Below are 72,089 nucleotides of genomic sequence, written 5' to 3'. Positions count from 1 at the left end.
ACATTCACCCCGAAGGCACACCACATGAAGGGTCAGGGAACCCAGGGCCAAGGGTGTCCCAAAAGAAGGCCCGAGGGAGCTGGACCTAGGTGAATCACTGGTGGGGACGGCTGAAGAAAGGACAGAGGGAGAGCTCAGGGCCACGCTCTGGACTTGTTTGGGGGTTGGCCGGATCCAGGACCTGGTGGACGCAGCACGGCTCGGGTGGTCACTAGCAGCTGGAGTGACCAGTACAACATCAGCAGTAAGTAAACACCCTTAACTGCACAACCCGAGTCTGTCTTCATTGCCGGCTGCATCGCACCACCACAACCCCCATCCTCTGCGCCTGTCCCCTCTGAGGCTATACCCCTCCCGTTGGGGGTTATCTCACCAAGCTGCGCACCCACCATCAGCCTCAGCGGACCCTGCAGCAGCGGCGGCCACAGTGACCGCATCACAACGGGTGGCGTAGTCGACACAAAAGAACTTTAGTAACATCTGTAAAGCTGCCACATAACACTGAGCTTGACGCCCTGGGCACGGGACCGGGTCACAGCCGCTCGGAGACTACAACCCCCCATCTGATCCGGTGCCGGGTATTCCCCTCAAAAAGGAATATGTCCCAGGGGGCGCGTCACAGACATCAGCTGTTATACAGTATACACATTGTGATATATCTGTATATACATGCAGCAATGTATATACTGTATAAGTCATATATTATCCTGTGTGTTAGGACCTGTGCACACATTGCAAATTATGACAGATTTTTCTTAACATATTCGTCACAAAACTTGAAGGGCAAAATATCTGCAGCATGTAAATTTTTTAAGTATTTTTGCTGCAGATTTCACCCATACTAATGAGTGGGGAAAAATCTGCAATAAAAACGCAAGTAAAAAAAACACATCAAAAACGTGTCTACTATATGCAGCATTTTTTCTGCCAAGAGATGCAGAAAGGGTACAGAAGTTTCTGCACCAAATACTTAAAGCACCACTCCAGCATTTTTTTATTGCATTGCTGGAGTGGTGCTTTAAATGTAAGTCCCCTGCCCCCTATCTGATACCCACCTGTAGCCTTCATCAGTTTTCGACACCGCGCCCGTTTGTTTCCTGTGAAAAGTGACCTGCTTGCAGCTCCTGTATTTCAAGGAGTGCGCTGGAGGTCAAAACTTAATACAAGTCTATGTGAGCCTCGTTCTGGCTCTCATAGACCTGTATTGAGAGCTTGTGACGTAACTTCTGACTTCCGGACACTCAGAAGCTGCACTCACATGATGGTGCCGCTGGACCGGAGTGGTGTTGAAAACCGGGGAAGATGCTGGAGGATGAGTATATGACCAGGGGCAGGGGGCTTACACTTAAAGCGCCACTCCAGTGCTGAGAACAAACAAATGCTGGAGTGGTGCTTAAACGTGTGCACATACCCTTACACTTTGTGTACAGACATGAGATGTTATACAGTACACACACTGTCAGATATATGAATATACATACAACAATGTGTATCCTGTATAACATCTGATGTTTGTATAACAGTACTATATGCAAGTAATATATTATTCTGTATGTGCTAGCCCTCTTTCACACGTCCTGATATTTCCAGTACTGGAAAAACCAGTACCGGAGATGTCCGTGTCTCCCTGTGTGGCATACGTGTGGCAACCATGTGCCGCCCATATGCCACAGCAGGATCACACGTACCGGCGCCTGGGAATCAGCGGTATAGTTAGCGCTGTTCCCAAGCGCTGGGTGATGGAGGCAGCTCTCATCATTGTCCCCTGCTGGCGCTGAGATCAGCGCGAGCAAGGGACAATGTTGAGAGTTGTATTCTGCCCCCGCTGTCTACAACAAGTGTAAAAATAAGAATAAAATTAAAAACACATTATAAGAATCACAGTAAACGATCTATATACACTGCTCAAAAAAAATAAAGCGAACACTCAAATAACACATCCTAGATCGGAATGATTGAAATATTCTCATTGAATACTTTTTTTCTGTACAAAGTTGAATGTGCTGACAACAAAATCACACAAAAATCATCAATGGAAATCAAATGTATTAACCAATGGAGGCCTGGATTTGGAGTCACCCCCAAAATTAAAGTGGAAAAAAACACTACAGGCTGATCCAATTTTGATGTAATGTCCTTTAAACAAGTCAAAATGAGGGTCAGTATTGTGTGTGACCTCTACTTACCTGTATGACCACCCTACAACGCCTGGGCATGCTCCTGATGAGGCTGCGGATGGTCTCCTGTGGGATCTCCTCCCAGACCTGGACTAAAGCATCCGCCTACTCCTGGACAGTGTGTGGTGCAACGTGATGTTGTTGGATGGAGCGAGACATGATGTCCCAGATGTGCTCAATCGTATTCAGGTCTCAGGAACGGGTGGGCCAGTCCATAGCTTCTATGACTTCATCGTGCAGGAACTGCTGACACACTCCAGCCACATGAGGTCTGGCATTGTCTTGCATTTGGAGGAACCCAGGGCCAACTGCACCAGCATATGGTCTCACAAGGGGTCTGAGGATCTCATCTCGGTACCTAATGGCAGTCAGGCTACCTCTGGCGAGCACATGGAGGGCTGTACGGCCCTCCAAAGAAATGCCACAGAACACCTGGATTGGCAAAGTCACCACTGGAGTCCTGTGCTCTTCACAGATGAAAGCAGGTTCACACTGAGCACATGTGACAGACGTGACAGAGTCTGGAGACGCCGTGGAGAGCGATCTGCTGCCTGCAACATCCTTCAGCATGACTGGTTTGGTAGTGGGTCAGTAATGGTGTGAGGTGGCATTTCTTTGGAGGGCCGCACAGCCTTCCATGTGCTCGCCAGAGGTAGCCTGACTGCCATTAGGTACCGAGATGAGATCCTCAGACCCCTTGTGAGACCATATGTTGGTGCAGTTGGCCCTGGGTTCCTCCAAATGCAAGACAATGCCAGACCTCATGTGGCTGGAGTATGTCAGCAGTTCCTGCACGATGAAGTCATTGAAGCTATGGACTGGCCCGCCCTTTCCCGAGACCTGAATACGATTGAGCACATCTGGGACATCATGTCTCGCTTCATTCACCAACGTCACATTGCACCACAGACTGTCCAGGAGTTGGCGGATGCTTTAGTCCAGGTCTGGGAGGTGATCCAGCAGAAGACCATCCGCAAGCTCATCAGGAGCATGCCCAGGCGTTGTAGGGGGGTCATACAGGCACGTGGAGGCCACACACAATACTGAGCCTCATTTTGACTTGTTTTAAGGACATTACATCAAAGTTGGATCAGTCTGTAGTGTGTTTTTCCACTTTAATTTTGGGGGTGACTCCAAATCCAGGCCTCCATTGGTTAATAAATTTGATTTCCATTGATGATATGTGTGTGATTTTGTTGTCAGCACATTCAACTTTGTACAGAACAAATTATTCAATGAGAATGTTTCATTCATTCAGATCTAGGATGTGTTATTTGAGTGTTCCCTTTATATTTTTGAGCAGTGTAGTTACGGTACCAACCAAACTAACAATTCACAGAGCTCGTACCTCTTCAAGACAAATTCTAAAATATAACTTTTAATATCTGTTTTAAAATATTGACAGCCATAAAATAACAAACCACAACATCAGTGCACAATAAGAGGAGGGGAGAGTGCCTCACCCTATTTAGGCCCTATCTCACCCTACCTTGCCGCGGAGGTTGGCACCCTATTTTCCTGTGCAATGGCGCCCCCGCTCAACGATGACTCTCCCTGGGATCCCTATAACACCCTATATTGACGGCCAGTGGGGTACAGGGATTCTTAGTGGAGAACACACAGTTTCTTGTGACAAATAGAAACAATGCAAAAAATACTCAAAAAGTTTTTATATATCTGTAGCCCTGATCAGTACAATTTGACCACAGATACAGAAGGGTGCATGAATATAATCAAAGCGCATAACATGGATCAATTTTTAAAATCTTTTTTGCTTGCTCGAAATCATGCCACATAGAAGGATAAATCTTAAAGTGCACTACTTAATTTCCATGACATGGACAGAGGATCCATCTACTATATAATCGGCTTATCCCGTCTGTCTGTCTGTCCAGGAAATCCCGCGTCGCTAATTGGTCCGGCCACGGCCAATCAGCGACGCGGGATTTCAGAACAAGATGGCGGCTGTTAGCGGCTCATCTGCCGCATGGAGGTCAGCGGCGATGCAGCCGGGAGATGACCGGCGGTAGCCGGTCATCTCCCGGCTGCTCGCAGCAGAAGTACCCCGACCGGTGGCCAAAGCGGCGCCGCTCCCCGGTCCTCCCTTCACACTTGCCGTCGGGAGATCAGCGGCCCTAGCCGATGATCTCCCTACGGTAGCCGCATGGAGGTCAGCGGCGATGTAGCCGGAAGTACCGGATGTAGCCGGAGGTCAGCTGCTCGCTGCGGAAGTACCCACACAGGCAGCGCCGCTCCCCGGTCCTCACTAGCACAAAATTCATTAGGGGCCCTGGGAGGATGCATTGGGGGGTTAATTTAAAGTAGTGCACAACCCATTTAAACACTGCTTCGCTGATTAGTCGCGCCCGGTCGGCCGCATACATGTTCTAAAATACCCGATGCATTAGAATCGGGCCACCATCTAGTTTCAAGATAATACTCAATGCCCGATCAGTTTATATATAGCTCATGATCTCAGTTAATAAATTGTCCTGGACCAGGGATCCATTTAATACAAATAAATATTGCTTAGTAGATGTAACCACAATTAAATGCCCAAATAGCTCAAGGCAATTCATATGTAGCTCATGGCCACTGTTTAACTGTCATGAATCAAAATATATTACCAAATCTATACATATATGACTTAATGCCTGCACAACTAAGATTACATGTCATGAATGAAAATATATCGTGCATATATGACTCAATGCCTGTACAACTCAACGCGTTTCCCCTTTCTATGTGGCATGATTTCGAGCAAACAAGATTTTAAAAATTGATCCATGTTATGCGCTTTGATTATATTCATGCACCCTTCTGTATCTGTGGTCGAATTGTACTGATCAGGGCTACAGATATATAAAAACTTTTTGAGTATTTTTTGCATTGTTTCTATTTGTCACAAGAAACTGTGTGTTCTCCACTAAGAATCCCTGTACCCCACTGGCCGTCAATATAGGGTGTTATAGGGATCCCAGGGAGAGTCATCGTTGAGCGGGGGCGCCATTGCGCAGGAAAATAGGGTGCCAACCTCCGCGGCAAGGTAGGGTGAAATAGGGCCTAAATAGGGTGAGGACTATCCCCTCCTCTTATTGTGCACTGATGTTGTGGTTTGTTATTTTATGGCTATCAATATTTTAAAACAGATATTAAAAGTTATATTTTATAAATTGTATGGAAGAGGTACGAGCTCTAAAAACACATTATACTCAGTACTCACCTGTCCGAAGTTGGAATAATCCAGTGTCCCACGCTGTAATCCATCTGACCGACATTTCTTCATCAGTGTGATCGGTAGCTTGAGGCGACCGCATGCGCTGAGGAGCAGAGGAGAATGACTCTCTGCAGCGAGCGGACCCCTGAACTGCTCTGAGCTTAGTGAGTGACAGGACACTGGTCAGTGAACTCAGCGCAGTTCAGGGGCCCGCTCGCTGCAACGAGTCATTCTCCTCTGTTCCTCAGCATGTGTGATCGCCTTAAGCCATCGATCACGCTGATGAACAAATGTCGGTTAGATGGATTACATCGTGGAACACTGGATTATTTCAACTTCGGACAGGTGAGTATAATGTGTTTTTTATTTTATTCTTATTTTTACACTTGTTGGAGACAGCAGGAGCAGAATACTACTCTTAACATTGTCCCCTGCTGGCTGATCTCAGCGCAAGCAGGGGACAATGATGAGAGATGCCTCCAGCATCCGGCACTTCGTAACAGCGCTAACTGTACGCTGATTCCCAGGCGCCGGTACGTGTCATACTTATGACACACAGATGTGTGCGCGTGTGTTGGACATCTTCCGACCCGTATGGTGTGCAAAAAATGGACATTTCAGCATGTTTTGCCTACGGACACATGGTCCGTGGAAACACACTGACATGTGCACAGGCACATTCATTTAATGGGTCTACATGTGTAAGTGTCTCCAGTTCGTGTGAAAACTGTCACCACATGTACCGGACACACTGACGTGTGAATGAGGCCTTATACTTTGCGTACAGACATATGGTGTCTGTTCACATTGTATATCACACACCAGTCACATATTCCTCTGTATACTGTATGCAACATACTAAGTGCACAGACATTAGATATTATATATAGATAATATGTGATAGTGTAATATCTGATGTCTGTTGTCATACTATAATATATACCAGACATATATCCTGTATACTATATGTGCAATACTGATATATACTGGTATATACAGCATAATAAGTTAGTCATATATAATATACTTTTACCCGTTTCATGTTGTTGAGTTCAATTGTGACTTGCTTGAGTGTGTAGATTTGCAAAAAAACACAAACAAAAAAAAGCGACATTTCTGGGTAACTCTGTAGTACCCCTATACTTGTGTGACCACCATTACTCCTGGCATACGTTTTTCTCAGGGGTGTAGAACAGCACAGCGTACCTTGCTTTACTGCACCTCTAAAAACGTGTGCGCTGCCTAAAGCTAGTCATACATAAGGCTAGGTAACACTGACTAGTACAGTGTATGGCTCTGCAGAGCGCTGCCTCTCAATTCCTTCTGTGGTTTTTCTAATGTGCACTCGTTTAGCTAATGCTTAGATTTTAACAAGAACAACCACCTTAAGGTATGTGCACACGTTGCCTTTGTGCTGCGGTTTCCCCACTTTTTTGCTGCAAAAAACGCAGCAAAGTGATTGAGATATCTGAAATCTCATGCACACGTTGCTTATTTCTTAATTGCAGATTTGAAGTAGTTTCATATCTGCTGCATGTCCATTCTTTCAGTGTTTTCCCCCATTCCAATGAGTGGAGAAAAACGCATAAAAAACTTCAGCAAAAACGTGTGGATTTTATGCAGCGGTTTTCCTGCCAATGGACACATTTTTGGTGCAGAAACATCTGCAGCAAATACTTAACGTGTGCATATAACCTTAAGTTCTGTGCAAACATTCAGGATTTGCAGCAGAAAATTCTGTTGCAAATCCTGATGTCTTGGCAGGGAAAACTCTTCATAAAATACACCTGTTTTTGCCTCGTTTTTTACTTGCATTTTTGTTGCGTATTTTTCCCCACTCATTAGCATGGGTGAAAAAAGCTGCAAGAATTGACATGCTTCAGATTTGAATCTGATGCAAATCCGCTAGGAAAAAAATAAGCGATGTCTGCATTCACTTTGCTGGGACAGCAAAACGTTGCATATTTTCAGTGCCAAATTTGTGCTGAAAAAAATGCATCAAACATGCAACATTTGCACATGACCTTAAACAAAATTTGCACCACATTTTTAAATGTATCTAGGTCTACTACAAAGAAAGGACATAACCAGAGGTGAGCGGATCGATATGTGGGACTCTGGTCCAGCATTCAGTTAATTGATACCTGGCTGCTGAATCTCTTATCTGACATCACTTGTGGGGGCGACACTGGTCTAATTTTTTACTTACAATGTTTAATGACAGTGCACTCTGTTACCGTCTCATTACTTCTGACCAGAGCTGGTGAGAGAGCGCATTGTCACTGTGCACTGAGAAGATGGCTGACTCTAACCGCATGCTAAGTGCATAGTGGGTGTATATAGATTGGACTAGGACTACGTTTCCTAGCATACACTGCATCCTTGAACTTCCTGTTTCCCTAGATGTGGTTTTATGTGGCTGCCGGGGAATACAGTTTTGTACTTGACAGGGAGATGTGGGAGACAGAAGTGTAATATTGTTATTACATAGGGGTGTGGTGAAGTTTAGCATTGTGTACGGGGCGGAGAGCGGAGCTACAAGTCCCAGCATGCAGGCAGCTCTGTCATCATGCAAGTACAGTAGGAAGGGGTTAGTATATAGAGAGGGGCTATAATGTGCTGTTATTTACCGGGTAGGATCGGGCACTACAAGTCCCAGCAGCTCTGTCATCAGGCAAATGGAAGTAGGAAAGGGTATGGCACTACAAGTACTATTACTTTTTTGTACTTTTTGTCATCATTAGTATTAACATAGTCTTAGTGAGGAATAAGGATTACAAGTCTCAGCATTTGGGGGCTTGCAAAGGATAGGAGGTCATGTTGGGGGCTTTCAAAGGGAAGGGGGTCATGTTGAGAGACTTGCACAGGGTAGGATGTAATGTTGGGGGCTTGCACAGGAAAAGGGTCATTTGGGGGCTTGCACAGGGATTTCTCTGCCATATCTGTGTGTCACGTATCATGGTATGTGTTAAAGGAGCCCACTGAGACTCTTTGGCCCGGGACCTGGGAAAACCTGGAGCCAGCCCTGGGAATAAGAAATGGTAAATGGGTGTGGCCAGGGGCATGGCCAAATTTGCCGATCTGTCCTTCTTTCTCTTCTTCCAAAGTTGGGAGGTATGCCTGTACACACCTGTTTTCTGTTTGGAAGTGACGGTCAGTCTTTTGATATTCATATTTCTATATTGTGCACTGACATTAGATCATATATGCCCTGGACTGATCCTGCACCGACTACCAGACATCACTTTGTAGAGATGGCGGTATATATATATAATCTGTGTTGTCCTGTAGCTGGTGCAGGATCAGTCTGGGGCAGGGGTCTTTACAGTCAGGTCTGCAGTGTCTCTATCTCGGGTCCGATGTGATTTGAACATTCATACAGATCGAGAGCCGATGATCTCACACTGACAGCACGACCCCAACCTGCTTGAAGGGTCCATCTGCTACAATAAATCTTTCTGATCCTCAGCAGAGCGACCATAGATAACATTCAGGATCTGGCCCTGGACTTGTCAGGAGGTGAGCAGCGTCCTGCCACTTCCACACTCTACAAAAAGTATAAATCTCCTGTCCTGACCACTATCCGGAGCTCAGGCTTATAATAATCAAAGATGTCTGCTCTCCGGTACTGCTCAGCGGCTGAAGCTTCTCTCCGGCAGGCAGAAGAATGTGAGCAGTGCCTGCTGTGCTGCGCTGCAGACGCCCGGCCGGCACATGTACACATTTACATATACAGGGCCGCCCTGCGTTCTCTAAAGCAGCAGATGGCTGGGCGGCCCTCAACAGCTGCTCGGTGGCCGGCCCGGTGAGCATGTGCCCCTCTGCCCCCTGGCCCAGCCTGCCCCTGCTCAATATAATACCATTTTTTCCATTAGTTGGTTAAGTTAGAAGAAGTTTCACTCAAAGACAGTGGATTTGGTACTTTATTACAGTATATTCATACATAGAAAACATGGTGACGGAAAAAAAGTGACCCCAAGTACATAACATTGTCCCACCATTAATTAAAAAAACTTTATTAAGATACAGATAATACTTGTATACAAAAATAACACATTTTCAAATTGTATATAAAGTGCACAAAAGTCAATAGCCCTGACATATAGTGTACACAGGGTCCCCCACATGGTATACACAAAATACAATGTCATCCAGGAAATAACAAAAATAACAAATACATTTAATCTATTCTGAAATCCCATGTCTATACAAGATAATAATATGCAAAATTATAGTGTCAAAGAAATGGCATAGAGTCCAAAAAAAACATATAAACACATTTTACTTTATACAAAAAATTTCCTTCAGAGCAATGTATAAGTCATATCAAGGAGGTGATGACGGCAGGAAGAGGTTCTGCAGCAGCAGGTTGAATATTACAAAGAATATCGAGCCTCTTTTGTAACAGCCCCGATCACAGAGTGGATATAAATGTCCATAGACTAATACATGGCATTGATGCCTACAAACGACAGAGTGCACAGCTAATACTGTAAATTATACAAATATTACCAGTCACCCAATTAGAATCATGAGGTCCGGGGGAAGTGAATTTTTACAGGTCATTGACCTCTATGATGACATCTAATATTTTCAATCATTTATAGAGCGGGGTACATTGGGCCTCATTAATAAATCTGCCTACTAGAAAACTAGTTACCCATACTAACCAATTAGAGATCAGCTAAGATTGTTTTAACTGACCTGGAAAAGTAAAAGCTTTTAATAAATGATTCCCAATGTACCGCGCCCCACAATGAATTATATTAATAACAGTAGGGGCCACAATATCTCATGTGTATAAGTGTCACATTAATCTTATATTCTGTGGTTACCTTGGGACATGCTACATTGAGATGTAAGAAGATGATATCAGTGGGGTCCATGAGGCAGAGCAGTGTGTGGTACGTGTGACATTTCCTAATATCGAGCAATCAATACTGTACCTTGGTCTGGAATGCAAAGTCTGCGTGGACAAGGAAGGGGCTCCCAGATGCCAGCTGTAAAACCCGTCGCTCCACCATCACACGCTCATCACCTTCAGCAAGCAGGGCTCTTTTGCCGATGATCTTAACAGCAAAATGTTTGCGGGTAGATGAATCTTCCGCCAGCAGGACCGTCCCAAAACTTCCCTGGCCAAGCACATGATGGAATAATAATCTCCTCTTGATGGTATCAGTATCAGAGACTGTGCTTTTGGAGCCGGTTGGCCGAACACCGCTGCTTCCTTCAGCTTCTTCAGCCTTCTGCTTTAGATCCATGGGTTTCTGTCCTGATGTAATCCTTCTTCTTTTCTTCTCCTTTTTGTCCCCCGATGAGATGAAGATGGCTCCTCTCTTCTTGGCTCCCATCATCTGACTTTCTACCTTCTCCTTTTCTTCCGCTTGCTCTTTCTTCTGGACTGGTTGTTTGACTGAAGACTTCCTCTCATCATCAGATGTGTCATGGGAAGGTCTTAGTCTCTTCGCTCCTTCTCTCCTCACCACGTTCTCCTCTACTTCTTCTTTCTTCTGGACTGGTTGTTTTGTCCTGTTGACTGAAGACTTCCTCTCATCATCAGATGTGTCATGGGAAGGTCTTAGTCTCTTCGCTCCTTCTCTCCTCACCACGTTCTCCTCTACTTCTTCTTTCTTCTGGACTGGTGGTTTTGTCCTGTTGACTGAAGACTTCCTCTCATCATCAGATGTGTCATGGGAAGGTCTTCCAGTCTTCACTCCTTCTGTCCTCACCACAATCTCCTCCTCTTTTGCATCCATATTATTGCTCTGCTTTGGGTCAGACGACATCTCCTCCACTGTCGCTGGGCAATTCCAACTGTCACTTCCAACTGTCACTCAGTGCAATCCATATGGAATCATCATGCATGCACCACCGCTGGTCATGTGATCACACACTAATGATACTGATGACACACTGATCACGCACTATGACACACTGATGACATTAATGGCACACTGATCACACACTGATCACACACTATGGCACACTGATCACACACTGATCACACACTGATCGCACACTATGGCACACTGATGACAGTAATGGCACACTGAAAACACACTGATAACATTAATGGCACACTGATTACACACTAATGATACTAATGACACACTGATCACACACTATGGCACACTGATGACATTAATGGCACACTGATCACACTCTAATGATACTGATGACACACTGATCACACACTATGACACACTGATGACATTAATGGCACACTGATCACACACTGATGACACACTGATCATACACTATGGCACACTGATGACAGTAATGGCAAACTGATAACACACTGATGACACACTGATCATACACTATGGCACACTGATGACAGTAATGGCACACTGATAACACACTGATGACACACTGATGACAGTAATGGCACACTGATCGCACACTGATGGCACACTGATGACAGTAATGGCACACTGATCGCACAGTGATGACACACTGATGACATTAATGGCACACTGATTACACACTAATGATACTGATGACACACTGATGGCACACTGATGACACACTGATCACACACTGATGACATTAATGGCACACTGATCACACACTGATGACACACTGATCACACACTGGTCGCACACTGATCACACACTGATGACATTAATGGCACACTGATCACACACTGATCACACACTGATGACACACTGATCGCACACTGATCATACACTATAACACACTAATGACACTGGTGACACACTGATCGCACACTGATTGCAAACTGATCACACACTGATGACATTAATGGCACACTGATGGCACACTGATCACACACCAATGACATTAATGGCACACTGATTGCACACTGATCACACACGGATGACACACTGATCACACACTGATCACACACTGATCACACACCAATGACATTAATGGTACAGTGATGGCACACTGATCACACACGGATGGCACACTGATCACACACTGATGACACACCAATGACATTAATGGCACAGTGATGGCCCACTGATCACACACTGATGGCACACTGATGACACACTGATCGCACACTGATGACACACCAATGACATTAATGGCACAGTGATGGCACACTGATGACACACTGATGGCACACTGATGGCACACTGATGGCACACTGATGGCACACCAATGACATTAATGGCACAGTGATGGCACACTGATCACACATGGATGACACACTGATCACACACTGATGACATTAATGGTACAGTGATGGCACACGGATCACACACGGATGGCACACTGATCACACACTGATGACACACCAATGACATTAAGGGCACAGTGATGGCACACTGATCGCACACTGATGGCACACTGATCGCACACTGATTGCACACTGATGTCATTAATGGCCTAAGTGCAAGAACCCCAACAAGGACCTGTGATTACTTTGATTTGGATGTCAGAATTGATAGAATCCCTTTAATTTAACTTCTAAATTCCAATAATGTTTTGCACGATAATCTCCACCAGCTTTGATCTTACTTTGCCTGTCACTTTACTTGCCAACACATTATACTGTGCCACTTACGGCTGGACTTATATTTTGTGACTTGTAAAGTGTATAATACCTTGGTGATGATTCGGGGGGCCGGCTCCATGCTGTTTTATAAGGACTGTGTGCAATCATTTAACACTCTGGCATTGTTGCTATTGACCTGTTGACCCATGTGTGATCGTGACTCATTAGGAAGCATCTGACTTTAATGAACAACTATAACTAGGCACGACCTGTTACGGCCAATGTGGTTTCCTACCTGATGGATTCCCTCTTCCATACCAAGGGATCCCATGATCCCGTCCCTGAAATAAAGACGCTACAACCTGTTATTCGTTGAATAAATTTGGCCACAGCGGCCGTTTATTAACAAACAACAAATAACAAACAAAATAACAATGAAATATATATATATATATATATATATATATATATATATATATATAGGGAGGGTTCTTGGAGCTAATAGATCTGGCTTTAAATTAACTTAAAAAATCAACCGCCATGTTACCCTCAGCCGTTCAGCACCAGCTCAAGGGCACCAAAAACTTCCACATTCCGTGAAAGACCAACCAACTAAATGCTCCCGAGGTAAAACCCCGTCCAGAGCCCAGAACCGACTGCCAGATCACCCCCCACTCAATTTAAACGACCTGGAATTTTCCCAATTCCTTCCACCGACAATTCGGTACCAACTCCAAGAACCCCACCCCCCGCCAACCACAAACAGCCCTGAAACCTTAGGCTCGTGAGTGCCCCAAAGCTACCAACGCCCTTCAATCCCCTCCTATATTGCAAGGGCTCAAAGATCGATACCGATATCATTGAGATGAACACCGTCCTTCAACCAAAAATTACCAACCCCCGATTCCAACTCAAAGTGCCTAACACTTATCCCACCATTCCTTGACACAAAGCTAGACACGGCCCTATTTAATTTCACTCTTGCTCTATTTATACCTTTTTCTGATCTGACCACCCGCCATTTCTTCCTGGGCTCTATATCTGACCAAACCGTCAGAACCCCCGAGAACGAAGTCCACAATCACAAAAAATCAAAATGGATATCCCGAATTAACTCTCTCACGGGCCTTGCCCCCAAATCGTTCCCTCCCAAATGCACAACCAGAATATCTGGTGTTCTGTCCAATCTTGCCGCTTTATGAAACTCCGACAAAAACCGGCTCCATACCATCCCTCTAAAACCTAGCCACCTTATAACCACTTGTACCCTCGGAAAGCCCAATTGCCTACCGTCACGCCTTAAGTCAGCATGCAGCGCCCCCCAATGCACGTACGAATGTCCGAAAATCCAAGCTAACACGGGAAAGCCACCTAAAAGAATAATAAACAAGCATATTCAACAACTCACAAATGAACAAAGTCCTGCGTTATTTAACAGCGAACATACATCAAATAACGGTCCGAACTCCACCTTCCAATCCGCTTTATCACCTCCGCCCCCAAACCGCGCCTATAAGCCTCATACTCTGCGCCAATCCTAAAGGAATGTGAACCATAAACACCCGGGCTAAGCCCAACTCCTGCACCCCCTTTTTTAGGACCACTATAAACTGGAAACGGGAAAGATATGACCCGTTGCAATGACGTAACAGTAGGCCGGATCTACACGACCACACTTGCCAATAAACCTCCAAGCACCTTCTTGGACACATCAGAGCCCCGTCCACTCTACCTCAAACGACGTGCTTACCTCTACCCAACTGATCAGTTTTTGTGCGTCTAATCCAAAAATCGATACCCCAGGCCCAGCAACTTGTGTCTTCGGCTAATAAACCTCCCGCCCTATTCCTGCTGGGGGCGACCAACTCGCCTACTCTCATCGCCCCGAAAAAAGCTAAGGAAAAGGCTAACGTAAACAGAGCCGCCTCAAAAGTAGAACAACAAATCCTTTCCAAAACCAGACCTAACCTTTCCAACATACTAAACGTGACTGGCCTACGCTTATCCAAACTCTTGCTACCTTTTCGAAAACCTCTAAGTGCCTGCTTGACCAAAAAGGATTTAGTAACATCAGTCAAACCCTGTAACTTGAAACCGAATGCGAGCCCAGCAACAAATTTACTAATTCTAGATGCCGACCACCCTAAGTCCGCAGCCTTACCAACCAAAAACAAGACTGCCAACGTCCTATCCTCGTCACTCTCTATCGCCCCCCAATGCGACACCCAAATTACCACAGACAAACGAATCTGGGGGACCTATGAACAAAAAATCATCCAGGTAATGAATAACGGACTGCACACCTGCAACATCCCTGACCACCTATTCCAGAAAAGTACTGAAAGTTTCAAACAATGAACATGAAATAGAACAACCCATAGGCAAACACCTATCTAGGTAATAACCTTTGTTCCAAAAACAACCCAATAGCGGAATGCTAGCCGGGTGAACCGGAAGTAGCCTAAAAGCTGATTCAATGTCAGTTTTCGCTAACAGTGACCCAGGCCCGTACCTACGAACCCATGACACAGCCGCATTAAATGATGTGTATTCAACCGAACATAATTCCGGCGCTATACCGTCATTGACCGAACAACCTTTTGGGTACGACAAATGCCGGATCAGGCAAAATTTATTTGGCTCCTTCTTAGGCACTACCCCCAAAGGAGAAATGATCACGGCTTCAACCGGTAGACTATCAAAAGGCCCCGCCATACGACCTAACTCCACTTCCTTTACCAACTTAACACCGACAACCTCTGGATGCAACAAAGCAGACCTCAAATTCTTAACAGAAAAAGGAACCATATGGTCAGGAGGCGGGATCCTGAAACCCTCCAAAAAACCATCATTAATAATCCTGGCCTTCGATTGATCGGGATAACTACTGAGAAAGGGGGCCATCCCTAGCAGATTCACTGGAGTCACCCCCTTCACCGATACCCACGACATCCTTCCTTTTCCTTTTTTGAAGCATTTTGCAGCCCCATGGGAGCTCCAGTTGCAATGGGAACAAATGTGCTTGAACTTACAGCCGTTCCCTTATTTGCACTGGCCATCATTAAATTGCCAGCACGTTCCCGACTTCTCTTTTCCTCCCTGTGCTCCCTGACTACCTCCCCCCTGTCCCGACGATTGACTCCCGCTTCCCCCGCTCCGGTGAAAGGACTGCCCGTATCTAGCAGGGGCCATCACTTTTAACCAAAGGCCAATATCTTTCTAGTCCCACTTAATCTCAGGCCTCACCACCTTCCTCTGCCTGAATTGCTCGTCGTACCTCAGCCATGTTTGTCCCCCGTAAGTACGATGCACTTCCCCAATCGCGTCTAAGTAACAGAATAGACCCGAGCAATTTTCAGGAAACTTTTCCCCAATGACACCGGCCAATATAGCGAATGCTTGAAGCCAATTTGCAAAAGTCTGAGGGATCAAGCGCCACCTGCGCTTCTCCTCCTCTTCCTTTTTGCTATTATCCTTCCTCCCCTTGTCTAAATTAAACTTCTCCAAGGGAAGGAGGGAGAAAATTTCGACATATTCATCACGCCAAATTTTCTCCTTCACCTCTTTTTTTAAATGTGCCCCCAGTGGCCCCTCGAAGCACACATACACCTCACCCTTTGCCCTATCATCCAGCTTCACCGTATCGCCCTTGTCCTTTTCCGTCTGAACTGATACTGAAACGCCCGTAGATGCTACCTCTGTGCCCGCCGCAGACCCTACCGTAACGCAGCTGGGTTGCAGCAACACCTCCTGGCCTGGTAACCAAGCTCCTACGGGGGATGGCCCTGCCCCACCCGCTGCACTGCTCTCCATTCTAAGCAAAATCTGTGACATGCTATGCAAGATATCCCTAATCCCCGATACCTCTGCATCCCCGGGACCACCTAAACTCCCCCCCCCTGGCCCTACAAACTGACCACTACCTCCCCTTAGCAAAACAGCCCTTGCGGGCGACAAACAAGATATAGAATCATACTCACGCAGTTGCGCAGGTGCTGTGTCCCCGCCAGCCGGAATTCCTGAGTCCTGATGATCACCTCTTCTGTCACGGTCACTGCTGGAATTGGATCCTTCTGTGTCCATTCGCCACTCAAGGCCCGCGCCCCTGGCCTCCGCGTCACCAGGGGGTACCTGAATGGTCACGGATGCTGCAGACTGGCTTCTCCCCGACGATCGCCTCCCGCCAGACCGTCTTGCACTCCTGGATGCAGCCCTTGGGCTCCTCCGGAAACCAGACCCAGACGCACAGGCCTGGACGCTGCCAGGCAGCGCGGTGTCGCTACCCGCCGCTCCTTCCCTTCCGCGTCGTCCATGTGAGCCAGGCAGCAGTGGTTCCCTGGACTGCTGCCTGCCCGCAGATGCTTGCCTCCCTGTTGTCATGGCGACGTCTCTGAGCTGGCCCAACAGGGATTCGACGGACGCCATTTCTGGGTAAATCACTCTGCTGCTCCTCAGGGAATGGCGGTTTTCCCACACTTTTCCCTACATATGCGCCTCTCCCACTACCCACCCCCCAACTTCCCATTATCCAATCCCCAAGGCTGCCTCATTCAAAAGGGGGGGGTGAAACCTCCAGACCAATCCCGGGGCTGGCTGGAGATGATGAACGTCTCAGCCCGGTCAAGGACCATGACCAAGAAGGCCCGGAGCTTAAGAGTGTAGCTCCATAGCAAATGGATCCCAGGGAGGATGCACACAGAGCGATAGACGCCACCTGTCCTCGCCCACCTGATATATTCAGAGGGAGTCCGGCTGCAAGAGGGGTACCGGCCCCCGACACCCGACCTTGCTACTCCACGTCCTGGTCGGTAAGCCCGGTAGGCCCTGAGGATCCCACCGGGTATCGGAAGGAGCGGAGCTGCCACCCGTACCATTTTTCTGAGAGGAGCTCAGAGGGAGACCCAGCCTATCCACACACACACAGACGGGAAAGGACCCGGTCTGAAGTCTAGGAAAACTCTGGTGCAGGATCCTGATTTAACACTGGACTTGCTCGGAGGTTGTCGGACCCTCGTCCCTGGTGGCCGCAGAACTCCGCGAGGAGCAGGGAGTCGCCTTCCTTCTGCCATCTCTTATGTGAGTAAAGCCTTGGAAGTTCACCCCTATGGCCTCCGGACTTTCTTTAATCGGCGCTACACCGCACGACACAGACTTTCTAGACTACTACCCCGCCTCCGTCCTGTCTCTCTGCCCTGAGGCCTTGCTCCGCCTGTGGGGAGTAGTAACAACGCCAGCTGCCCTAACACCAGGCCTCAGCGGACTGCGGCAGCGCTGGTGGCCTTCACCAGGTGCCACAGGTGGCGTAGTTGTAATCAGCCACTCAACCCGGATAAGCCCATACCATCCCTTTTAAATTGTGACGGCCCTGAGCACGGAGCGGGTCCGGGCCACGGCTGCACCCCATCTCTCCATCTTAGGACCCGACTCCGAGTCCCCCATCTCCCAGGGTAAAGAAAAGGGCTTCCGCGAAGAGGCGTCACAGGGAGAACATACAAAATCCTACAATCATGCAATAATGAACCCTTTAAAAATGTTTTAAAATATAGCATCAACCACAAGTATTAACTTCTATCTATTTTAAGGGTTATTCCCATCTTCAAAGTCAGGTATAATTGGAAAGCGCTTGTAAAAACAAGCAACTTTCTAATTTACTATTTATTTAATGCGGCTCAAACTGACAATATAAACTTAGCACATAGACGGGTAGATATATTTAGTGGTACAAATCACTGCCTCTTTTCTTGAGAAACTGAAGTTTAAAGGGAATCTGTCACCTGCTTTTGCTCTGTAATTTGAGAGCAGTATGATGTAGGGGCTGAGAGCCTGATTCCAACGATGTGTCACTTATTGGACTGTGTTTTGCTGTTTCAGTACAATCAGAGTTTTATCAGCAGGAGATTATCACTATAGGACAAGCAGCCCGCATGCCTCCTAGGCCATCCACACACCCGAACATTGAATGGCAGCTTTTTGTCAATATACATTGGCAGCTTTCTGTGTACAATCAGTGGTATGGGCTGGATTACATAGGGCTCAACATTTCAAGGTCTGCTAGACCTTCAGCAGAGAAAATTGTGACTCTATCATAAGTGCTGGACCCAGTAACTAAGTTATACATTGCTGGAAACAGGGTCTCTGTCCCTACATCATGCGGCTGTCACATTACATAGCAAAAACCTGCTGATAGATTCTCTGTAATCATATATGCTTATTATAGTTCACTGTGCACCCTTAGAGTGATCTAGAGGCTCAGTGCACCGTTCCGTACACTGGTTTTGCATGCCCCGCCTCCCTCATTAGTGATCGACAGCGCTGCCTTGCCTGGAGCTAGAACTGTCTGCAGAAAAAGCTCAGGCTGACAGTCACCAGTGAGGGTGCAAAATCAGTGGGAGATCGGTTTGCAGAGCCTCTTGGTCACACTAAGGATGCATCAAGCTCCCTAATTTGCTTATTTGATTAAGCTTCAATTACTGCAGAATAGAGGCAGGATTTGGAACTATAGGTGTAATTTTTCAAGTGACTATATCCCCTACAGGGTTTTGTTTTATAATGTCAGATTGGGCTGACAGATTCCCTTTAATATCTGCCCCCTGATAATTAAAAGTGCATTTTTTTTATTGTTTACTGTTCATAGCCTAGACAGTAGCAGTGGCTAAAGATGCACTTGACGCGCCCCCTGGGCCAGTGTTGTTAGGGGGATACCCGGAGCCGGATCAGATGGGGGTTGTAGTCTCCGAGTGGCTGTGACCCGGTCCGTGCCCAGGGTGTCAAGCTCAGTGTGTGGCAGTCTTTACAGATGTTATTAGTTCTTAGTGTCGACTACGCCACCCGTTGATTTGCGGTCAAAAGGCCGCCGCTGCAGCAGGGTCCGCTGAGGCTGGTGGTATGTGTGCAGCTTCGGGTAGTATAACCCCCAACGGAAGGGGTATAGCCTCAGGGGGTCAGGTGTAGAGGATGGTGGTAGTGGTGGTGCAGTGTGGATGGTAAGAAGACTCAGAGTCGGGCTGTGCAGTTCAGGGTTTTTACTTACTGCTGTTCTGTTGGTCACTCTGGCCTTGAGTGACCGCCCGAGCCGTGCTGCGTCCACCAGGTCCTGGACTCGGCCAAACCCCAAGCAATTCTGGAGCGTGGTCCTGAGCTCCCTTTCTGACTTTCCTTTCTACTGGCCTTTCTCACCAGGGGTCCACTTATGTCCGGCTCCCTCGGGCCTCTTGGTGGGTGCACCTCTTCGGGGTTCCCTGACCCTATACCTGGTGTGCCTTCTTAGTGGACTTAGTGAGGGGCTGCTCCACATGTAATGACGCAGCCTCCGGTTCTTAGCTGAGGGTTGTTTCTCTCCTCCACTAATTTGGGATCCGGTTCCCTTGCGTGCCAACCCTTCACCCTTCTGGTTGTATACTAGGTTCTTGGGGTTCCTTCTTCTCCCCCTCTGGGTCCTTCTCTTCTCCTCTCTCTCTCTTCTCTCTGCAGGCGCTCCTGGACCTCTCTCAGGACTGACTGACCCTCTACAGAAGACTGACTGACTGACCCTGATCTAAGATGGTGCCCACCTTATATACTCCCTCTATGTGTGAGCTCAGGTGACCAGCACCCAATGAGCTCCTAGCATTACCCAGACTGCTCCCCCTATCTGCCCCTACACTACTGGGATGTTCCACCACCCTCCCACTCCAGCCAGGGACAGACACTGTCGTACCTGCACATATACCTAGTGGGATTACCATCGGTCTGTCCCTCGGAAATGGGATGTATGTAGTGTATGCAGCTAACTGAGCTCAGTTCCACACTCCATCCTTACCCGGGAGTGGAATATCACACCTCTGGCGTGAGGTGCAATACCCCTGTAGCAGCCGAATCCTCAGGGTGCTACATTCCCCCCTGGTAAACCACAGCACGTCCTCGGGCTGTAAGAGAATAAACATCCATAAACATACAAATTTTTCATAACAACATCAACATATAAAACATTATATATATATCATAAACTTTCTTGTGCCTCCGACCACGGTGCTACTTGTGACCGGGTAAAGTGCGACAGTCTCTTGTAACACAGCTTTCCTATAAAACCAGTAGGGGGCGCCTTAAAAAGCGCAACTATATACAAGGGGAATATGGCCGCTCTCAGTCCTCGGCCAGGTATTAGGAAAGGAATGACCGCTCTCAGTCCTCGGTCAGTGGGAATAGGGACACACGGGTTTCAGTTCAATTTGCTGGTCCCAACGGGGACTATATTTTAACTAGCAGCAGTAACAGTTCTTATACCCTGACGGGTAACTATGTACAGTCTCTTTACCGTACTTTAACGACGGCGTCCTCCTGCTCCTTCTTTGTCTTCAAACCCGTTCGGGTCCTCTTGCTCCTCCTCACACCGCTGCTCCTCCTCCGTCAGGCGATGTACATGGAGGGCGTAGGGTCCTTTGGCACACTTGTGCCGGGTGAACGTGACCTCGTCCCCTACGTACAGGTCACGACCTCTGTGTCCCTCCGGCAGATGGCTTTCTACGTCTCTGCGGGTTACAAAGACGTCGCCGGGGGTGTGATGATCCCTGATGAAACCCCAACCGTGCTGCAGTTGGAATTTAATTACAGTCCCGGTGGCACGGGGACCGTGGGCTGCACGGGGGCTCCTCCTGGTCCGGCTCTTCTGCCCTCCGCTCTGTTCCTGCAGCCGCTGCTCTCGGACCCGCCTCTCTCTCCTCTCCCGGTCGAAGACCTCTAACTGCTGCCGGCAGCACTCCGCACGCTCAGCTGCGGCCGCCCGTGTTTCTTGGGTGAACCCCATGAGGTCTCCTCCGGTGGGGTCCCACTCGAACTGCGCTTCTTCCAGCGGGAGCGGGGTCCTCTTAACGGGCTTCGGAACCGGAATCAGGGGCTCATCTAGGGGTCTTTCTTTCCGGAGTCGGGGATGGTGGTACTCCGGTGGCCACACAAAGGGCTGCCCATACGGGCACGTGTGCTGGGCAAACAAGTCTTCACCCAGGTGTGGCACTCTAGATGTTGAGGGCGCGGTGGTGGAAGCGGCGCCCGGATTGACCAGGCCTTGCGACCAGGCCTGGGGCACCCTAAAGGTAAAGGGCACCGTGAAGACGGCGGCGCCCGGGTGTTCCTGGCCTTGCGACCAGGCCGGTGGCTCGGCAGAGGTAGAGGGCGCTGTTGGTACTGCGGCGCCGGGGGCACTCGGCCTTGCGACCAGGCCGGTGGCTCCGCGGAGGTAGGGGGCGCTGTTGGAATTGCGGCGCCCGGAGGTACTAGACCTTGCGACCAGGCCGATGGTATTTCCTGCTTCGCCGCGCCCTGGATTGAGGCGCGTGACGTCACAGGGGTCGCGGCCGCGGCTTCTGCTTGAGGCCTAGTCTGGCACGGTGACGATGCAGCGACGGGCACGGCAGGGGGAATTTCGGGCTCTGCGACGGGGAGCTGGGACAGGTACACGGTTTCTCGGCTCGGGGTAGAGACGTCCCCTTTACCTGCCTCCGTCCGTTCAGCTCCCTTCTCGGCGCCGTCTCCTGCCTTCATTCTTCCTGCGCCATCCTCAGAGGCGGTCTGTCTCCTCGTCTCGGGCGGCGTGCTCCGCTGACGGGTTCCGGTCTGCTGGGCCATCTCACGGCTCCACTCCGTCAGCGTGTCTTGCTGCACCTGGGCCATCCTCCGTGCGAGGCCCTCCAGCGCGGTCTGTGCACACTCCCGGTCTCGGGGGAGCTGTGCTAGGATCTCCACTAAGCCTAGTGGGGTTGTTGCTTGCAGCAGGCTCCTGACCACTGGGTCGGTGCTGCCTGTCTCTCCCTCCATCTCCGGGTACGCTTTCTCTGGACTCTCCTCCAGACTTCTTGTCTCCGGGTGCGCTCTCTCCAGACTCCTCCAAGCTGCACCCATCTTCGTTCTTTTGTTCTGTCTCCGCCCACATTGAGGGTGGTCCCGGGGCAACTTAGTGATTGTCAGTCCCAGGGGCAGTTCTCTCACGCTGATGGACACTTCCAGCATCACAGTCTCTGTTGGTGGGCGCGGTTTCCGCTTTTGGCGCCATTCTTCGACCTGGCCCACGATGGGAGGTGGCCTTTTGCCACCCTCTGGCACGCCCATAATGGCGTCCGCTCTTCCAAGGCGGGAAATCTTTGGAAATGGCGGGAATCGTCTCCCAGTGGCGGGAAACTCCATGGATGGCGGGAAAAAGCTGCAAATGGCGGACAACCGGCGGGAAACGACCTGTGATGGGGTCCGTTGGCGGGGACCCTCCGGAACCGGCGGGAGACTTCTTTTTGAGGTAACGGTGAACTTTTCTTCAGGCACGCAGTACCCGGTTGTTGCGGGCACGTGATCCTGCCGACTACGCCAAAGTTGACGCGCCCCCTGGGCCAGTGTTGTTAGGGGGATACCCGGAGCCGGATCAGATGGGGGTTGTAGTCTCCGAGTGGCTGTGACCCGGTCCGTGCCCAGGGTGTCAAGCTCAGTGTGTGGCAGTCTTTACAGATGTTATTAGTTCTTAGTGTCGACTACGCCACCCGTTGATTTGCGGTCAAAAGGCCGCCGCTGCAGCAGGGTCCGCTGAGGCTGGTGGTATGTGTGCAGCTTCGGGTAGTATAACCCCCAACGGGAGGGGTATAGCCTCAGGGGGTCAGGTGTAGAGGATGGTGGTAGTGGTGGTGCAGTGTGGATGGTAAGAAGACTCAGAGTCTGGCTGTGCAGTTCAGGGTTTTTACTTACTGCTGTTCTGTTGGTCACTCTGGCCTTGAGTGACCGCCCGAGCCGTGCTGCGTCCACCAGGTCCTGGACTCGGCCAACCCCCAAGCAATTCTGGAGCGTGGTCCTGAGCTCCCTTTCTGACTTTCCTTTCTACTGGCCTTTCTCACCAGGGGTCCACTTATGTCCGGCTCCCTCGGGCCTCTTGGTGGGTGCACCTCTTCGGGGTTCCCTGACCCTATACCTGGTGTGCCTTCTTAGTGGACTTAGTGAGGGGCTGCTCCACATGTAATGACGCAGCCTCCGGTTCTTAGCTGAGGGTTGTTTCTCTCCTCCACTAATTTGGGATCCGGTTCCCTTGCGTGCCAACCCTTCACCCTTCTGGTTGTATACTAGGTTCTTGGGGTTCCTTCTTCTCCCCCTCTGGGTCCTTCTCTTCTCCTCTCTCTCTCTTCTCTCTGCAGGCGCTCCTGGACCTCTCTCAGGACTGACTGACCCTCTACAGAAGACTGACTGACTGACCCTGATCTAAGATGGTGCCCACCTTATATACTCCCTCTATGTGTGAGCTCAGGTGACCAGCACCCAATGAGCTCCTAGCATTACCCAGACTGCTCCCCCTATCTGCCCCTACACTACTGGGATGTTCCACCCCCCTCCCACTCCAGCCAGGGACAGACACTGTCGTACCTGCACATATACCTAGTGGGATTACCATCGGTCTGTCCCTCGGAAATGGGATGTATGTAGTGTATGCAGCTAACTGAGCTCAGTTCCACACTCCATCCTTACCCGGGAGTGGAATATCACACCTCTGGCGTGAGGTGCAATACCCCTGTAGCAGCCGAATCCTCAGGGTGCTACACACTTACAAGCTCTTACATAGTGAGCTTGCAAACACTGCACTGAAACTGGACAGGATCTTTGGAACTTGCTATTAGTTCCGATTCTGGCCAGCTTCAGTACCACTGCACTTCTTTAATGCTGCCTCATATAACATCAGGGAGCGCTACATTCACATCTGGCCTGAACTGTCAATCAAGCAGGAGCGCACTGCTTCTTAGCAAGTAGGTAGCTGTGAGCCTGGAGAGCGGTGCGCTCCTGAAAATAAATCACGGGACAAGCCCTTTAATTCAATTTATGTTGTGCACCATTTTATTTGACCAATAAATAACAGATTAGCAGAATTGCGGGTGCTGCTAACACACCCTCCAGGAATGCATTAGGGCAAGCATAACTAGCGGATTGCCAGATATAGTGGTGCTCATCTTGAGATAAAACAGTACAAAATTATGAGTAAAAACAGCATGAAAAACTGAATGAGAGCGGCACTCACAAATGATACGTGAAAATACAGCACTGTATTGTGGTCGTCATATGAGGAGACATAAAGACAGTGTCGGACTGGGGTGCCAAAGGCCCACCAGTAACATTGACTTTGGGGGACCCACTTTTCAACTGCATGCAAATATTACACTACCCTTGTTCACAAATTTACCTATACCTCTATATAATAATAAACTGGGTATTTTGGTGAATGAATGATGGTATGCTGCTTTTTTTTCTGTTCCAAGTGAATTATGCTAAGTACTGCCCATATAGTGGAGTTAGGGCCCACCAGAGGATTTCCCTGCTGCCCTATGGGCCAGTCCGAGCCTGAATAAAGAGGAATGTAAGTGACAGCTGTTTCGCATAAACTACACTTCTTCAGGCTCAGCCGGAAAAAGCGTAGTTTACGTGAAACAGCTGTCGCTTATTTATGTCTTTATGTCTCCTCATGTGACAACCACAATAAAGTGCTGTATTTTCATGTACTAGTGGTGAGTGCCGCTCTCATTCAGTTTCAATCTGTTTTTGCTCACCATTTTATTTGCAAATTCTTATGAATGACAGTAAATCACGTCTTATAAAAGTGCTTTGTGTTTTTTAGCCCACTGAAATTGGCCATCAGAAACTGTTGGCTAAATGTAAAATTCTGCCTTTTTTTACCATGCAATGCCCACGATACAGCCACATCAGCTTCCGGTGGGCGGGACATCACCGGAAGTGCTAGCAACGTGACTTCCGGAACCGGCATCACGTGACGGGGCTACTCAGGAAGTCTTCGACGGAGATATGCACACGCCCCCCCAGTTCAAGAAAAGGCGCCAATTCAAAGCGCCGTGACCACAGAGGACGCGGAGCGGAGGGGAGCAGCAGAAGGACCATTTTCATGGCAGGTACACCTGGCGATGCTCCAGTCGGGGTGCCTGCTAGAAACAACGGGACAGGGATGCAGCAGCGGAATTTCACGGGCAGGCAGCGGCAATTTGAAGATCTGCTGCCTGGCTCGATGCAACACATTCAAGGCGGTGGAGCGGCGGGCATTAGCATTGGGATGCCTGGCAGTCAAACTTGGAACACGACAGGCCGGACACGAGAGTCGGGGTCTGGAAATCAAGGAAGGTCAAGGACGGCAGGAAGGACCAGAGCCAGGATTGACGGAGGACGAGCAGCGGAGACGGCGGCGAGTGCTCAGGTCCCCCCTGGTGACGAGGAGGCCAGGGGCACGGGCCTTGCGCTGCAGCAGGAGTCGGACGGATCGGAGAGTGGGGAGGATGGAGGTGAATCCAGGCGTCGGCAGGACACAGGAATTTCGGCTGGCAGGGACACAGCACCTGCGCAGCTGGGTGAGTTTGCTTCTATGTCTTGTTTGTCGCCCGCTGGGTCATTACTGTATGAGGGAGTTGATAGGCAGTCGGCGGGGCCCAGCGGGCAAAATATTAGGGGAGGTTGCGGGTCAGATATAATGGGTCTTAGAGACATTTTGTTTAATATGTCGCAATTTTTGGCTAGAATAGATAGTGGGGGGAGTTACATGAGAGGATTAGATACACAGCTCAGGAGATGGTATCACAAAAGATAGGATTAGATACACTGCTCAGCAGACAGTATCACACAGGAGAGGATTAGATACACTGCTCAGCAGACAGTATCACACAGGAGAGGATTAGATACACTGCTCAGCAGACAGTATCACACAGGAGAGGATTAGATACACAGCTCAGCAGACAGTATCACACAGGAGAGGATTAGATACACAGCTCAGCAGACAGTATCACACAGGAGAGGATTAGATACACAGCTCAGCAGACAGTATCGCACAGGGCGGGATTAGATACACGGCTCAGCAGACAGTATCACATAGGATAGGATTAGATACACAGTTGAGCAGAGAGTATCGCACAGGAGAGGATTAGATACACAGCTCAGCAGCCGGTATCACACAGGAGACGATTAGATACACTGTTCAGCAGACGGTATCACACAGGAGAGGATTAGATACACGGCTCAGCAGACAGTATCGCACAGGGTGGGATTTTATACACAGTTCAGCAGACAGTATCACACAGGAGTGGATTAGATACACTGCTCAGCAGACAGTATCACACAGGAGAGGATTAGATACACAGCACAGCAGACAGTATCACACAGGAGTGGATTAGATACACAGCTCAACAGACAGTATCACACAGGAGTGGATTAGATACACAGCTCAACAGACAGTATCACACAGGAGAGGATTAGATACACAGCTCAGCACACAGTATCACACAGGAGAGGATTAGATACACGGCTCAGCAGACAGTATCACACAGGAGAGGATTAGATACACAGCTCAGCAGACAGTATCACACAGGAGAGGACTAGATACACAGCTCAGCAGACGGTACCACACAGGAGAAGATTAGATACACTGCTCAGCAGACAGTATCACACAGCGTAGGATTAGATACACAGCTCAGCAGACAGTATCACACAGGAGAGTATTAGATACACAGCTCAGCAGACAGTATCACACCGGAGTGGATTAGATACACTGCTCAGCAGACGGTATCACACAGGATAGGATTAGATACATAGCTCAGCAGACAGTATCGCACATGAGAGGATTAGATACACAGCTCAGCAGACAGTATCACACAGGAGAGGATTAGATACACAGCTCAGCACACAGTATCACACAGGAAAGGATTAGATACACGGTTCAGCAGACAGTATCACACAGGAGAGGCTTAGATACACAGCTCAGCAGCTGGTATCACACAGAGAGGATTAGATACACTGCTCAGCAGACGGTATCACACAGGAGAGGATTAGAAACACGGCTCAGCAGACAGTATAACACAGGGTAGGATTAGAGATACAGCTCAGCACACAGTATCACACAGCATAGGATTAGATACACAGCTCAGCAGACAGTATCACACAGGATAGGATTAGATACATAGCTCAGCAGACAGTATCGCACATGAGAGGATTAGATACACAGCTCAGCAGACAGTATCACACAGGAGAGGATTAGATACACAGCTCAGTACACAGTATCACACAGGAAAGGATTAGATACACGGTTCAGCAGACAGTATCACACAGGAGCGGCTTAGATGCACAGCTCAGCAGCCGGTATCACACAGAGAGGATTAGATACACTGCTCAGCAGACAGTATAACACAGGGTAGGATTAGATACACAGCTCAGCAGTCAGTATTACACAGGATAGGATTAGATACACAGCACAGCAGTCAGTATCACATAGGAGAGGATTAGATACACGGCTCAGCAGATGGTATCACACAGGATAGGATTAGATACACTGCTCAGCAGACAGTATCACACAGGACAGGATTAGATACACGGCTCAGCAGACAGTATCACACAGGGTAAGATTAGATACACGGCTCAGCAGGCAATATCACAGAGGAGAGGATTAGATACACAGCTCAGCAGACAGTATCACACAGGAGAGGATTAGATACACGGCTCACCAGACAGTATCACACAGGAGAGGATTAGATACACTGATCAGCAGATAGTATCACACAGAATAGGATTAGATGCACAGCTCAGCAGACAGTATCACACAGCATAGAATTAGATACACAGCTCAGCAGACAGTATCACACAGGAGAGGAGTAGATACATAGCTCAGCAGACGGTATCGCACAGGAGAGGATTAGATACACGGCTCAGCAGACAGTATCACACAGGACAGGATTAGATACAAGGCTCAGCAGACAGAATCACGCAGGAGTGGATTAGATACACAGCTCAGCAGATGGTATCACAGAGGATAGGATTAGATACACAGCTCAGTAGGCAGTATCACACAGGAGAGGATTAGATACACGGCTCAGCAGACATTATCACACAGGAGAGGATTAGATACACAGCTCAACAGATGGTATCACACAGGATAGGATTAGATACACAGCTCAGCAGACAGTATCACACAGGGCAGGATTAGATACACAGCTCAGCAGATAGTATCACACAGGAGAGGATTAGATATACGGCTCAGCAGACAGTATCACACAGGAGGGGATTAGATACACTGCTCAGCAGATAGTATCACACAGTAGAGTATTAGATACACAGCTGAGCAGATAGTATCACAAAGGATAGGATTAGATACACAGCTCAGCAGATGGTATCACACAGGATAGGATTAGATACACGGCTCAGCAGACGGTATCACACAGGAGAGGATTAGATACACGGCTCAGCAGACAGTATCACACAGGAGAGGATTAGATACACGGTTCAGCAGACAGTATCACACAGGGTAGGATTAGATACACAGCTCAGCAGACAGTATCACACAGGAGAGGATTAGATACAGCTCAGCAGACAGTATCACACAGGGGAGGATTAGATACACAGCTCAGCAGACGGTATCACACAGGAGAGGATTAGATACACAGCTCAGCAGACAGTATCACACAGGATAGGATTAGATACACTGCTCAGCAGATGGTATCACACATGATAGGATTAGATACACTGCTCAGCAGATGGTATCACACAGGATAGGATTTGTTACACAGCTCAGTAGGCAGTATCACACAGGATAAGATTAGATACACGGCTCAGCAGACGGTATCACACAGGAGAGGATGAGATACACAGCTCAGCAGACATTATCACACAGGAGAGGATTAGATACACGGCTCAGAAGACATTATCACACAGGAGAGGATTAGATACACGGCTCAGCAGATGGTATCACACAGGATAGGATTAGATACACTGCTCAGCAGATAGTATCACACAGGAGAGGATTAGATACACGGCTCAGCAGACAGTATCACACAGGAGAGGATTAGATACACAGCTCAGCAGACAGTATCACACAGCATAGAATTAGATACACAGCTCAGCAGACAGTATCACAAAGGATAGCATTAGATACATGGCTCAGAAGCTGGTATCATACAGGATAGGTTTAGATACACGGCTCAGCAGATGGTATCACACAGGATATGATTAGTTACAAGGCTCAGCAGATGGTATCACACAGGATAGGATTAGATACACGGCTCAGCAGATAGTATCACACAGGAGAGGATTAGATACACAGCTCAGCAGACTGTATCACACAGGAGTGGATTAGATACACGGCTCAGCAGACGGTATCGCACAGGAGAGGATTAGATACACGGCTCAGCAGACAGTATCACATAGGACAGGATTAGATACACGGTTCAGGAGACAGTATCACACAGGGTAGGATTCGATACAAGGCTCAGCAGACAGTATCACACAGGAGTGGATTAGATACACAGCTCAGCAGATGGTATCACAGAGGATAGGATTAGATACACAGCTCAGTAGGCAGTATCACACAGGAGAGGATTAGATACACGGCTCAGCAGACATTATCACACAGGAGAGGATTAGATACACAGCTCAGCAGATGGTATCACACAGGATAGGATTAGATACACTGCTCAGCAGATAGTATCACACAGGAGAGGATTAGATACACGGCTCAGCAGACAGTATCACACAGGAGGGGATTAGATACACTGCTCAGCAGATAGTATCACACAGTAGAGGATTAGATACACAGCTCAGCAGATAGTATCACAAAGGAAAGGATTAGATACACAGCTCAGCAGATGGTATCACACAGGATAGGATTAGATACACGGCTCAGCAGACGGTATCACACAGGAGAGGATTAGATACACGGCTCAGCAGACAGTATCACACAGGACAGGATTAGATACACGGTTCAGCAGACAGTATCACACAGGGTAGGATTAGATACACGGCTCAGCAGACAGTATCACACAGGAGAGGATTAGATACACAGCTCAGCTGACAGTATCACACATGAGAGGATTATATACACGGCTCAGCAGACAGTATCACACAGGAGAGGATTAGATACACAGCTCAGCAGACGGTATCACACAGGAGAGGATTAGAGATACAGCTCAGCAGACAGTATCACACAGGAGAGGATTAGATACACATCTCAGCAGATGGTATCACACAGGATAGGATTAGATACACTGCTCAGCAGATAGTATCACACAGGAGAGGATTAGATACACGGCTCAGCAGACAGTATCACACAGGAGAGGATTAGATACACGGCTCAGCAGACAGTATCACACAGGAGAGGATTAAATACACAGCTCAGCAGACAGTATCACAAAGGATAGGATTAGATACACAGCTCAGCAGCTGGTACCACACAGCATAGGTTTAGATACACTGCTCAGCAGATGTTATAACACAGGATATGATTAGATACACGACTCAGCAGACAGTATCACAGAGGATAGGATTAGATACACGGCTCAGCAGACAGTATCACACAGGAGAGGATTAGTTACACGGCTCAGCAGACAGTATCACACAGGATAGGATTAGATACACAGCTCAGCAGACAGTATCACACAGGAGAGAATTAGATACATGGCTCAGCAGACAGTATCACACAGCATAGAATTAGATACACAGCATAGGATTAGATACACAGCTCAGCAGTCAGTATCACACAGGGCGGGATTAGATACACAGCTCAGCAGACAGTATCACACAGGAGTGGATTAGATACACTGCTCAGCAGACAGTATCACACAGGAGTGGATTAGATACACAGCTCAGCAGACAGTATCACACAGGAGAGGATTAGATACACAGTTCATCAGACAGTATCACACAGGAGAGGATTAGATACACGGCTCAGCAGACAGTATCACACAGGAGAGGATTAGAGATACAGCTCAGCAGACAGTATCACACAGGAGAGGATTAGATACACAGTTCATCAGACAGTATCACACAGGAGAGGATTAGATACACAGCTCAGCAGACAGTATCACACAGGAGAGGATTAGATACACAGCTCAGCAGACAGTATCACACAGGAGAGGATTAGATACACGGATCAGCAGACAGTATCACACAGGAGAGGATTAGATACACAGCTCAGCACACAGTATCACACAGGAAAGGATTAGATACACGGCTCAGCAGACAGTATCACACAGGAGCGGATTAGATACACAGTTTAGCAGACAGTATCACACAGGAGAGGATTAGATACACAGCTCAGCAGACAGTATCACACAGCATAGGATTAGATACACGGCTCAGCAGACGGTATCACAAAGGAGAGGATTAGATACACGGCTCAGCAGACAGTATCACACAGGGTAGGATTAGAGATACAGCTCAGCAGACAGTATCACACAGCATAGGATTAGATACACAGCTCAGCAGACAGTATCACACAGCATGGGATTAGATACACAGCTCAGCAGACAGTATCACACAGCATAGGATTAGATACACGGCTAAGCAGACAGTATGACACAGGAAAGGATTAGATACACGGCTCAGCAGACAGTATCACACAGGGTAGGATTAGAGATACAGCTCAGCAGACAGTATCACACTTAATAGAATTAGATACACAGCTCAGCAGTTAGTATTACACAGGATAGGATTAGATACACAGCACAGCAGTCAGAATCACACAGGAGAGGATTAGATACACAGCTCAGCAGCCGGTATCACACAGGAGAGGATTAGATACACGGCTCAGCAGACAGTATCACACAGGGTAGGATTAGAGATACAGCTCAGCAGACAGTATCACACAGCATAGGATTAGATACACAGCTCAGCAGTTAGTATTACACAGGAGAGGATTAGATACACAGCTCAGCAGACAGTATCACACAGCATAGAATTAGATACACAGCTCAGCAGTTAGTATTACACAGGATAGGATTAGATACACAGCTCAGCAGTCAGTATCACACAGGAAAGGATTAGATACACGGCTAAGCAGATGGTATCACACAGGATAGGATTAGATGCACAGCTCAGCAGACAGTATGACACAGGACAGGATTAGATACACGGCTCAGCAGACAGTATCACACAGGGTAGGATTAGATACACGGCTCAGCAGACAGTATCACAGAGGAGAGGATTAGATACACAGCTCAGCAGACAGTATCACACAGGAGAGGATTAGATACACGGCTCAGCAGACAGTATCACACAGGAGAGGATTAGATACACTGATCAGCAGATAGTATCACACAGGATAGGATTAGATGCACAGCTCAGCAGACAGTATCACACAGGAGAGGATTAGATACACGGCTCAGCAGACAGTATCGCACAGCATAGGAGTAGATACACAGCTCAGCAGACAGTATGACACAGGAAAGGATTAGATACACGGCTCAGCAGACAGTATCACACAGGGTAGGATTAGAGATACAGCTCAGCAGACAATATCACACAGGAGAGGATTAGATACACAGCTCATCAGACAGTATCACACAGCATAGGATTAGATACACAGCTCAGCAGTTAGTATTATACAGGAAAGGATTAGATACACAGCTCAGCAGTCAGTATCACACAGGAAAGGATTAGATACACTGCTAAGCAGATGGTATCACACAGGATAGGATTAGATGCACTGCTCAGCAGACAGTATCACACAGGACAGGATTAGATACACGGCTCAGCAGACAGTATCACACAGGGTAGGATTAGATACACGGCTCAGCAGACAGTATCACACAGGAGAGGATTAGATACACAGCTCAGCAGTTAGTATTACACAGGATAGGATTAGATACATAGCTCAGCAGTCAGTATCACACAGGAAAGGATTAGATACACAGCTCAGCAGACAGTATCACACAGGAGAGGATTAGATACACGGCTCAGCAGACAGTATCACACAAGGTAGGATTAGAGATACAGCTCAGCAGACAGTATCACACAGCATAGGATTAGATACACAGCTCAGCAGACAGTATGACACAGCATAGAATTAGATACACGGCTAAGCAGATGGTATCACACAGGATATGATTAGATACACTGCTCAGCAGACAGTATCACACAGGGCAGGATTAGATACACGGCTCAGCAGACAGTATCACACAGGATAGGATTAGATACACAGCTCAGCAGACAGTATCACACAGCATAGGATTAGATACACAGCTCAGCAGACAGTATCACACAGGAGAGGATTAGATACACGGCTCAGCAGATGGTATCACACAGGATATGATTAGATACACTGCTCAGCATACAGTATCACACAGGACAGGATTAGATACACGGCTCAGCAGACAGTATCACACAGGATAGGATTAGATACACAGCTCAGCAGACAGTATCACACAGCATAGGATTAGATACACAGCTCAGCAGACAGTATCACACAGGAGAGGATTAGATACACAGCTCAGCAGACAGTATCACACAGCATAGGATTAGATACACAGCTCAGCAGACAGTATCACACAGGAGAGGATTAGATACACAGCTCAGCAGACAGTATCACACAGCATAGGATTAGATACACAGTTCATCAGACAGTATCACACAGGAGAGGATTAGATACTCAGCTCAGCACACAGTATCACACAGGAGAGGATTAGATACACAGCTCAGCAGACAGTATCACACAGGAGAGGATTAGATACACAGCTCAGCAGACAGTATCACACAGGAAAGGATTAGATACACAGCTCAGCAGACAGTATCACACAGGAGAGGATTAGATACATGACTCAGCAGACAGTATCACACAGGGTAGGATTAGAGATACAGCTCAGCAGAGAGTATCGCACAGCATAGAATTAGATACACAGCATAGGATTAGATGCACAGCAGTCAGTATCACACAGGGCGGGATTAGATACACAGCTCAGCAGACAGTATCATACAGGAGTGGATTAGATACACTGCTCAGCAGATAGTATCACACAGGAGAGGATTAGATACATAGCTCAGCGGACGGTATCACACAGGAGAGTATTAGATACATAGCTCAGCAGACGGTATCACAAAGGATAGGATTAGATACACAGCTCAGCAGCTGGTACCACACAGCATAGGTTTAGATACACTGCTCAGCAGATGTTATAACACAGGATATGATTAGATACACGACTCAGCAGACAGTATCACAGAGGATAGGATTAGATACACGGCTCAGCAGACAGTATCACACAGGAGAGGATTAGTTACACGGCTCAGCAGACAGTATCACACAGGATAGGATTAGATACACAGCTCAGCAGACAGTATCACACAGGAGAGAATTAGATACATGGCTCAGCAGACAGTATCACACAGCATAGAATTAGATACACAGCATAGGATTAGATACACAGCTCAGCAGTCAGTATCACACAGGGCGGGATTAGATACACAGCTCAGCAGACAGTATCACACAGGAGTGGATTAGATACACTGCTCAGCAGACAGTATCACACAGGAGTGGATTAGATACACAGCTCAGCAGACAGTATCACACAGGAGAGGATTAGATACACAGTTCATCAGACAGTATCACACAGGAGAGGATTAGATACACGGCTCAGCAGACAGTATCACACAGGAGAGGATTAGAGATACAGCTCAGCAGACAGTATCACACAGGAGAGGATTAGATACACAGTTCATCAGACAGTATCACACAGGAGAGGATTAGATACACAGCTCAGCAGACAGTATCACACAGGAGAGGATTAGATACACAGCTCAGCAGACAGTATCACACAGGAGAGGATTAGATACACGGCTCAGCAGACAGTATCACACAGGAGAGGATTAGATACACAGCTCAGCACACAGTATCACACAGGAAAGGATTAGATACACGGCTCAGCAGACAGTATCACACAGGAGCGGATTAGATACACAGTTTAGCAGACAGTATCACACAGGAGAGGATTAGATACACAGCTCAGCAGACAGTATCACACAGCATAGGATTAGATACACGGCTCAGCAGACGGTATCACAAAGGAGAGGATTAGATACACGGCTCAGCAGACAGTATCACACAGGAGAGGATTAGATACACAGCTCAGCAGTTAGTATTACACAGGATAGGATTAGATACATAGCTCAGCAGTCAGTATCACACAGGAAAGGATTAGATACACAGCTCAGCAGACAGTATCACACAGGAGAGGATTAGATACACGGCTCAGCAGACAGTATCACACAAGGTAGGATTAGAGATACAGCTCAGCAGACAGTATCACACAGCATAGGATTAGATACACAGCTCAGCAGACAGTATGACACAGCATAGAATTAGATACACGGCTAAGCAGATGGTATCACACAGGATATGATTAGATACACTGCTCAGCAGACAGTATCACACAGGACAGGATTAGATACACGGCTCAGCAGACAGTATCACACAGGATAGGATTAGATACACAGCTCAGCAGACAGTATCACACAGCATAGGATTAGATACACAGCTCAGCAGACAGTATCACACAGGAGAGGATTAGATACACGGCTCAGCAGATGGTATCACACAGGATATGATTAGATACACTGCTCAGCATACAGTATCACACAGGACAGGATTAGATACACGGCTCAGCAGACAGTATCACACAGGATAGGATTAGATACACAGCTCAGCAGACAGTATCACACAGCATAGGATTAGATACACAGCTCAGCAGACAGTATCACACAGGAGAGGATTAGATACACAGCTCAGCAGACAGTATCACACAGCATAGGATTAGATACACAGCTCAGCAGACAGTATCACACAGGAGGGGATTAGATACACAGCTCAGCAGACAGTATCACAAAGCATAGGATTAGACACACAGCTCAGCAGACAGTATCACACAGGAGAGGATTAGATACACAGCTCAGCAGACAGTATCACACAGCATAGGATTAGATACACAGTTCATCAGACAGTATCACACAGGAGAGGATTAGATACTCAGCTCAGCACACAGTATCACACAGGAGAGGATTAGATACACAGCTCAGCAGACAGTATCACACAGGAAAGGATTAGATACACAGCTCAGCAGACAGTATCACACAGGAGAGGATTAGATACATGACTCAGCAGACAGTATCACACAGGGTAGGATTAGAGATACAGCTCAGCAGAGAGTATCGCACAGCATAGAATTAGATACACAGCATAGGATTAGATGCACAGCAGTCAGTATCACACAGGGCGGGATTAGATACACAGCTCAGCAGACAGTATCATACAGGAGTGGATTAGATACACTGCTCAGCAGATAGTATCACACAGGAGAGGATTAGATACATAGCTCAGCGGACGGTATCACACAGGAGAGTATTAGATACATAGCTCAGCAGACGGTATCACACAGGACAGGATTAGATACACTGCTCAGCAGACAGTATCACACAGCAGAGGATTAGATACACAGCTCAGCAGACAGTATCACACAGGAGTGGATTAGATACACTGCTCAGCAGACAGTATCGCACAGGGTGGGATTTTATACACAGTTCAGCAGACAGTATCACACAGGAGTGGATTAGATACACTGCTCAGCAGACAGTATCACACAGGAGAGGATTAGATACACAGCTCAGCAGACAGTATCACACAGGAGTGGATTAGATACACAGCTCAACAGACAGTATCACAGGAGTGGATTAGATACACAGCTCAACAGACAGTATCACACAGGAGAGGATTAGATACACAGCTCAGCACACAGTATCACACAGGAGAGGATTAGATACACGGCTCAGCAGACAGTATCACACAGGAGAGGATTAGATACAGAGCTCAGCAGACAGTATCACACAGGAGAGGACTAGATACACAGCTCAGCAGACGGTACCGCACAGGAGAGGATTAGATACACAGCTCAGCAGACGGTACCACACAGGAGAAGATTAGATACACTGCTCAGCAGACATTATCACACAGGAGAGGATTAGATACACAGCTCAGCAGACAGTATCACACAGCGTAGGATTAGATACACAGCTCAGCAGACAGTATCACACAGGAGAGTATTAGATACACAGCTCAGCAGACAGTATCACACAGGAGAGGATTAGATACACAGCTCAGCACACATTATCACACAGGAAAGGATTAGATACACGGTTCAGCAGACAGTATCACACAGGAGAGGCTTAGATACACAGCTCAGCAGCCGGTATCACACAGGATAGGATTAGATACATGGCTCAGCAGACAGTATCGCACATGAGAGGATTAGATACACAGCTCAGCAGACAGTATCACACAGGAGAGGATTAGATACACAGCTCAGCAGATGGTATCACACAGGAGAGGATTAGATACACGGCTCAGCAGATGGTATCACACAGGATATGACTAGAGATACAGCTCAGCACACAGTATCACACAGCATAGGATTAGATACACAGCTCAGCAGACAGTATCACACAGGATAGGATTAGATACACAGCACAGCAGTCAGTATCACATAGGAGAGGATTAGATACACGGCTCAGCAGATGGTATCACACAGGATAGGATTAGATACACTGCTCAGCAGACAGTATCACACAGGACAGGATTAGATACACGGCTCAGCAGGCAGTATCACAGAGGAGAGGATTAGATACACAGCTCAGCAGACAGTATCACACAGGAGAGGATTAGATACACTGCTCAGCAGACAGTATCACACAGGAGAGGATTAGATACACGGCTCACCAGACAGTATCACACAGGAGAGGATTAGATACACTGATCAGCAGATAGTATCACACAGAATAGGATTAGATGCACAGCTCAGCAGACAGTATCACACAGCATTGAATTAGATACACAGCTCAGCAGACAGTATCACACAGGAGAGGATTAGATACATAGCTCAGCAGACGGTATCGCACAGGAGAGGATTAGATACACGGCTCAGCAGACAGTATCACACAGGACAGGATTAGATACAAGGCTCAGCAGACAGAATCACACAGGAGTGGATTAGATACACAGCTCAGCAGATGGTATCACAGAGGATAGGATTAGATACACAGCTCAGTAGGCAGTATCACACAGGAGAGGATTAGATACACGGCTCAGCAGACATTATCACACAGGAGAGGATTAGATACACAGCTCAGCAGATGGTATCACACAGGATAGGATTAGATACACTGCTCAGCAGATAGTATCACACAGGAGAGGATTAGATATACAGCTCAGCAGACAGTATCACACAGGAGGGGATTAGATACACTGCTCAGCAGATAGTATCACACAGTAGAGTATTAGATACACAGCTGAGCAGATAGTATCACAAAGGATAGGATTAGATACACAGCTCAGCAGATGGTATCACACAGGATAGGATTAGATACACGGCTCAGCAGACGGTATCACACAGGAGAGGATTAGATACACTGCTCAGCAGACAGTATCACACAGGAGAGGATTAGATACAGCTCAGCAGACAGTATCACACAGGAGAGGATTAGATACACAGCTCAGCAGACGGTATCACACAGGACAGGATTAGATACACAGCTCAGCAGACAGTATCACACAGGAGAGGATTAGATACACAGCTCAGCAGACAGTATCACACAGGATAGGATTAGATACACTGCTCAGCAGATGGTATCACACATGATAGGATTAGATACACTGCTCAGCAGATGGTATCACACAGGATAGGATTTGTTACACAGCTCAGTAGGCAGTATCACACAGGATAAGATTAGATACACGGCTCAGCAGACAGTATCACACAGGAGAGGATTAGATACACGGCTCAGAAGACAGTATCACACAGGAGAGGATTAGATACACAGTTCATCAGACAGTATCACACAGGAGAGGATTAGATACACAGCTCAGCAGACAGTATCACACAGGAGAGGATTAGATACACGGCTCAGCAGACAGTATCACACAGGAGAGGATTAGATACACAGCTCAGCACACAGTATCACACAGGAAAGGATTAGATACACGGCTCAGCAGACAGTACCACACAGGAGCGGATTAGATACACAGTTTAGCAGACAGTATCACACAGGAGAGGATTAGATACACAGCTCAGCAGCCGGTATCACACAGGAGAGGATTAGATACACTGCTCAGCAGACGGTATCACAAAGGAGAGGATTAGATACACGGCTCAGCAGACAGTATCACACAGGGTAGGATTAGAGATACAGCTCAGCAGACAGTATCACACAGCATAGGATTAGATACACAGCTCAGCAAACAGTATCACACAGCATAGAATAAGATACACAGCTCAGCAGTTAGTATTACACAAGAGAGGATTAGATACACAGCTCAGCAGACAGTATCACACAAGACAGGATTAGATACACAGCTCAGCAGACAGTATCACACAAGACAGGATTAGATACACAGCTCAGCAGACAGTATGACACAGGAAAGGATTAGATACACGGCTCAGCAGTTAGTATTACACAGGAGAGGATTAGAAACACAGCTCAGCAGACAGTATCACACAAGACAGGATTAGATACACAGCTCAGCAGACAGTATCACACAAGACAGGATTAGATACACAGCTCAGCAGACAGTATGACACAGGAAAGGATTAGATACACGGCTCAGCAGACAGTATCACACAGGGTAGGATTAGAGATACAGCTCAGCAGACAGTATCACACAGCATAGAATTAGATACACAGCTCAGCAGTTAGTATTACACAGGATAGGATTAGATACACAGCACAGCAGTCAGAATCACACAGGAGAGGATTAGATACACAGCTCAGCAGCCGGTATCACACAGGAGAGGATTAGATACACGGCTCAGCAGACAGTATCACACAGGGTAGGATTAGAGATACAGCTCAGCAGACAGTATCACACAGCATAGAATTAGATACACAGCATAGGATTAGATACACAGCTCAGCAGTCAGTATCACACAGGGCGGGATTAGATACACAGCTCAGCAGACAGTATCACACAGGAGTGGATTAGATACACTGCTCAGCAGACAGTATCACACAGGAGAGGATTAGAGATACAGCTCAGCATACAGTATCACACAGGAGAGGATTAGATACACAGTTCATCAGACAGTATCACACAGGAGAGGATTAGATACACAGCTCAGCAGACAGTATCACACAGGAGAGGATTAGATACACAGCTCAGCAGACAGTATCACACAGGATAGGATTATATACACAGTTCATCAGACAGTATCACACAGGAGTGGATTAGATACACTGCTCAGCAGACAGTATCACACAGGAGAGGATTAGAGATACAGCTCAGCAGACAGTATCACACAGGAGAGGATTAGATACACAGTTCATCAGACAGTATCACACAGGAGAGGATTAGATACACAGCTCAGCAGACAGTATCACACAGGAGAGGATTAGATACACGGCTCAGCAGACAGTATCACACAGGAGAGGATTAGATACACAGCTCAGCACACAGTATCACACAGGAAAGGATTAGATACACAGTTTAGCAGACAGTATCACACAGGAGAGGATTAGATACACAGCTCAGCAGCCGGTATCACACAGGAGAGGATTAGATACACTGCTCAGCAGACGGTATCACAAAGGAGAGGATTAGATACACGGCTCAGCAGACAGTATCACACAGGGTAGGATTAGAGATACAGCTCAGCAGACAGCATCACACAGCATAGGATTAGATACACAGCTCAGCAGACAGTATCACACAGCATGGGATTAGATACACAGCTCAGCAGACAGTATCACACAGCATAAAATTAGATACACAGCTCAGCAGTTAGTATTACACAGGAGAGGATTAGATACACAGCTCAGCAGACAGTATCACGCAGGAGAGGATTAGATACACAGTTCATCAGACAGTATCACACAGGAGAGGATTAGATACACAGCTCAGCAGACAGTATCACACAGGAGAGGATTAGATACACAGCTCAGCAGATAGTATCACACAGGATAGGATTATATACACAGTTCATCAGACAGTATCACACAGGAGTGGATTAGATACACTGCTCAGCAGACAGTATCACACAGGAGAGGATTAGAGATACAGCTCAGCAGACAGTATCACACAGGAGAGGATTAGATACACAGTTCATCAGACAGTATCACACAGGAGAGGATTAGATACACAGCTCAGCAGACAGTATCACACAGGAGAGGATTAGATACACGGCTCAGCAGACAGTATCACACAGGAGAGGATTAGATACACGGCTCAGCAGACAGTATCACACAGGAGAGGATTAGATACACAGCTCAGCACACAGTATCACACAGGAAAGGATTAGATACACGGCTCAGCAGACAGTATCACACAGGAGCGGATTAGATACACAGTTTAGCAGACAGTATCACACAGGAGAGGATTAGATACACTGCTCAGCAGACGGTATCACAAAGGAGAGGATTAGATACACGGCTCAGCAGACAGTATCACACAGGGTAGGATTAGAGATACAGCTCAGCAGACAGCATCACACAGCATAGGATTAGATACACAGCTCAGCAGACAGTATCACACAGCATAGAATTAGATACACAGCTCAGCAGACAGTATCACACAGCATAGAATTAGATACACAGCTCAGCAGTTAGTATTACACAGGAGAGGATTAGATACACAGCTCAGCAGACAGTATCACACAGGAGAGGATTAGATACACAGCTCAGCAGACAGTATCACACAGGACAGGATTAGATACACAGCTCAGCAGACAGTATCACACAGGAGAGGATTAGATACACTGCTCAGCAGACAGTATCACACAAGACAGGATTAGATACACAGCTCAGCAGACAGTATCACACAAGACAGGATTAGATACACAGCTCAGCAGACATTATCACACAGGAGAGGATTAGAGATACAGCTCAGCAGACAGTATCACACAGCATAGAATTAGATACACAGCTCAGCAGTTAGTATTACACAGGATAGGATTAGATACACAGCACAGCAGTCAGAATCACACAGGAGAGGATTAGATACACAGCTCAGCAGCCGGTATCACACAGGAGAGGATTACATACACGGCTCAGCAGACAGTATCACACAGGGTAGGATTAGAGATACAGCTCAGCAGACAGTATCACACAGCATAGGATTAGATACACAGCTCAGCAGTTAGTATTACACAGGAGAGGATTAGATACACAGCTCAGCAGACAGTATCACACAGCATAGAATTAGATACACAGCTCAGCAGTTAGTATTACACAGGATAGGATTAGATACACAGCTCAGCAGTCAGTATCACACAGGAAAGGATTAGATACACGGCTAAGCAGATGGTATCACACAGGATAGGATTAGATGCACAGCTCAGCAGACAGTATGACACAGGACAGGATTAGATACACGGCTCAGCAGACAGTATCACACAGGGTAGGATTAGATACACGGCTCAGCAGACAGTATCACAGAGGAGAGGATTAGATACACAGCTCAGCAGACAGTATCACACAGGAGAGGATTAGATACACGGCTCAGCAGACAGTATCACACAGGAGAGGATTAGATACACTGATCAGCAGATAGTATCACACAGGATAGGATTAGATGCACAGCTCAGCAGACAGTATCACACAGGACAGGATTAGATACACAGCTCAGCAGACAGTATCACACAGGAGAGGATTAGATACACAGCTCAGCAGACAGTATCACACAGCATAGGAGTAGATACACAGCTCAGCAGACAGTATGACACAGGAAAGGATTAGATACACGGCTCAGCAGACAGTATCACACAGGGTAGGATTAGAGATACAGCTCAGCAGACAGTATCACACAGGAGAGGATTAGATACACAGCTCATCAGACAGTATCACACAGCATAGGATTAGATACACAGCTCAGCAGACAGTATCACACAGCATAGGATTAGATACACAGCTCAGCAGACAGTATCACACAGCATATAATTAGATACACAGCTCAGCAGACATTATCACACAGGAGAGGATTAGATACACTGCTAAGCAGATGGTATCACACAGGATAGGATTAGATGCACTGCTCAGCAGACAGTATCACACAGGACAGGATTAGATACACGGCTCAGCAGACAGTATCACACAGGGTAGGATTAGATACACGGCTCAGCAGACAGTATCACACAGGAGAGGATTAGATAGACAGCTCAGCAGTTAGTATTACACAGGATAGGATTAGATACACAGCTCAGCAGACAGTATCACACAGGAGAGGATTAGATACACGGCTCAGCAGACAGTATCACACAAGGTAGGATTAGAGATACAGCTCAGCAGACAGTATCACACAGCATAGGATTAGATACACAGCTCAGCAGACAGTATGACACAGCATAGAATTAGATACACGGCTAAGCAGATGGTATCACACAGGATATGATTAGATACACTGCTCAGCAGACAGTATCACACAGGACAGGATTAGATACACAGCTCAGCAGTCAGTATCACACAGGAAAGGATTAGATACACAGCTCAGCAGACAGTATCACACAGGAGAGGATTATATACACGGCTCAGCAGACAGTATCACACAGGAGAGGATTAGATACACAGCTCAGCAGACAGTATCACACAGGAGAGGATTAGATACACTGCTCAGCAGATGGTATCACACATGATAGGATTAGATACACTGCTCAGCAGATGGTATCACACAGGATAGGATTTGTTACACAGCTCAGTAGGCAGTATCACACAGGATAAGATTAGATACACGGCTCAGCAGACAGTATCACACAGGAGAGGATTAGATACACGGCTCAGAAGACATTATCACACAGGAGAGGATTAGATACACGGCTCAGCAGATGGTATCACACAGGATAGGATTAGATACACTGCTCAGCAGATAGTATCACACAGGAGAGGATTAGATACACAGCTCAGCAGACAGTATCACAAAGGATAGGATTAGATACATGGCTCAGAAGCTGGTATCATACAGGATAGGTTTAGATACACGGCTCAGCAGATGGTATCACACAGGATATGATTAGTTACACGGCTCAGCAGATGGTGTCACACAGACTAGGATTAGATACACAGCTCAGCAGACAGTATCACACAGGAGAGGATTAGATACACAGCTCAGCAGACTGTATCACACAGGAGTGGATTAGATACACGGCTCAGCAGACGGTATCGCACAGGAGAGGATTAGATACACGGCTCAGCAGACAGTATCACATAGGACAGGATTAGATACACGGTTCAGGAGACAGTATCACACAGGGTAGGATTCGATACAAGGCTCAGCAGACAGTATCACACAGGAGTGGATTAGATACACAGCTCAGCAGACAGTATCACACAGGATAGGATTAGATACACAGCTCAGCAGATGGTATCACAGAGGATAGGATTAGATACACAGCTCAGTAGGCAGTATCACACAGGAGAGGATTAGATACACGGCTCAGCAGACAGTATCACACAGGATAGGATTAGATACACAGCTCAGCAGACAGTATCACACAGGATAGGATTAGATACACTGCTCAGCAGATGTTATAACACAGGATATGATTAGATACACGACTCAGCAGATGGTATCACACAGGATAGGATTAGATACACAGCTCAGTAGACAGTATCACAGAGGATAGGATTAGATACACGGCTCAGCAGACAGTATCACACAGGAGAGGATTAGTTACACGGCTCAGCAGATGGTATCACACAGGATAGGATTAGATACACAGCTCAGCAGACAGTATCACACAGGAGAGAATTAGATACATGGCTCAGCAGACAGTATCACACAGCATAGAATTAGATACACAGCATAGGATTAGATACACAGCTCAGCAGTCAGTATCACACAGGGCGGGATTCAATACACAGCTTAGCAGACAGTATCACACAGGAGTGGATTAGATACACTGCTCAGCAGACAGTATCACACAGGAGAGGATTAGAGATACAGCTCAGCAGACAGTATCACACAGGAGAGGATTAGATACACAGTTCATCAGACAGTATCACACAGGAGAGGATTAGATACACAGCTCAGCAGACAGTATCACACAGGAGAGGATTAGATACACAGCTCAGCAGACAGTATCACACAGGATAGGATTATATACACAGTTCATCAGACAGTATCACACAGGAGTGGATTAGATACACTGCTCAGCAGACAGTATCACACAGGAGAGGATTAGAGATACAGCTCAGCAGACAGTATCACACAGGAGAGGATTAGATACACAGTTCATCAGACAGTATCACACAGGAGAGGATTAGATACACAGCTCAGCACACAGTATCACACAGGAAAGGATTAGATACACAGCTCAGCAGACAGTATCACACAAGACAGGATTAGATACACAGCTCAGCAGACAGTATCACACAAGACAGGATTAGATACACAGCTCAGCAGACAGTATGACACAGGAAAGGATTAGATACACGGCTCAGCAGACAGTATCACACAGGGTAGGATTAGAGATACAGCTCAGCAGACAGTATCACACAGCATAGGATTAGATACACAGCTCAGCAGTTAGTATTACACAGGATAGGATTAGATACACAGCACAGCAGTCAGAATCACACAGGAGAGGATTAGATACACAGCTCAGCAGCCGGTATCACACAGGAGAGGATTAGATACACGGCTCAGCAGACAGTATCACACAGGGTAGGATTAGAGATACAGCTCAGCAGACAGTATCACACAGCATAGGATTAGATACACAGCTCAGCAGTTAGTATTACACAGGAGAGGATTAGATACACAGCTCAGCAGACAGTATCACACAGCATAGAATTAGATACACAGCTCAGCAGTTAGTATTACACAGGATAGGATTAGATACACAGCTCAGCAGTCAGTATCACACAGGAAAGGATTAGATACACGGCTAAGCAGATGGTATCACACAGGATAGGATTAGATGCACAGCTCAGCAGACAGTATGACACAGGACAGGATTAGATACACGGCTCAGCAGACAGTATCACACAGGGTAGGATTAGATACACGGCTCAGCAGACAGTATCACAGAGGAGAGGATTAGATACACAGCTCAGCAGACAGTATCACACAGGAGAGGATTAGATACACGGCTCAGCAGACAGTATCACACAGGAGAGGATTAGATACACTGATCAGCAGATAGTATCACACAGGATAGGATTAGATTCACGGCTCAGCAGACAGTATCACACAGTAGAGGATTAGAAACACGGCTCAGCAGACGGTATCACACAGGACAGGATTAGATACACAGCTCAGCAGACAGTATCACACAGGAGAGGATTAGATACACTGCTCTGCAGACAGTATCACACATGAGAGGATTAGATACACCGCTCAGCAGACAGTATCACACAGGAGAGGATTAGATACACAGCTCAGCAGACAGTATCACACAGGAGAGGATTAGATACATAGCTCAGCAGACAGTATCACACAGGACAGGATTAGATACACAGCTCAGCAGACAGTATCACACAGGAGAGGATTAGATACACAGCTCAGCAGACAGTATCACACAGGAAAGGATTAGATACACGGCTCAGCAGACAGTATCACACAGGGTAGGATTAGAGATACAGCTCAGCAGACAGTATCACACAGGAGAGGATTAGATACACAGCTCATCAGACAGTATCACACAGCATAGGATTAGATACACAGCTCAGCAGACAGTATCACACAGCATATAATTAGATACACAGCTCAGCAGTTAGTATTATACAGGATAGGATTAGATACACAGCTCAGCAGTCAGTATCACACAGGAAAGGATTAGATACACTGCTAAGCAGATGGTATCACACAGGATAGGATTAGATGCACTGCTCAGCAGACAGTATCACACAGGACAGGATTAGATACACGGCTCAGCAGACAGTATCACACAGGGTAGGATTAGATACACGGCTCAGCAGACAGTATCACACAGGAGAGGATTAGATACACAGCTCAGCAGTTAGTATTACACAGGATAGGATTAGATACATAGCTCAGCAGTCAGTATCACACAGGAAAGGATTAGATACACAGCTCAGCAGACAGTATCACACAGGAGAGGATTAGATACACGGCTCAGCAGACAGTATCACACAAGGTAGGATTAGAGATACAGCTCAGCAGACAGTATCACACAGCATAGGATTAGATACACAGCTCAGCAGACAGTATGACACAGCATAGAATTAGATACACGGCTAAGCAGATGGTATCACACAGGATATGATTAGATACACTGCTCAGCAGACAGTATCACACAGGACAGGATTAGATACACGGCTCAGGAGACAGTATCACACAGGATAGGATTAGATACACAGCTCAGCAGACAGTATCACACAGCATAGGATTAGATACACAGCTCAGCAGACAGTATCACACAGGAGAGGATTAGATACACGGCTCAGCAGATGGTATCACACAGGATATGATTAGATACACTGCTCAGCATACAGTATCACACAGGACAGGATTAGATACACGGCTCAGCAGACAGTATCACACAGGATAGGATTAGATACACAGCTCAGCAGACAGTATCACACTGCATAGGATTAGATACACAGCTCAGCAGACAGTATCACACAGGAGAGGATTAGATACACAGCTCAGCAGACAGTATCACACAGCATAGGATTAGATACACAGCTCAGCAGACAGTATCACACAGGAGAGGATTAGATACACAGCTCAGCAGACAGTATCACACAGCATAGGATTAGATACACAGTTCATCAGACAGTATCACACAGGAGAGGATTAAATACACAGCTCAGCAGACAGTATCACACAGGAGAGGATTAGATACACAGCTCAGCAGACAGTATCACACAGGAGAGGATTAGATACACAGCTCAGCAGACAGTATCACACAGGAAAGGATTAGATACACAGCTCAGCAGACAGTATCACACAGGAGAGGATTAGATACATGACTCAGCAGACAGTATCACACAGGGTAGGATTAGAGATACAGCTCAGCAGAGAGTATCGCACAGCATAGAATTAGATACACAGCATAGGATTAGATGCACAGCAGTCAGTATCACACAGGGCGGGATTAGATACACAGCTCAGCAGACAGTATCATACAGGAGTGGATTAGATACAGTGCTCAGCAGATAGTATCACACAGGAGAGGATTAGATACATAGCTGAGCGGACGGTATCACACAGGAGAGTATTAGATACATAGCTCAGCAGACGGTATCACACAGGACAGGATTAGATACACTGCTCAGCAGACAGTATCACACAGCAGAGGATTAGATACACAGCTCAGCAGACAGTATCACACAGGAGAGGATTAGATACACAGCTCAGCAGACAGTATCACACAGGAGAGGATTAGATACACAGCTCAGCAGACAGTATCACACAGGAGTGGATTAGATACACAGCTCAGCAGACAGTATCACAGAGGAAGGGATTAGATACACGGCTCAGCAGACAGTATCACACAGAAGAGGATTAGATACACGGCTCAGCAGACAGTATCACACAGGAGAGGATTAGATACACTGCTCAGCAGACGGTATCACACAGGAGAGGATTAGATACACGGCTCAGCAGACAGTATCATACAGGAGTGGATTAGATACACGGCTCAGCAGACAGTATCACACAGGACAGGATTAGATACATGGCACAGCAGACAGTATCACACAGGGTAGGATTAGATACACGGCTCAGCAGACAGTATCACAAGGAGAGGATTAGATACACTGCTCAGCAGTCAGTATCACACAGGGCGGGATTAGATACACAGCTCAGCAGACAGTATCACACAGGAGAGGATTAGATACACGGCTCAGCAGACAGTATCACACAGGAGAGGATTAGATACACGGCTCAGCAGACAGTATCACACAGGAGAGGATTAGATACACAGCTCAGCACACAGTATCACACAGGAAAGGATTAGATACACGGCTCAGCAGACAGTATCACGCAGTAGCGGATTAGATACACGACTCAGCAGACAGTATCACACAGGAGAGGATTAGATACACAGTTTAGCAGACAGTATCGCACAGGAGAGGATTAGATACACAGCTCAGCAGCCGGTATCACACAGGAGAGGATTAGATACACTGCTCAGCAGACAGTATCACACAGCATAGGATTAGATACACAGCTCAGCAGACAGTATCACACAGCATAGGATTAGATACACAGCTCAGCAGACAGTATCACACAGCATAGGATTAGATACACAGCACAGCAGTCAGTATCACACAGGGTAGGATTAGATACACGGCTCAGCAGACAGTATCACAGAGGAGAGGATTAGATACACAGCTCAGCAGACAGTATCACCCAGGAGAGGATTAGATACACGGCTCAGCAGACAGTATCACACAGGAGAGGATTAGATACACTGATCAGCAGATAGTATCACACAGGATAGGATTAGATGCACAGCTTAGCAGACAGAATCACACAGTAGAGGATTAGATACACGGCTCAGCAGACACTATCACACAGGAGAGGATTAGATACAGCTCAGCAGACAGTATCACACAGCATAGGATTAGATACACAGTTCAGCAGACAGTATCACACAGGAGAGGATTAGATACATAGCTCAGCAGACGGTATCACACAGGACAGGATTAGATACACAGCTCAGCAGACAGTATCGCACAGGAGAGGATTAGATACATAGCTCAGCAGACGGTATCACACAGGACAGGATTAGATACATGGCTCAGCAGACAGTATCACACAGAAGTGGATTAGATACACTGCTCAGCAGACAGTATCACACAGGAGAGGATTAGATACACAGTTCATCAGACAGTATCACACAGGAGAGGATTAGATACACAGCTCAGCAGACAGTATCACACAGGAGAGGATTAGATACACAGCTCAGCAGACAGTATCACACAGGAGAGGATTAGCTACACAGCTCAGCAGACAGTATCACACAGGATAGGATTATATACACAGTTCATCAGACAGTATCACACAGGAGTGGATTAGATACACTGCTCAGCAGACAGTATCACACAGGAGAGGATTAGAGATACAGCTCAGCAGACAGTATCACACAGGAGAGGATTAGATACACAGTTCATCAGACAGTATCACACAGGAGAGGATTAGATACACAGCTGAGCAGACAGTATCACACAGCATAGGATTAGATACACAGCTCAGCAGACAGTATCACACAGGAGAGGATTAGATACACAGCTCAGCAGACAGTATCACACAGCATAGGATTAGATACACAGCTCAGCAGACAGTATCACACAGGAGAGGATTAGATACACAGCTCAGCAGACAGTATCACACAGCATAGGATTAGATACACAGCTCAGCAGACAGTATCACACAGCATAGGATTAGATACACAGTTCATCAGACAGTATCACACAGGAGAGGATTAGATACACAGCTCAGCAGACAGTATCACACAGGAGAGGATTAGATACACAGCTCAGCAGACAGTATCACACAGGAGAGGATTAGATACACAGCTCAGCAGACAGTATCACACAGGAAAGGATTAGATACACAGCTCAGCAGACAGTATCACACAGGAGAGGATTCGATACATGACTCAGCAGACAGTATCACACAGGGTAGGATTAGAGATACAGCTCAGCAGAGAGTATCGCACAGCATAGAATTAGATACACAGCATAGGATTAGATGCACAGCTCAGCAGACAGTATCATACAGGAGTGGATTAGATACACTGCTCAGCAGATAGTATCACACAGGAGAGGATTAGATACATAGCTCAGCGGACGGTATCACACAGGAGAGTATTAGATACATAGCTCAGCAGACGGTATCACACAGGACAGGATTAGATACACTGCTCAGCAGACAGTATCACACAGCAGAGGATTAGATACACAGCTCAGCAGACAGTATCACACAGGAGAGGATTAGATACACAGCTCAGCAGACAGTATCACACAGGAGAGGATTAGATACACAGCTCAGCAGACAGTATCACACAGGAGAGGATTAGATACACAGCTCAGCAGACAGTATCACACAGCAGAGGATTAGATACACAGCTCAGCAGACAGTATCACAGCATAGGATTAGATACACAGCTCAGCAGACAGTACCACACAGCATAGAATTAGATACACGGCTCAGCAGACAGTATCACACAGGAGTGGATTAGATACACAGCTCAGCAGACAGTATCACAGAGGAAGGGATTAGATACACAACTCAGCAGACAGTATCACACAGGAGAGGATTCGATACATGGCTCAGCATACAGTATCACACAGGAGAGGATTAGATACACTGCTCAGCAGATGGTATCACACAGGATAGGATTAGAAACACTGCTCAGCAGACAGTATCACACAGGACAGGATTAGATACATGGCACAGCAGACAGTATCACACAGGGTAGGATTAGATACACGGCTCAGCAGACAGTATCACAAGGAGAGGATTAGATACACTGCTCAGCAGACAGTATCACACAGGATAGGATTAGAGATACAGCATAGGATTAAATACACAGCACAGCAGTCAGTATCACACAGGGCGGGATTAGATACACAGCTCAGCAGACAGTATCACACAGGAGAGGATTAGATACACGGCTCAGCAGACAGTATCACACAGGAGAGGATTAGATACACGGCTCAGCAGACAGTATCACACAGGAGAGGATTAGATACACAGCTCAGCACACAGTATCACACAGGAAAGGATTAGATACACGGCTCAGCAGACAGTATCACGCAGTAGCGGATTAGATACATGACTCAGCAGACAGTATCACACAGGAGAGGATTAGATACACAGTTTAGCAGACAGTATCGCACAGGAGAGGATTAGATACACAGCTCAGCAGCCGGTATCACACAGGAGAGGATTAGATACACTGCTCAGCAGACAGTATCACACAGCATAGGATTAGATACACAGCTCAGCAGACAGTATCACACAGCATAGGATTAGATACACAGCTCAGCAGACAGTATCACACAGCATAGGATTAGATACACAGCACAGCAGTCAGTATCACACAGGGTAGGATTAGATACACGGCTCAGCAGACAGTATCACAGAGGAGAGGATTAGATACACAGCTCAGCAGACAGTATCACCCAGGAGAGGATTAGATACACGGCTCAGCAGACAGTATCACACAGGAGAGGATTAGATACACTGATCAGCAGATAGTATCACACAGGATAGGATTAGATGCACAGCTTAGCAGACAGAATCACACAGTAGAGGATTAGATACACGGCTCAGCAGACACTATCACACAGGAGAGGATTAGATACAGCTCAGCAGACAGTATCACACAGCATAGGATTAGATACACAGTTCATCAGACAGTATCACACAGGAGAGGATTAGATACACAGCTCAGCAGACAGTATCACACAGGAGAGGATTAGATACACAGCTCAGAAGACAGTATCACACAGGAGAGGATTAGATACACAGCTCAGCAGACAGTATCACACAGGAAAGGATTAGATACACAGCTCAGCAGACAGTATCACACAGGAGAGGATTAGATACATGACTCAGCAGACAGTATCACACAGGGTAGGATTAGAGATACAGCTCAGCAGAGAGTATCGCACAGCATAGAATTAGATACACAGCATAGGATTAGATGCACAGCAGTCAGTATCACACAGGGCGGGATTAGATACACAGCTCAGCAGACAGTATCATACAGGAGTGGATTAGATACAGTGCTCAGCAGATAGTATCACACAGGAGAGGATTAGATACATAGCTGAGCGGACGGTATCACACAGGAGAGTATTAGATACATAGCTCAGCAGACGGTATCACACAGGACAGGATTAGATACACTGCTCAGCAGACAGTATCACACAGCAGAGGATTAGATACACAGCTCAGCAGACAGTATCACACAGGAGAGGATTAGATACACAGCTCAGCAGACAGTATCACACAGGAGAGGATTAGATACACAGCTCAGCAGACAGTATCACACAGGAGTGGATTAGATACACAGCTCAGCAGACAGTATCACAGAGGAAGGGATTAGATACACGGCTCAGCAGACAGTATCACACAGAAGAGGATTAGATACACGGCTCAGCAGACAGTATCACACAGGAGAGGATTAGATACACTGCTCAGCAGACGGTATCACACAGGAGAGGATTAGATACACGGCTCAGCAGACAGTATCATACAGGAGTGGATTAGATACACGGCTCAGCAGACAGTATCACACAGGACAGGATTAGATACATGGCACAGCAGACAGTATCACACAGGGTAGGATTAGATACACGGCTCAGCAGACAGTATCACAAGGAGAGGATTAGATACACTGCTCAGCAGTCAGTATCACACAGGGCGGGATTAGATACACAGCTCAGCAGACAGTATCACACAGGAGAGGATTAGATACACGGCTCAGCAGACAGTATCACACAGGAGAGGATTAGATACACGGCTCAGCAGACAGTATCACACAGGAGAGGATTAGATACACAGCTCAGCACACAGTATCACACAGGAAAGGATTAGATACACGGCTCAGCAGACAGTATCACGCAGTAGCGGATTAGATACACGACTCAGCAGACAGTATCACACAGGAGAGGATTAGATACACAGTTTAGCAGACAGTATCGCACAGGAGAGGATTAGATACACAGCTCAGCAGCCGGTATCACACAGGAGAGGATTAGATACACTGCTCAGCAGACAGTATCACACAGCATAGGATTAGATACACAGCTCAGCAGACAGTATCACACAGCATAGGATTAGATACACAGCTCAGCAGACAGTATCACACAGCATAGGATTAGATACACAGCACAGCAGTCAGTATCACACAGGGTAGGATTAGATACACGGCTCAGCAGACAGTATCACAGAGGAGAGGATTAGATACACAGCTCAGCAGACAGTATCACCCAGGAGAGGATTAGATACACGGCTCAGCAGACAGTATCACACAGGAGAGGATTAGATACACTGATCAGCAGATAGTATCACACAGGATAGGATTAGATGCACAGCTTAGCAGACAGAATCACACAGTAGAGGATTAGATACACGGCTCAGCAGACACTATCACACAGGAGAGGATTAGATACAGCTCAGCAGACAGTATCACACAGCATAGGATTAGATACACAGTTCAGCAGACAGTATCACACAGGAGAGGATTAGATACATAGCTCAGCAGACGGTATCACACAGGACAGGATTAGATACACAGCTCAGCAGACAGTATCGCACAGGAGATGATTAGATACATAGCTCAGCAGACGGTATCACACAGGACAGGATTAGATACATGGCTCAGCAGACAGTATCACACAGAAGTGGATTAGATACACTGCTCAGCAGACAGTATCACACAGGAGAGGATTAGATACACAGTTCATCAGACAGTATCACACAGGAGAGGATTAGATACACAGCTCAGCAGACAGTATCACACAGGAGAGGATTAGATACACAGCTCAGCAGACAGTATCACACAGGAGAGGATTAGCTACACAGCTCAGCAGACAGTATCACACAGGATAGGATTATATACACAGTTCATCAGACAGTATCACACAGGAGTGGATTAGATACACTGCTCAGCAGACAGTATCACACAGGAGAGGATTAGAGATACAGCTCAGCAGACAGTATCACACAGGAGAGGATTAGATACACAGTTCATCAGACAGTATCACACAGGAGAGGATTAGATACACAGCTGAGCAGACAGTATCACACAGCATAGGATTAGATACACAGCTCAGCAGACAGTATCACACAGGAGAGGATTAGATACACAGCTCAGCAGACAGTATCACACAGCATAGGATTAGATACACAGCTCAGCAGACAGTATCACACAGGAGAGGATTAGATACACAGCTCAGCAGACAGTATCACACAGCATAGGATTAGATACACAGCTCAGCAGACAGTATCACACAGCATAGGATTAGATACACAGTTCATCAGACAGTATCACACAGGAGAGGATTAGATACACAGCTCAGCAGACAGTATCACACAGGAGAGGATTAGATACACAGCTCAGCAGACAGTATCACACAGGAGAGGATTAGATACACAGCTCAGCAGACAGTATCACACAGGAAAGGATTAGATACACAGCTCAGCAGACAGTATCACACAGGAGAGGATTAGATACATGACTCAGCAGACAGTATCACACAGGGTAGGATTAGAGATACAGCTCAGCAGAGAGTATCGCACAGCATAGAATTAGATACACAGCATAGGATTAGATGCACAGCTCAGCAGACAGTATCATACAGGAGTGGATTAGATACACTGCTCAGCAGATAGTATCACACAGGAGAGGATTAGATACATAGCTCAGCGGACGGTATCACACAGGAGAGTATTAGATACATAGCTCAGCAGACGGTATCACACAGGACAGGATTAGATACACTGCTCAGCAGACAGTATCACACAGCAGAGGATTAGATACACAGCTCAGCAGACAGTATCACACAGGAGAGGATTAGATACACAGCTCAGCAGACAGTATCACACAGGAGAGGATTAGATACACAGCTCAGCAGACAGTATCACACAGGAGAGGATTAGATACACAGCTCAGCAGACAGTATCACACAGGAGAGGATTAGAGATACAGCTCAGCAGACAGTATCACAGCATAGGATTAGATACACAGCTCAGCAGACAGTACCACACAGCATAGAATTAGATACACGGCTCAGCAGACAGTATCACACAGGAGTGGATTAGATACACAGCTCAGCAGACAGTATCACAGAGGAAGGGATTAGATACACGGCTCAGCAGACAGTATCACACAGGAGTGGATTAGATACACGGCTCATCAGACAGTATCACACAGGAGAGGATTAGAGATACAGCTCAGCAGACAGTATCACAGCATAGGATTAGATACACGGCTCAGCAGACAGTATCACACAGGAGAGGATTAGATACACAACTCAGCACACAGTATCACACAGGAAAGGATTAGATACACGGCTCAGCAGACAGTATCACGCAGTAGCGGATTAGATACACGACTCAGCAGACAGTATCACACAGGAGAGGATTAGATACACAGTTTAGCAGACAGTATCGCACAGGAGAGGATTAGATACACAGCTCAGCAGCCGGTATCACACAGGAGAGGATTAGATACACTGCTCAGCAGACAGTATCACACAGCATAGGATTAGATACACAGCTCAGCAGACAGTATCACACAGCATAGGATTAGATACACAGCTCAGCAGACAGTATCACACAGCATAGGATTAGATACACAGCACAGCAGTCAGTATCACACAGGGTAGGATTAGATACACGGCTCAGCAGACAGTATCACAGAGGAGAGGATTAGATACACAGCTCAGCAGACAGTATCACCCAGGAGAGGATTAGATACACGGCTCAGCAGACAGTATCACACAGGAGAGGATTAGATACACTGATCAGCAGATAGTATCACACAGGATAGGATTAGATGCACAGCTTAGCAGACAGAATCACACAGTAGAGGATTAGATACACGGCTCAGCAGACACTATCACACAGGAGAGGATTAGATACAGCTCAGCAGACAGTATCACACAGCATAGGATTAGATACACAGTTCAGCAGACAGTATCACACAGGAGAGGATTAGATACATAGCTCAGCAGACGGTATCACACAGGACAGGATTAGATACACAGCTCAGCAGACAGTATCGCACAGGAGAGGATTAGATACATAGCTCAGCAGACGGTATCACACAGGACAGGATTAGATACATGGCTCAGCAGACAGTATCACACAGAAGTGGATTAGATACACTGCTCAGCAGACAGTATCACACAGGAGAGGATTAGATACACAGTTCATCAGACAGTATCACACAGGAGAGGATTAGATACACAGCTCAGCAGACAGTATCACACAGGAGAGGATTAGATACACAGCTCAGCAGACAGTATCACACAGGAGAGGATTAGCTACACAGCTCAGCAGACAGTATCACACAGGATAGGATTATATACACAGTTCATCAGACAGTATCACACAGGAGTGGATTAGATACACTGCTCAGCAGACAGTATCACACAGGAGAGGATTAGAGATACAGCTCAGCAGACAGTATCACACAGGAGAGGATTAGATACACAGTTCATCAGACAGTATCACACAGGAGAGGATTAGATACACAGCTGAGCAGACAGTATCACACAGCATAGGATTAGATACACAGCTCAGCAGACAGTATCACACAGGAGAGGATTAGATACACAGCTCAGCAGACAGTATCACACAGCATAGGATTAGATACACAGCTCAGCAGACAGTATCACACAGGAGAGGATTAGATACACAGCTCAGCAGACAGTATCACACAGCATAGGATTAGATACACAGCTCAGCAGACAGTATCACACAGCATAGGATTAGATACACAGTTCATCAGACAGTATCACACAGGAGAGGATTAGATACACAGCTCAGCAGACAGTATCACACAGGAGAGGATTAGATACACAGCTCAGCAGACAGTATCACACAGGAGAGGATTAGATACACAGCTCAGCAGACAGTATCACACAGGAAAGGATTAGATACACAGCTCAGCAGACAGTATCACACAGGAGAGGATTAGATACATGACTCAGCAGACAGTATCACACAGGGTAGGATTAGAGATACAGCTCAGCAGAGAGTATCGCACAGCATAGAATTAGATACACAGCATAGGATTAGATGCACAGCTCAGCAGACAGTATCATACAGGAGTGGATTAGATACACTGCTCAGCAGATAGTATCACACAGGAGAGGATTAGATACATAGCTCAGCGGACGGTATCACACAGGAGAGTATTAGATACATAGCTCAGCAGACGGTATCACACAGGACAGGATTAGATACACTGCTCAGCAGACAGTATCACACAGCAGAGGATTAGATACACAGCTCAGCAGACAGTATCACACAGGAGAGGATTAGATACACAGCTCAGCAGACAGTATCACACAGGAGAGGATTAGATACACAGCTCAGCAGACAGTATCACACAGGAGAGGATTAGATACACAGCTCAGCAGACAGTATCACACAGGAGAGGATTAGAGATACAGCTCAGCAGACAGTATCACAGCATAGGATTAGATACACAGCTCAGCAGACAGTACCACACAGCATAGAATTAGATACACGGCTCAGCAGACAGTATCACACAGGAGTGGATTAGATACACAGCTCAGCAGACAGTATCACAGAGGAAGGGATTAGATACACGGCTCAGCAGACAGTATCACACAGGAGTGGATTAGATACACGGCTCATCAGACAGTATCACACAGGAGAGGATTAGAGATACAGCTCAGCAGACAGTATCACAGCATAGGATTAGATACACGGCTCAGCAGACAGTATCACACAGGAGAGGATTAGATACACAACTCAGCAGACAGTATCACACAGGAGAGGATTCGATACATGGCTCAGCATACAGTATCACACAGGAGAGGATTAGATACACTGCTCAGCAGATGGTATCACACAGGATAGGATTAGAAACACTGCTCAGCAGACAGTATCACACAGGACAGGATTAGATACATGGCACAGCAGACAGTATCACACAGGGTAGGATTAGATACACGGCTCAGCAGACAGTATCACAAGGAGAGGATTAGATACACTGCTCAGCAGACAGTATCACACAGGGTAGGATTAGAGATACAGCATAGGATTAAATACACAGCACAGCAGTCAGTATCACACAGGGCGGGATTAGATACACAGCTCAGCAGACAGTATCACACAGGAGAGGATTAGATACACGGCTCAGCAGACAGTATCACACAGGAGAGGATTAGATACACGGCTCAGCAGACAGTATCACACAGGAGAGGATTAGATACACAGCTCAGCACACAGTATCACACAGGAAAGGATTAGATACACGGCTCAGCAGACAGTATCACGCAGTAGCGGATTAGATACATGACTCAGCAGACAGTATCACACAGGAGAGGATTAGATACACAGTTTAGCAGACAGTATCGCACAGGAGAGGATTAGATACACAGCTCAGCAGCCGGTATCACACAGGAGAGGATTAGATACACTGCTCAGCAGACAGTATCACACAGCATAGGATTAGATACACAGCTCAGCAGACAGTATCACACAGCATAGGATTAGATACACAGCTCAGCAGACAGTATCACACAGCATAGGATTAGATACACAGCACAGCAGTCAGTATCACACAGGGTAGGATTAGATACACGGCTCAGCAGACAGTATCACAGAGGAGAGGATTAGATACACAGCTCAGCAGACAGTATCACCCAGGAGAGGATTAGATACACGGCTCAGCAGACAGTATCACACAGGAGAGGATTAGATACACTGATCAGCAGATAGTATCACACAGGATAGGATTAGATGCACAGCTTAGCAGACAGAATCACACAGTAGAGGATTAGATACACGGCTCAGCAGACACTATCACACAGGAGAGGATTAGATACAGCTCAGCAGACAGTATCACACAGCATAGGATTAGATACACAGTTCATCAGACAGTATCACACAGGAGAGGATTAGATACACAGCTCAGCAGACAGTATCACACAGGAGAGGATTAGATACACAGCTCAGCAGACAGTATCACACAGGAGAGGATTAGATACACAGCTCAGCAGACAGTATCACACAGGAAAGGATTAGATACACAGCTCAGCAGACAGTATCACACAGGAGAGGATTAGATACATGACTCAGCAGACAGTATCACACAGGGTAGGATTAGAGATACAGCTCAGCAGAGAGTATCGCACAGCATAGAATTAGATACACAGCATAGGATTAGATGCACAGCAGTCAGTATCACACAGGGCGGGATTAGATACACAGCTCAGCAGACAGTATCATACAGGAGTGGATTAGATACAGTGCTCAGCAGATAGTATCACACAGGAGAGGATTAGATACATAGCTGAGCGGACGGTATCACACAGGAGAGTATTAGATACATAGCTCAGCAGACGGTATCACACAGGACAGGATTAGATACACTGCTCAGCAGACAGTATCACACAGCAGAGGATTAGATACACAGCTCAGCAGACAGTATCACACAGGAGAGGATTAGATACTCAGCTCAGCAGACAGTATCACACAGGAGAGGATTAGATACACAGCTCAGCAGACAGTATCACACAGGAGTGGATTAGATACACAGCTCAGCAGACAGTATCACAGAGGAAGGGATTAGATACACGGCTCAGCAGACAGTATCACACAGAAGAGGATTAGATACACGGCTCAGCAGACAGTATCACACAGGAGAGGATTAGATACACTGCTCAGCAGACGGTATCACACAGGAGAGGATTAGATACACGGCTCAGCAGACAGTATCATACAGGAGTGGATTAGATACACGGCTCAGCAGACAGTATCACACAGGACAGGATTAGATACATGGCACAGCAGACAGTATCACACAGGGTAGGATTAGATACACGGCTCAGCAGACAGTATCACAAGGAGAGGATTAGATACACTGCTCAGCAGTCAGTATCACACAGGGCGGGATTAGATACACAGCTCAGCAGACAGTATCACACAGGAGAGGATTAGATACACGGCTCAGCAGACAGTATCACACAGGAGAGGATTAGATACACGGCTCAGCAGACAGTATCACACAGGAGAGGATTAGATACACAGCTCAGCACACAGTATCACACAGGAAAGGATTAGATACACGGCTCAGCAGACAGTATCACGCAGTAGCGGATTAGATACACGACTCAGCAGACAGTATCACACAGGAGAGGATTAGATACACAGTTTAGCAGACAGTATCGCACAGGAGAGGATTAGATACACAGCTCAGCAGCCGGTATCACACAGGAGAGGATTAGATACACTGCTCAGCAGACAGTATCACACAGCATAGGATTAGATACACAGCTCAGCAGACAGTATCACACAGCATAGGATTAGATACACAGCTCAGCAGACAGTATCACACAGGGTAGGATTAGATACACGGCTCAGCAGACAGTATCACAGAGGAGAGGATTAGATACACAGCTCAGCAGACAGTATCACCCAGGAGAGGATTAGATACACGGCTCAGCAGACAGTATCACACAGGAGAGGATTAGATACACTGATCAGCAGATAGTATCACACAGGATAGGATTAGATGCACAGCTTAGCAGACAGAATCACACAGTAGAGGATTAGATACACGGCTCAGCAGACACTATCACACAGGAGAGGATTAGATACAGCTCAGCAGACAGTATCACACAGCATAGGATTAGATACACAGTTCAGCAGACAGTATCACACAGGAGAGGATTAGATACATAGCTCAGCAGACGGTATCACACAGGACAGGATTAGATACACAGCTCAGCAGACAGTATCGCACAGGAGAGGATTAGATACATAGCTCAGCAGACGGTATCACACAGGACAGGATTAGATACATGGCTCAGCAGACAGTATCACACAGAAGTGGATTAGATACACTGCTCAGCAGACAGTATCACACAGGAGAGGATTAGATACACAGTTCATCAGACAGTATCACACAGGAGAGGATTAGATACACAGCTCAGCAGACAGTATCACACAGGAGAGGATTAGATACACAGCTCAGCAGACAGTATCACACAGGAGAGGATTAGCTACACAGCTCAGCAGACAGTATCACACAGGATAGGATTATATACACAGTTCATCAGACAGTATCACACAGGAGTGGATTAGATACACGGCTCAGCAGACAGTATCACACAGGAGAGGATTAGAGATACAGCTCAGCAGACAGTATCACACAGGAGAGGATTAGATACACAGTTCATCAGACAGTATCACACAGGAGAGGATTAGATACACAGCTGAGCAGACAGTATCACACAGCATAGGATTAGATACACAGCTCAGCAGACAGTATCACACAGGAGAGGATTAGATACACAGCTCAGCAGACAGTATCACACAGCATAGGATTAGATACACAGCTCAGCAGACAGTATCACACAGGAGAGGATTAGATACACAGCTCAGCAGACAGTATCACACAGCATAGGATTAGATACACAGCTCAGCAGACAGTATCACACAGCATAGGATTAGATACACAGTTCATCAGACAGTATCACACAGGAGAGGATTAGATACACAGCTCAGCAGACAGTATCACACAGGAGAGGATTAGATACACAGCTCAGCAGACAGTATCACACAGGAGAGGATTAGATACACAGCTCAGCAGACAGTATCACACAGGAAAGGATTAGATACACAGCTCAGCAGACAGTATCACACAGGAGAGGATTAGATACATGACTCAGCAGACAGTATCACACAGGAGAGGATTAGAAACACTGCTCAGCAGACAGTATCACACAGGAGAGGATTAGATACACAGTTCATCAGACAGTATCACACAGGAGTGGATTAGATACACAGCTCAGCAGACAGTATCACACAGCATAGGATTAGATACACAGTTCAGCAGACAGTATCACACAGGAGAGGATTAGATACATAGCTCAGCAGACGGTATCACACAGGACAGGATTAGATACACAGCTCAGCAGACAGTATCGCACAGGAGAGGATTAGATACATAGCTCAGCAGACGGTATCACACAGGACAGGATTAGATACACAGCTCAGCAGACAGTATCGCACAGGAAAGGATTAGATACATGGCTCAGCAGACAGTATCACACAGAAGTGGATTAGATACACTGCTCAGCAGACAGTATCACACAGGAGAGGATTAGATACACAGTTCATCAGACAGTATCACACAGGAGAGGATTAGATACACAGCTCAGCAGACAGTATCACACAGGAGAGGATTAGATACACAGCTCAGCAGACAGTATCACACAGGATAGGATTATATACACAGTTCATCAGACAGTATCACACAGGAGTGGATTAGATACACTGCTCAGCAGACAGTATCACACAGGAGAGGATTAGAGATACAGCTCAGCAGACAGTATCACACAGGAGAGGATTAGATACACAGTTCATCAGACAGTATCACACAGGAGAGGATTAGATACACAGCTCAGCACACAGTATCACACAGGAAAGGATTAGATACACGGCTCAGCAGACAGTATCACACAGGAGCGGATTAGATACACAGTTTAGCAGACAGTATCACACAGGAGAGGATTAGATACACAGCTCAGCAGCCGGTATCACACAGGAGAGGATTAGATACACTGCTCAGCAGACGGTATCACAAAGGAGAGGATTAGATACACGGCTCAGCAGACAGTATCACACAGGGTAGGATTAGAGATACAGCTCAGCAGACAGTATCACACAGCATAGGATTAGATACACAGCTCAGCAGACAGTATCACACAGCATGGGATTAGATACACAGCTCAGCAGACAGTATCACACAGCATAGAATTAGATACACAGCTCAGCAGTTAGTATTACACAGGAGAGGATTAGATACACAGCTCAGCAGACAGTATCACACAAGACAGGATTAGATACACAGCTCAGCAGACAGTATCACACAAGACAGGATTAGATACACAGCTCAGCAGACAGTATGACACAGGAAAGGATTAGATACACGGCTCAGCAGACAGTATCACACAGGGTAGGATTAGAGATACAGCTCAGCAGACAGTATCACACAGCATAGAATCAGATACACAGCTCAGCAGTTAGTATTACGCAGGATAGGATTAGATACACAGCACAGCAGTCAGAATCACACAGGAGAGGATTAGATACACAGCTCAGCAGCCGGTATCACACAGGAGAGGATTAGATACACGGCTCAGCAGACAGTATCACACAGGGTAGGATTAGAGATACAGCTCAGCAGACAGTATCACACAGCATAGGATTAGATACACAGCTCAGCAGTTAGTATTACACAGGAGAGGATTAGATACACAGCTCAGCAGACAGTATCACACAGCATAGAATTAGATACACAGCTCAGCAGTTAGTATTACACAGGATAGGATTAGATACACAGCTCAGCAGTCAGTATCACACAGGAAAGGATTAGATACACGGCTAAGCAGATGGTATCACACAGGATAGGATTAGATGCACAGCTCAGCAGACAGTATGACACAGGACAGGATTAGATACACGGCTCAGCAGACAGTATCACACAGGGTAGGATTAGATACACGGCTCAGCAGACAGTATCACAGAGGAGAGGATTAGATACACAGCTCAGCAGACAGTATCACACAGGAGAGGATTAGATACACGGCTCAGCAGACAGTATCACACAGGAGAGGATTAGATACACTGATCAGCAGATAGTATCACACAGGATAGGATTAGATACACGGCTCAGCAGACAGTATCGCACAGGAGAGGATTAGATACATAGCTCAGCAGACGGTATCACACAGGACAGGATTAGATACACAGCTCAGCAGACAGTATCACACAGGAGAGGATTAGATACACTGCTCTGCAGATAGTATCACACAGGAGAGGATTAGATACACAGCTCAGCAGACAGTATCACACAGGACAGGATTAGATACACAGCTCAGCAGACAGTATCACACAGGAGAGGATTAGATACACAGCTCAGCAGACAGTATCACACAGCATAGGATTAGATACACAGCTCAGCAGACAGTATCACACAGCATATAATTAGATACACAGCTCAGCAGTTAGTATTATACAGGATAGGATTAGATACACAGCTCAGCAGTCAGTATCACACAGGAAAGGATTAGATACACTGCTAAGCAGATGGTATCACACAGGATAGGATTAGATGCACTGCTCAGCAGACAGTATCACACAGGAGAAGATTAGATATACAGCTCAGCAGACAGTATCACACAGGACAGGATTAGATACACGGCTCAGCAGACAGTATCACACAGGGTAGGATTAGATACACGGCTCAGCAGACAGTATCACACAGGAGAGGATTAGATACACAGCTCAGCAGTTAGTATTACACAGGATAGGATTAGATACATAGTTCAGCAGTCAGTATCACACAGGAAAGGATTAGATACACAGCTCAGCAGACAGTATCACACAGGAGAGGATTAGATACACGGCTCAGCAGACAGTATCACACAAGGTAGGATTAGAGATACAGCTCAGCAGACAGTATCACACAGCATAGGATTAGATACACAGCTCAGCAGACAGTATGACACAGCATAGAATTAGATACACGGTTAAGCAGATGGTATCACACAGGATATGATTAGATACACTGCTCAGCAGACAGTATCACACAGGACAGGATTAGATACACGGCTCAGGAGACAGTATCACACAGGATAGGATTAGATACACAGCTCAGCAGACAGTATCACACAGCATAGGATTAGATACACAGCTCAGCAGACAGTATCACACAGGAGAGGATTAGATACACGGCTCAGCAGATGGTATCACACAGGATATGATTAGATACACTGCTCAGCATACAGTATCACACAGGACAGGATTAGATACACGGCTCAGCAGACAGTATCACACAGGATAGGATTAGATACACAGCTCAGCAGACAGTATCACACAGCATAGGATTAGATACACAGCTCAGCAGACAGTATCACACAGGAGAGGATTAGATACACAGCTCAGCAGACAGTATCACACAGCATAGGATTAGATACACAGCTCAGCAGACAGTATCACACAGGAGAGGATTAGATACACAGCTCAGCAGACAGTATCACACAGCATAGGATTAGATACACAGTTCATCAGACAGTATCACACAGGAGAGGATTAGATACACAGCTCAGCAGACAGTATCACACAGGAGAGGATTAGATACACAGCTCAGCAGACAGTATCACACAGGAAAGGATTAGATACACAGCTCAGCAGACAGTATCACACAGGAGAGGATTAGATACATGACTCAGCAGACAGTATCACACAGGGTAGGATTAGAGATACAGCTCAGCAGAGAGTATCGCACAGCATAGAATTAGATACACAGCATAGGATTAGATGCACAGCAGTCAGTATCACACAGGGCGGGATTAGATACACAGCTCAGCAGACAGTATCATACAGGAGTGGATTAGATACACTGCTCAGCAGATAGTATCACACAGGAGAGGATTAGATACATAGCTCAGCGGACGGTATCACACAGGAGAGTATTAGATACATAGCTCAGCAGACGGTATCACACAGGACAGGATTAGATACACTGCTCAGCAGACAGTATCACACAGCAGAGGATTAGATACACAGCTCAGCAGACAGTATCACACAGGAGAGGATTAGATACACAGCTCAGCAGACAGTATCACACAGGAGAGGATTAGATACACAGCTCAGCAGACAGTATCACACAGGAGTTGGTTAGATACACAGCTCAGCAGACAGTATCACAGAGGAAGGGATTAGATACACGGCTCAGCAGACAGTATCACACAGAAGAGGATTAGATACACGGCTCAGCAGACAGTATCACACAGGAGAGGATTAGATACACTGCTCAGCAGACGGTATCACACAGGAGAGGATTAGATACACGGCTCAGCAGACAGTATCATACAGGAGTGGATTAGATACACTGCTCAGCAGACAGTATCGCACAGGGTGGGATTAGATACACGGCTCAGCAGACAGTATCACACAGGATAGGATTAGATACACAGCTCAGCACACAGTATCACACAGGATAGGATTAGATACACGGCTCAGCAGACAGTATCACACAGGAGAGGATTAGATACACAGCTCAGCAGCCGGTATCACACAGGAGAGGATTAGATACACTGCTCAGCAGACGGTATCACACAGGAGAGGATTAGATACACGGCTCATCAGACAGTATCACACAGGAGAGGATTAGAGATACAGCTCAGCAGACAGTATCACAGCATAGGATTAGATACACAGCTCAGCAGACAGTACCACACAGCATAGAATTAGATACACGGCTCAGCAGACAGTATCACACAGGAGAGGATTAGATACACAACTCAGCAGACAGTATCACACAGGAGAGGATTAGATACATGGCTCAGCATACAGTATCACACAGGAGAGGATTAGATACACTGCTCAGCAGATGGTATCACACAGGATAGGATTAGAAACACTGCTCAGCACACAGTATCACACAGGACAGGATTAGATACATGGCACAGCAGACAGTATCACACAGGGTAGGATTAGATACACGGCTCAGCAGACAGTATCACAAGGAGAGGATTAGATACACTGCTCAGCAGACAGTATCACACAGGATAGGATTAGAGATACAGCATAGGATTAAATACACAGCACAGCAGTCAGTATCACACAGGGCGGGATTAGATACACAGCTCAGCAGACAGTATCACACAGGAGAGGATTAGATACACGGCTCAGCAGACAGTATCACACAGGAGAGGATTAGATACACAGCTCAGCACACTGTATCACACAGGAAAGGATTAGATACACGGCTCAGCAGACAGTATCACGCAGGAGCGGATTAGATACACGACTCAGCAGACAGTATCACACAGGAGAGGATTAGATACACAGTTTAGCAGACAGTATCGCACAGGAGAGGATTAGATACACAGCTCAGCAGCCGGTATCACACAGGAGAGGATTAGATACACTGCTCAGCAGACAGTATCACACAGCATAGGATTAGATACACAGCTCAGCAGACAGTATCACACAGCATAGGATTAGATACACAGCTCAGCAGACAGTATCACACAGCATAGGATTAGATACACAGCACAGCAGTCAGTATCATACAGGGTAGGATTAGATACACTGCTCAGCAGACAGTATCACAGAGGAGAGGATTAGATACACAGCTCAGCAGACAGTATCACCCAGGACAGGATTAGATACACTGCTCAGCAGACAGTATCACAGAGGAGAGGATTAGATACACAGCTCAGCAGACAGTATCACCCAGGAGAGGATTAGATACACGGCTCAGCAGACAGTATCACACAGGAGAGGATTAGATACACTGATCAGCAGATAGTATCACACAGGATAGGATTAGATGCACAGCTTAGCAGACAGAATCACACAGTAGAGGATTAGATACACGGCTCAGCAGACACTATCACACAGGAGAGGATTAGATACAGCTCAGCAGACAGTATCACACAGCATAGGATTAGATACACAGTTCAGCAGACAGTATCACACAGGAGAGGATTAGATACATAGCTCAGCAGACGGTATCACACAGGACAGGATTAGATACACAGCTCAGCAGACAGTATCGCACAGGAGAGGATTAGATACATAGCTCAGCAGACGGTATCACACAGGACAGGATTAGATACACAGCTCAGCAGACAGTATCGCACAGGAAAGGATTAGATACACGGCTCAGCAGACAGTATCACACAGGAGCGGATTAGATACACGACTCAGCAGACAGTATCACACAGGAGAGGATTAGATACACAGTTTAGCAGACAGTATCGCACAGGAGAGGATTAGATACACAGCTCAGCAGCCGGTATCACACAGGAGAGGATTAGATACACGGCTCAGCAGACAGTATCACACAGGGTAGGATTAGAGATACAGCTCAGCAGACAATATCACACAGCATAGGATTAGATACACAGCTCAGCAGACAGTATCACACAGCATAGAATTAGATACACAGCTCAGCAGACAGTATTACACAGGGTAGGATTAGATACACAGCACAGCAGTCAGTATCACACAGGGTAGGATTAGATACACGGCTCAGCAGACAGTATCACAGAGGAGAGGATTAGATACACAGCTCAGCAGACAGTTTCACACAGGAGAGGATTAGATACACGGCTCAGCAGACAGTATCACACAGGAGAGGATTAGATACACAGCTCAGCAGTTAGTATTACACAGGATAGGATTAGATACATAGCTCAGCAGTCAGTATCACACAGGAAAGGATTAGATACACAGCTCAGCAGACAGTATCACACAGGAGAGGATTAGATACACGGCTCAGCAGACAGTATCACACAAGGTAGGATAAGAGATACAGCTCAGCAGACAGTATCACACAGCATAGGATTAGATACACAGCTCAGCAGACAGTATCACACAGGAGAGGATTAGATACACAGCATAGAATTAGATACACGGCTAAGCAGATGGTATCACACAGGATATGATTAGATACACTGCTCAGCAGACAGTATCACACAGGACAGGATTAGATACACGGCTCAGGAGACAGTATCACACAGGATAGGATTAGATACACAGCTCAGCAGATGGTATCACACAGGATATGATTAGATACACTGCTCAGCATACAGTATCACACAGGACAGGATTAGATACACGGCTCAGCAGACAGTATCACACAGGATAGGATTAGATACACAGCTCAGCAGACAGTATCACACAGCATAGGATTAGATACACAGCTCAGCAGACAGTATCACACAGGAGAGGATTAGATACACAGCTCAGCAGACAGTATCACACAGCATAGGATTAGATACACAGCTCAGCAGACAGTATCACACAGGAGAGGATTAGATACACAGCTCAGCAGACAGTATCACACAGCATAGGATTAGATACACAGTTCATCAGACAGTATCACACAGGAGAGGATTAGATACACAGCTCAGCAGACAGTATCACACAGGAGAGGATTAGATTCACAGCTCAGCAGACAGTATCACACAGGAGAGGATAAGATACACAGCTCAGCAGACAGTATCACACAGGAAAGGATTAGATACACAGCTCAGCAGACAGTATCACACAGGAGAGGATTAGATACATGACTCAGCAGACAGTATCATACAGGGTAGGATTAGAGATACAGCTCAGCAGAGAGTATCGCACAGCATAGAATTAGATACACAGCATAGGATTAGATGTACAGCAGTCAGTATCACACAGGGCGGGATTAGATACACAGCTCAGCAGACAGTATCATACAGGAGTGGATTAGATACACTGCTCAGCAGATAGTATCACACAGGAGAGGATTAGATACATAGCTCAGCGGACGGTATCACACAGGAGAGTATTAGATACATAGCTCAGCAGACGGTATCACACAGGACAGGATTAGATACACTGCTCAGCAGACAGTATCACACAGCAGAGGATTAGATACACAGCTCAGCAGACAGTATCACACAGGAGAGGATTAGATACACAGCTCAGCAGACAGTATCACACAGGAGAGGATTAGATACACAGCTCAGCAGACAGTATCACACAGGAGTGGATTAGATACACAGCTCAGCAGACAGTATCACAGAGGAAGGGATTAGATACACGGCTCAGCAGACAGTATCACACAGAAGAGGATTAGATACACGGCTCAGCAGACAGTATCACACAGGAGAGGATTAGATACACTGCTCAGCAGACGGTATCACACGGGAGAGGATTAGATACACAGCTCAGCAGACAGTATCACACAGGAGAGGATTAGATACACAGCTCAGCAGACAGTATCACACAGGAGTGGATTAGATACACAGCTCAGCAGACAGTATCACAGAGGAAGGGATTAGATACACGGCTCAGCAGACAGTATCACACAGAAGAGGATTAGATACACGGCTCAGCAGACAGTATCACACAGGAGAGGATTAGATACACTGCTCAGCAGACGGTATCACACGGGAGAGGATTAGATACACGGCTCAGCACACAGTATCATACAGGAGTGGATTAGATACACTGCTCAGCAGACAGTATCGCACAGGGTGGGATTAGATACACGGCTCAGCACACAGTATCACACAGGATAGGATTAGATACACGGCTCAGCAGACAGTATCACACAGGAGAGGATTAGATACACAGCTCAGCAGCCGGTATCACACAGGAGAGGATTAGATACACTGCTCAGCAGACGGTATCACACAGGAGAGGATTAGATACACGGCTCATCAGACAGTATCACACAGGAGAGGATTAGAGATACAGCTCAGCAGACAGTATCACAGCATAGGATTAGATACACAGCTCAGCAGACAGTATCACACAGGAGAGGATTAGATACACAACTCAGCAGACAGTATCACACAGGAGAGGATTAGATACATGGCTCAGCATACAGTATCACACAGGAGAGGATTAGATACACTGCTCAGCAGATGGTATCACACAGGATAGGATTAGAAACACTGCTCAGCAGACAGTATCACACAGGACAGGATTAGATACATGGCACAGCAGACAGTATCACACAGGGTAGGATTAGATACACGGCTCAGCAGACAGTATCACAAGGAGAGGATTAGATACACTGCTCAGCAGACAGTATCACACAGGATAGGATTAGAGATACAGCATAGGATTAAATACACAGCACAGCAGTCAGTATCACACAGGGCGGGATTAGATACACAGCTCAGCAGACAGTATCACACAGGAGAGGATTAGATACACGGCTCAGCAGACAGTATCACACAGGAGAGGATTAGATACACGGCT

This window comes from Phyllobates terribilis, unplaced genomic scaffold (genome assembly GCF_046119375.1).
Source record: "Phyllobates terribilis strain yellow unplaced genomic scaffold, ASM4611937v1 Scaffold_593__1_contigs__length_1005967, whole genome shotgun sequence".
Classification (NCBI taxonomy): domain Eukaryota; kingdom Metazoa; phylum Chordata; class Amphibia; order Anura; family Dendrobatidae; genus Phyllobates; species Phyllobates terribilis.
Note: the sequence above shows the minus strand (reverse complement) of the source record.